This window comes from Aegilops tauschii, chromosome 5 (assembly GCF_002575655.3).
Source record: "Aegilops tauschii subsp. strangulata cultivar AL8/78 chromosome 5, Aet v6.0, whole genome shotgun sequence".
Lineage (NCBI taxonomy): Eukaryota > Viridiplantae > Streptophyta > Magnoliopsida > Poales > Poaceae > Aegilops > Aegilops tauschii.
In genome coordinates this window covers 113,187,939-113,260,027 of record NC_053039.3, presented here as the reverse complement: position 1 = coordinate 113,260,027, position 72,089 = coordinate 113,187,939, and positions in this window count along the sequence as shown.

The following is a 72,089-nucleotide window of genomic DNA, read 5'->3' as shown; positions in this document are numbered from 1 at the left end:
AAATTATTTGAACTAGCTTATCGAGCTAGTTCAACACTAGTGTAAAATTATTTAGTAGGCTATAGTGCTGGTTCAACTCTAGTGTAAAATTATTTGCACTAGATTATAGAGCTAGTTCAACTCTAGTGTAAATTTTTGGTACTAGGCTATAGAGCTAGTTCATCTCTTGTGTAAAATTATTTTAACAAGCTTATAGAGCTAGTTCAACTCTAGTGCAAAAATATTTGTACTAGGCTATAGAGCTAGTTCAACTCTAGAGTAAAATTATTTGAACTCGCTTATAGAGCTAGTTCAACTATAGTGTAAAATTATTTGTAATAGACTATAGAGCTAGTTCAACTATAGTGTAAAATGATATGTACAAGCTTATAGAGATAGTTCAACTCTAGTGTAAAATTATTTGAACTAGCTTATAGAGCTAGTTAAACTCTACTTCAAAAAAAATTGTACTAGGCTATAGAGCTAGTTCAACTCTAGTGTAAAATTATTTGAACTAGCTTATAGAGCTTGGTCAACTCTAGTGTAAAACTATTTGTAGTAGGCTATAGAGCTAGTTCAACTCTAGTGTAAAATTATTTGCACTAGCTTATAGCGCTAGTTCAACCCTAGTGTAAATTTTTTGTACTAGGCTATAGAGCTAGTTCATCTCTTGTGTAAAATTATTTTAACAAGCTTATAGAGCTAGTTCAACTCTAGTGCAAAAATATTTGTACTAGGCTATAGAGCTAGTTCAAATCGAGTGTAAAATTATTTGAACTCGCTTATAGAGCTAGTTCAACTATAGTGTAAAATTATTTGTAATAGACTATAGAGCTAGTTCAACTCTAGTGTAAAATGATATGTACAAGTTTATAGAGATAGTTCAACTCTAGTGTAAAATTATTTGAACTAGCTTATAGAGCTAGTTCAACTCTATTTAAAAAAATTGTACTAGGCTATAGAGCTAGTTCAACTGTTGTGTAAAATTGGTTTAACAAGCTTATAGAGCTAGTTCAACTCTAGTGTAAAAATATTTGAACTAGCTTATAGAGCTTGTTCAACTATAGTGTAAAATTATTTGTACTAGACGATAGAGCTAGCTCAACTCTAGTGTAAAATGATATGTACAAGTTTATAGAGATAGTTCAACTCTAGTGTAAAATTATTTGAACTATCTTATAGAGCGAGTTCAACTCTAGTGTAAAATGATTTGTACAAGCTTATAGAGCAAGTTCAACTCTACTGTAAAATTATTTATACTAGGCTATAAAGCTAGTTCAACTCTAGTGTAAAATTATTTGAACTAACTTAGAGAGCTAGTTCAACTCTAGTGCAAAATTATTTGTACTAGGTTATAGAGCTAGTTCAACCCTAGTGTAAAATTATTTGAACTAGCTTAGAGAGCTAGTTCAACTCTAGTGTGAAATTATTTGTACTAGGCTATAGAGCTAGTTCAACTCTAGTGTAAAATTATTTGAACTAGCTTATAGAGCTTGTTCAACTATAGTGTAAAATTTATTTGTACTAGACTATAGAGCTAGTTCAACTCTAGTGTAAAATGATATGTACAGGTTTATAGAGATAGTTCAACTCTAGTGTAAAATTATTTGAACTATCTTATAGAGCGAGTTCAACTCTAGTGTAAAATGATTTGTACAAGCTTATAGAGCAAGTTCAACTCTACGGTAAAATTATTTGTACTAGGCTATAAAGCTAGTTCAACTCTAGTGTAAAATTATTTGAACTAACTTAGAGAGCTAGTTCAACTCTAGTGTAAAATTATTTGTACTAGGCTATAGAGCTAGTTCAACCCCAGTGTAAAATTATTTGAACTAGCTCAGAGAGCTAGTTCAACTCTAGTGTAAAATTATTTGTACTAGGCTATAGAGCTAGTTCAACTCTAGTGTAAAATTATTTGAACTAGCTTAGAGAGCTAGTTCAACTCTAGTGTAAAATTACTTGTACTAGGCTATAGAGCTAGATCAACCCTAGTGTGAAATGTTTTGAACTAGTTTACAGAGCTAGTTCAACTCTAGGGTAAAATTATTTGTACTAGGCTATAGAGCTAGTTCAACTTTTGTGTAAAATTATTTAAACTAGCTTATAGAGCTAGTTCAACTCTAGTGTAAAAAAATTGTACTAGGCTACAGAGCTAGTTCAACTCTACTGTAAAATTACTTGTATAGGCTTATAAAGCTAGTTCAACTCTAGTGTAAAATAATATGAACTAGATTATAGAGCGAGTTCAACTCTAGTGTAAAATTATTTGTACTAGGCTATCGAGCTAGTTCAACTCTAGTGTAAAATTATGTGAACTAGCTTATAGAGCTAGTTCAACTCTAGTGTAAAATTATCTGTACTGGGCTATAGAGCTAGTTCAACTCTACTGTAAAATTATTTGAACTAGCTCAGAGAGCTAGTTCAACTCTAGTGTAAAATTATTTGTACTATGCTATAAAGCTAGTTCAACTCTAGTGTAAAATTATTTGAACTAGCTTATAGAGCTAATTAACCTCTAGTGTAAATTATTTTAACTAGCTTATGCAGCTAGTTCAGCTCTTGTGTAAAAACATTTGTACTAGGCTATAGAGCTAGTTCAACTTTAGTATAAAATTATTTGAACTAGCTTATCGAGCTAGTTCAACACTAGTGTAAAATTATTTAGTAGGCTATAGTGCTGGTTCAACTCTAGTGTAAAATTATTTGCACTAGATTATAGAGCTAGTTCAACTCTAGTGTAAATTTTTGGTACTAGGCTATAGAGCTAGTTCATCTCTTGTGTAAAATTATTTTAACAAGCTTATAGAGCTAGTTCAACTCTAGTGCAAAAATATTTGTACTAGGCTATAGAGCTAGTTCAACTCTAGAGTAAAATTATTTGAACTCGCTTATAGAGCTAGTTCAACTATAGTGTAAAATTATTTGTAATAGACTATAGAGCTAGTTCAACTATAGTGTAAAATGATATGTACAAGCTTATAGAGATAGTTCAACTCTAGTGTAAAATTATTTGAACTAGCTTATAGAGCTAGTTAAACTCTACTTCAAAAAAAATTGTACTAGGCTATAGAGCTAGTTCAACTCTAGTGTAAAATTATTTGAACTAGCTTATAGAGCTTGGTCAACTCTAGTGTAAAATTATTTGTACTAGGCTATAGAGCTAGTTCAACTCTAGTGTAAAATTATTTGTACTAGACTATAGAGCTAGTTCAACTCTAGTGTAAAATGATATGTACAAGTTTATAGAGATAGTTCAACTCTAGTGTAAAATTATTTGAACTATCTTATAGAGCGAGTTCAACTCTAGTCTAAAATGATTTGTACAAGCTTATAGAGCAAGTTCAACTCTACTGTAAAATTATTTGTACTAGGCTATAAAGCTAGTTCAACTGTAGTGCAAAATTATTTGAACTAACTTAGAGAGCTAGTTCAACTCTAGTGTAAAATTATTTGTACTAGGCTATAGAGCTAGTTCAACCCCAGTGTAAAATTATTTGAACTAGCTCAGAGATCTAGTTCAGCTCTAGTGTAAAATTATTTGTACTAGGCTATAGAGCAAGTTCAACTCTAGTGTAAAATTATTTGAACTAGCTTAGAGAGCTAGTTCAACTCTAGTGTAAAATTACTTGCACTAGACTAAAGAGCTGGATCAACCCTAGTGTGAAATGTTTTGAACTAGTTTAGAGAGCTAGTTCAACTCTAGGGTAAAATTATTTGTACTAGGCTATAGAGCTAGTTCAACTTTTGTGTAACATTATTTGAACTAGCTTATAGAGCTAGTTCAACTCTACTTCAAAAAAATTGTACTAGGCTACAAAGCTAGTTCAACTCTAGTGTAAAATTATTTGTATAGGCTTATAGAGCTAGTTTAACTCTAGTGTAAAATTATTTGAACTAGCTTATAGAGCGAGTTCAACTCTAGTGTAAAATTATTTGTACTAGGCTATAGAGCTAGTTCAACTGTAGTGTAAATTTATTTGAACTAGCTTATAGAGCTAGTTCAACTCTAGTGTAAAATTATTTGTACTGGGCTATAGAGCTAGTTCAACTCTAGTGTAAAATTATTTGAACCAGCTTATGGAGCTAGTTCAACAAAAGTGTAAAATTATTTGAACTAGCTTATGCAGCTAGTTCAACTCTAATGTAAAAATGTTTGTACTAGGCTATAGAGCTAGTTCAACTGTAGTATAAAATTATTTGAACTAGGTTATAGAGATAGTTCAACACTAGTGTAAAATTATTTCTACTAGGCTATAGAGCTAGTTTAACTCTAGTGTAAATTGTTTTCTACTAGGCTATAGAGCTAGTTCAACTCTTGTGCAAAATTATTTTAACAAGCTTATAGAGCTAGTTTAACTCTAGTGCAAAATTATTTGTACTAGGCTATAGAGCTAGATCAACCCTAGTGTGAAATGTTTTGAACTAGTTTACAGAGCTAGTTCAACTCTAGGGTAAAATTATTTGTACTAGGCTATAGAGCTAGTTCTACTTTTGTGTAAAATTATTGGAACTAGCTTATAGAGCTAGTTCAACTCTAGTGTAAAAAAATTGTACTAGGCTACAGAGCTAGTTCAACTCTACTGTAAAATTATTTGTATATGCTTATAAAGCTAGTTCAACTCTAGTGTAAAATTATTTGACCTAGATTATAGAGCGAGTTCAACTCTAGTGTAAAATTATTTATACTAGGCTATCGAGCTAGTTCAACTCTAGTGTAAAATTATTTGAACTAGCTTATAGAGCTAGTTCAACTCTAGTGTAAAGTTATTTGTACTGGGCTATAGAGCTAGTTCAACTCTACTGTAAAATTATTTGAACTAGCTTATAGAGCTAGTTCAACTCTAGTGTAAAATTGTTTGTACTATGCTATAGAGCTAGTTCAACTCTAGTGTAAAATTATTTAAACTAGCTTATAGAGCTAATTAACCTCTAGTGTAAAATTATTTTAACAAGCTTATGCAGCTAGTTCAACTCTTGTGTACAAATATTGGTACTAGGCTATAGAGCTAGTTCAACTTTAGTATAAAATTATTTAAACTAGCTTATCGAGCTAGTTCAACACTAGTGTAAAATTATTTGTAGTAGGCTATAGAGCTAGTTCAACTCTAGTGTAAAATTATTTGCACTAGCTTATAGAGCTAGTTCAACTCTATTGTAATTTTTTTGTACTAGGCTATAGAGCTAGTTCATCTCTTGTGTAAAATTATTTTAACAAGCTTATAGAGCTAGTTCAACTCTAGTGCAAAAATATTTGGACTAGGCTATAGAGCTAGTTCAACTCTAGTGTAAAATTATTTGAACTCGCTTATAGAGCTAGTTCAGTTATAGTGTAAAATTATTTGTAATAGACTATAGAGCTAGTTCAACTCTAGTGTAAAATGATATGTAAAACCTTATAGAGATAGTTCAACTCTAGTGTAAAATTATTTGAACTAGCTTATAGAGCTAGTTCAACTCTACTTCAAAAATATTGGTACTAGGCTATCGAGCTAGTTCAACTCTAGTGTAAAATTATTTGAACTAGCTTATAGAGCTTGTTCAACTATAGTGTAAAATTATTTGTACTAGACTATAGAGCTAGTTCAACTCTAGTGTAAAATGATATGTACAAGTTTATAGAGATAGTTCAACTCTAGTGTAAAATTATTTGAACTATCTTATAGAGCGAGTTCAACTCTAGTCTAAAATGATTTGTACAAGCTTATAGAGCAAGTTCAACTCTACAGTAAAATTATTTGTACTAGGCTATAAAGCTAGTTCAACTCTAGTGCAAAATTATTTGAACTAACTTAGAGAGCTAGTTCAACTCTATTGTAAAATTATTTGTACTAGGCTATAGAGCTAGTTAAACCCCAGTGTAAAATGATTTGAACTAACTCAGAGAGCTAGTTCAGCTCTAGTGTAAAATTATTTGTACTAGGCTATAGAGCTAGTTCAACTTTAGTGTAAAATTATTTGAACTAGCTTAGACAGCTAGTTCAACTCTAGTGTAAAATTATTTGTACTAGGCTAAAGAGGTAGATCAACCCTAGTGTGAAATGTTTTGAACTAGTTTACAGAGCTAGTTCAACTCTAGGGTAAAATTATTTGTACTAGGCTATAGAGCTAGTTCAACTTTTGTGTAAAATTATTTGAACTAGTTTATAGAGCTAGTTCAACTCTACTTAAAAAAAATTGTAGTAGGCTACAAAGATAGTTCAACTCTAGTGTAAAATTATTTGTATAGGCTTATAGAGCTTGTTTAACTCTAGTGTAAAATTATTTGAACTAGCTTATAGAGCGATTCAACTCTAGTGTAAAATTATTTGAACTAGGCTATAGAGCTAGTTCAACTGTAGTGTAAATTTATTTGAACTAGCTTATAGAGCTAGTTCAACTCTAGTGTAAAAATATTTGTACTGGGCTATAGAGCTAGTTCAACTCTAGTGTAAAATTATTTGAACTAGCTTATAGAGCTAGTTCAACGCTAGTGTAAAATTACTTGTACTAGGTTATAGAGCTAGTTCAACTCTAGTGTAAAATTATTTGAACTAGCTTATGGAGCTAGTTCAACTCTAGTGTAAAATTATCGGAACTAGCTTATGCAGCTAGTTCAACTCTAATGTAAAATGTTTGTACTAGGCTATAGAGCTAGTTCAACTGTAGTGTAAAATTATTTGTACTAGGCCATAGAGCTAGTTTAACTCTAGTGTAATTTTTTTTGTACTAGGCTATAGAGCTAGTTCAACTCTTGTGTAAAATTATTTTAACAAGCTTATAGAGCTAGTTCAACTCTAGTGCAAAATTATTTGTACTAGGCTATAGAGCTAGTTTAACCCTAGTGTAAAATTATTTGAACTAGCTTACAGAGCTAGTGCAACTCTAGTGTAAAATTATTTGTACTAGGCTATAGAGCTAGTTCAACTTTTGTGTAAAATTATTTGAACTAGGTTATAGAGCTAGTTCAACTCTACTGTAAAAAAAATTTGTACTAGGCTACAGAGCTAGTTCAACTCTAGTGTAAAATTATTTGTAGAGGCTTATAGAGCTAGTTCAACTATGGTGTAAAATTATTTGAACTTGCTTATGGAGCGAGTTCAACTCTAGTGTAAAATTATTTGTACTAGGCTATAGAGCTAGTTCAACTCTAGTGTAAAATTATTTGAACTAGCTTATAGAGCTAGTTCAACTCTAGTGTAAAATTATTTGTACTGGGCTATAGAGCTAGTTCAACTCTACTGTAAAATTATTTGAACTAGCTTATAGAGCTAGTTCAACTCTAGAGTAAAATTATTTGTACTAGGCTATAGAGCTAGTTCAACTCTAGTGTAAAATTATTTGAACTAGCTTATAGAGCTAGTTCATCTCTAGTGTAAAATTATTTAAACTATCTTATGCAGCTAGTTCAACTCTAGTGTAAAAATATTTGTACTAGGCTATAGAGCTAGTTCAACTCTACTATAAAGTTATTTTAACAAGCTTATAGAGCTAGTTCAACTCTAGTGGAAAAATATTTGTACTAGGCTATAGAGCTATTTCAACTCTGGTGTAAAATTATTTGAACTCGCTTATAGAGCTGGTTCAACTATAGTGTAAAATTATTTGTACTAGACTATAGAGCTAGTTCAACTCTAGTGTAAAATTATATGTACAAGTTTCTAGAGATAGTTCAACTCTAGTGTAAAATTATTTGAACTAGCTTATAGAGGCAGTTCAACTCTATTGTAAAAAAAATTGTACTAGGCTATAGAGCTAGTTCAACTCTAGTGTAAATTTAGTTTAACAAGCATATAGAGCTAGTTCAACTCTAGTGTAAAATTATTTGAACTAGCTTATAGAGCTAGTTCCACTATAGTGTAAAATTATTTGTACTAGACTATAGAGCTAGTTCAACTCTAGTGCAAAATTTTATGTTAAGCTTATATAGCTAGTTCAACTTTAGTGTAAAATTATTTGAACTAGCTTATAAAGCGAGTTCATCCATAGAATAAAATGATTTGTACAAGCTTATAGAGCTAGTTCAACTCTAGTGTATGATTATTTGAACTAGCTTATGCAGCTAGTTCAACTCTAGTGTAAAATTATTTGTACTAGGCTATAGAGCTAGTTCAACTGTAGTATAAAATTATTTGAACTAGCTTATAGAGCTAGTTCAACTCTAGCGTAAAATTATTTGTACTAGGTTATAGAGCTAGTTCAACTCTAATGTACAATTAATTGAACTAGCTTATAGAGCTAGTTCAACTCTAGTGTAAATTTTTCTTGTACTAGGCTATAGAGCTAGTTCAACTCTAGTGTAAAATTAGTTTAACAAGCGTATAGAGCTAGTTCAACTCTAGTGCAAGCTTATTTTAACAAGCTTATAGAGCTAGTTCAACTCTAGTGTAAGCTTATTTTAACAAGCTTTTAGAGCTAGTTCAACTCTAGGGCAAAAATATTTGTACTAGGCTATAGAGCTACTTCAACTCTAGTGTGAAATTACTTGAACTAGCTTACAGAGCTAGTTCAACTTTAGTGTAAAATTATTTGTACTAGACTATAGCGCTAGTTCAACTCTAGTGTAAAATTATATGTACAAGTTTATAGAGATAGTTCAACTCAAGTGTAAAATTATTTGAACTAGCTTATAGAGCTAGTTCAACTATAGTGTAAAATTATTTGTACTAGACTATAGAGCTAGTTCAACTCTAGTGCAAAATTTTATGTTAACCTTATAGAGCTAGTTCAAGTCTAGTGTAAAATTATTTGAACTAGCTTATAGAGCGAGTTCAACCGTAGAATAAAATGATTTGTACAAGCTTATAGAGCTAGTTCAACTCTACTGTAAAATTATTTTAACTAGCTTATAGAGCTTACTCAACTATAGTGTAAAATTATTTGTACTAGACTATAGAGCTAGTTCAACTCTAGTGTAAAATGATATGTACAAGTTTATAGAGATAGTTCAACTCTAGTGTAAAATTACTTGAACTAGATTATAGAGCTAGTTCAACTCTAGTGTAAAATTAGTTGAACTAGCTTACAGACCTAGTTCAACTCTAGTGTAATTTTTTTGTACTAGGCTATAGAGATAGTTCAACTCTAGTGTAATTTTTTTTAACAAGCTTATAGAGCTAGTTCAACTCTAGTGCAAAAATATTTGTACTAGGCTATAGAGCTAGTTCAACTCTACTGTAAAATTATTTGAACTAGCTTATAAAGCTTACTCAACTATAGTGTAAAATTATTTGTACTAGACTATAGAGTTAGTTCAACTCTAGTGTAAAATGATATGTACAAGTTTATAGAGATAGTTCAACCCTACTGTAAAATTATTTGAACTAGCTTATAGAGCTAGTTCAACTCTAGTGTAATATTATTTGAACTAGCTTATGCACCTAGTTGAACTCTACTGTAAAATTATTTGTACTAGGCTATAGAGCTAGTTCAATATACTATAAAATTATTTGAACTAGCTTAGACACCTAGTTCAACTCTAGTGTAAAATTATTTGTACTAGGCTATAGAGCTAGTTCAACTCTAGTGTAAAATTATTTGAACTAGCTTAGAGAGCTAGTTCAACTCTAGTGTAATTTTTTTGTACTAGGCTATAGAGCTAGTTCAACTCTAGTGTAAATTTATTTTAACAAGCTTATAGAGCTAGTTAAACTCTAGTGCAAAAATATTTGTACTAGGCTATAGAGCTACTGCAACTCTAGTGTAAAATTATTTGAACTAGCTTACAGAGCTAGTTCAACTCTAGTGTAAAATTATTTGTACTAGACTATAGAGCTAGTTCAACTCTAGTGTAAAATTATATGTACAAGTTTCTAGAGATAGTTCAACTCTAGTGTAAAGTTATTTGAACTAGCTTATAGAGCTAGTTCAACTCTATTGTAAAAAAAATGTACTAGGCTATAGAGCTAGTTCAACTATAGTGTAAATTTAGTTTAACAAGCTTATAGAGCTAGTTCAACTCTAGTGTATGATTATTTGAACTAGCTTATAGAGCTAGTTCAACTATAGTGTAAAATTATTTGTACTAGACTATAGAGCTAGTTCAACTCTAGTGCAAAATTTTATGTTAAGCTTATAGAGCTAGTTCAACTCTAGTGTAAAATTATTTGAACTAGCTTATAGACCAAGTTCAACTATATTGTAAAATTATTTGTACTAGACTATAGAGCTAGTTCAACTCTAGTGCAAAATTTTATGTTAAGCTTATAGAGCTAGTTCAACTCTAGGGTAAAATTATTTGAACTAGCTTATAGAGCGAGTTCAACCGTAGAATAAAATGATTTGTACAAGCTTATAGAGCTAGTTCAACTCTAGTGTATGATTATTTGAACTAGCTTATGCAGCTAGTTCAACTCTAGTGTAAAAATATTTGTACTAGGCTATAGAGCTAGTTCAATTGTAGTATAAAATTATTTGAACTAGCTTATAGAGCTAGTTCAACTCTAGTGTAAAATTATTTGTACTAGGCTATAGAGCTAGTTCAACTCTAATGTACAATTATTTGAACTAGCTTATAGAGCTAGTACAACTCTAGTGTAAATTTTTTTGTACTAGGCTATAGAGCTAGTTCAACTCTACTGTAAAATTATTTGAACTAGCTTATAAAGCTTACTCAACTATAGTGTAAAATTATTTGTACTAGACTATAGAGCTAGTTCAACTCTAGTGTAAAATGATATGTACAAGTTTATAGAGATAGTTCAACTCTAGTGTAATTATTTGAACTAGCTTATAGAGCTAGTTCAACTCTAATGTAAAATGATTTGAACTAGCTTATGCAGCTAGTTGAACTCTACTGTAAAATTATTTGTACTAGGCTATAGAGCTAGTTCAACTATACTATAAGATTATTTGAACTAGCTTAGACACCTAGTTCAACTCTAGTGTAAAATTATTTGTACTAGGCTATAGAGCTAGTTAACCTCTAGTGTAAAATTATTTGAACTAGCTTAGAGAGCTAGTTCAACTCTAGTGTAATTTTTTTTGTATTAGGCTATAGAGCTAGTTCAACTCTAGTGTAAATTTATTTTAACAAGCTTATAGAGCTATTTCAACTCTAGTGCAAAAATATTTGTACTAGGCAATAGAGCTACTTCAACTCTAGTGTAAAATTATTTGAACTAGCTTACAGAGCTAGTTCAACTCTAGTGTAAAATTATTTGTACTAGACTATAGAGCTAGTTCAACTCTAGTGTAAAATTATCTGTACAAGTTTCTAGAGATAGTTCAACTCTAGTGTAAAGTTATTTGAACTAGCTTATAGAGCTAGTTCAACTCTATTGTAAAAAAAATTGTACTAGGCTATAGAGCTAGTTCAACTATAGTGTAAATTTAGTTTAACCAGCTTATAGAGCTAGTTCAACTCTAGTGTATGATTATTTGAACTAGCTTATAGAGCTAGTTCAACTATAGTGTAAAATTATTTGTACTAGACTATAGAGCTAGTTCAACTCTAGTGCAAAATTTTATGTTAAGCTTATAGAGCTAGTTCTATTCTAGTGTAAAATTATTTGAACTAGCTTATAGAGCGAGTTCAACCGTAGAATAAAATGATTTGTACAAGCTTATAGAGCTAGTTCAACTCTAGTGTAAAATTATTCGAACTAGCTTATAGAGCTAGTTCAACTATAGTGTAAAATTATTTGTACTAGACTATAGAGCTAGTTCAACTCTAGTGCAAAATTTCATGTTAAGCTTATAGAGCTAGTTCAACTCTAGGGTAAAATTAATTGAACTAGCTTATAGAGCGAGTTCAACCGTAGAATAAAATGATTTGTACAAGCTTATAGAGCTAGTTCAACTCTAGTGTATGATTATTTGAACTAGGTTATGCAGCTAGTTCAACTCTAGTGTAAAAATATTTGTACTAGGCGATAGAGCTAGTTCAACTGTAGTATAAGATTATTTGAACTAGCTATAGAGCTAGTTCAACGCTAGTGTAAAATTATTTGTACTAGGCTATAGAGCTAGTTCAACTGTAATATACAATTATTTGAACTAGCTTATAGAGCTAGTTCAACTCTAGTGTAAATTTTTTTGTACTAGGCTATAGAGCTACTTCAACTATAGTGTAAAATTAGTTTAACAAGCGTATAGAGCTAGTTCAACTCTAGTGCAAAAATATTTGTACTAGGCTATAGAGCTAGTTCAACTCTACTGTAAAATTATTTGAACTAGTTTATAAAGCTTACTCAACTATAGTGTAAAATTATTTGTACTAGACTATAGAGCTAGTTCAACTCTAGTGTAAAATGATATGTACAAGTTTATAGAGATAGTTCAACTCTAGTGTAAAATTATTTGAACTAGCTTATAGAGCTAGTTCAACTCTAGTGTAAAATTATTTGAACTAACTTATGCAGCTAGTTGAACTCTACTGTAAAATTATTTGTACTAGGCTATAGAGCTAGTTCAACTGTACTATAAAATTATTTGAACTAGCTTAGACACCTAGTCCAACTCTAGTGTAAAATTATTTGTACTAGGCTATGGAGCTAGTTCAACTCTAGTGTAAAATTATTTGAACTAGCTCAGAGAGTTAGTTCAACTCTAGTGTAATTTTTTTGTACTAGGCTATAGAGCTAGTTCAACTCTAGTGTAAATTTATTTTAACAAGCTTATAGAGCTAATTCAACTCTAGTGCAAAAATATTTGTACTAGGCTATAGAGCTACTTCAACTCTAGTGTAAAATTATTTGAACTAGCTTACAAAGCTAGTTCAACTCTAGTGTAAAATTATTTGTACTAGACTATAGAGCTAGTTCAGCTCTAGTGTAAAATTATATGTACAAGTTTCTAGAGATAGTTCAAATCTAGTGTAAAGTTATTTGAACTAGCTTATAGAGATAGTTCAACTCTATTGTAAAAAAAATTGTACTACGCTATAGCGCTAGTTCAACTCTAGTGTAAATTTAGTTTAACAATCTTATAGAGCTAGTTGAACTCTAGTGTAAAATTATTTGAACTAGCTTATAGAGCTAGTTCAACTATAGTGTAAAATTATTTGTACTAGACTATAGAGCTAGTTCAACTCTAGTGCAAAATTTTATGTTAAGCTTATAGAGCTAGTTCAACTCTAGGGTAAAATTATTTGAACTAGCTTATAGAGCGAGTTCAACCGTAGAATAAAATGATTTGTACAAGCTTATAGAGCTAGTTCAACTCTAGTGTATGATTATTTGAACTAGCTTATGCAGCTAGTTCAACTCTAGTGTAAAAATATTTGTACTAGGCTATAGAGCTAGTTCAACTGTAGTATAAAATTATTTGAACTAGCTATAGAGCTAGTTCAACCCTAGTGTAAAATTATTTGTACTAGGCTATAGAGCTAGTTCAACTCTAATGTACAATTATTTGAACTAGCTTATAGAGCTAGTTCAACTCTAGTGTAAATTTTTTTGTACTAGGTTATAGAGCTAGTTCAACTCTAGTGTAAAATTAGTTTAACAAGCGTATAGAGCTAGTTCAACTCTAGTGCAAAAATATTTGTACTAGGCTATAGAGCTAGTTCAACTCTAGTGTAAAATTATTTGAACTAGCTTATAAAGCTTACTCAACTATAGTGTAAAATTATTTGTACTAGACTATAGAGCTAGTTCAACTCTAGTGTAAAATGATATGTACAAGTTTATAGAGATAGTTCAACTCTAGTGTAAAATTATTTGAACTAGCTTATAGAGCTAGTTCAACTCTAGTGTAAAATTATTTGAACTAACTTATGCAGCTAGTTGAACTCTACTGTAAAATTATTTGTACTAGGCTATAGAGCTAGTTCAACTGTACTATAAAATTATTTGCACTAGCTTAGACACCTAGTTCAACTCTAGTGTAAAATTATTTGTACTAGGCTATAGAGCTAGTTCAACTCTAGTGTAAAATTATTTGAACTAGCTTAGAGAGCTAGTTCAGCTCTAGTGTAATTTTTTTGTACTAGGCTATAGAGCTAGTTCAACTCTAGTGTAAATTTATTTTAACAAGCTTATAGAGCTAGTTCAACTCTAGTGCAAAAATATTTGTACTAGGCTATAGAGCTACTTCAACTCTAGTGTAAAATTATTTGAACTAGCTTACAGAGCTAGTTCAACTCTAGTGGAAAATTATTTGTACTAGACTATAGAGCTAGTTCAACTCTAGTGTAAAATTATATGTACAACTTTCTAGAGATAGTTCAACTCTAGTGTAAAGTTATTTGAACTAGCTTATAGAGATAGTTCAACTCTATTGTAAAAAAAATTGTACTACGCTATAGCGCTAGTTCAACTCTAGTGTAAATTTAGTTTAACAATCTTATAGAGCTAGTTCAACTCTAGTGTATAATTATTTGAACTAGCTTATAGAGCTAGTTCAACTATAGTGTAAAATTATTTGTACTAGACTATAGAGCTAGTTCAACTCTAGTGCAAAATTTTATGTTAAGCTTATAGAGCTAGTTCAACTCTAGTGTAAAATTATTTGAACTAGCTTATAGAGCGAGTTCAACCGTAGAATAAAATGATTTGTACAAGCTTATAGAGCTAGTTCAACTCTAGTGTAAAATTAATTGAACTAGCTTACAGAGCTAGTTCAACTATAGTGTAAAATTATTTGTACTAGACTATAGAGCTAGTTCAACTCTAGTGCAAAATTTTATGTTAAGCTTATAGAGCTAGTTCAACTCTAGGGTAAAATTATTTGAACTAGCTTATAGAGCGAGTTCAACCGTAGAATAAAATGATTTGTACAAGCTTATAGAGCTAGTTCAACTCTAGTGTATGATTATTTGAACTAGCTTACGCAGCTAGTTCAACTCTAGTGTAAAAATATTTGTACTAGGCTATAGAGCTAGTTCAACTGTAGAATAAAATTATTTGAACTAGCTATAGAGCTAGTTCAACTCTAGTGTAAAATTATTTGGACTAGGCTATAGAGCTAGTTCAACTCTAATGTACAATTATTTGAACTAGCTTATAGAGCTAGTTCAACTCTAGTGTAAATTTTTTTGTAGTAGGCTATAGAGCTAGTTCAATTCTAGTGTAAAATTAGTTTAACAAGCGTATAGAGCTAGTTCAACTCTAGTGCAAAAATATTTATACTAGGCTATAGAGCTAGTTCAACTCTACTGTAAAATTATTTGAACTAGCTTATAAAGCTTACTCAACTATAGTGTAAAAATATTTGTACTAGACTATAGAGCTAGTTCAACTATAGTGTAAAATGATATGTACAAGTTTATAGAGATAGTTCAACTCTAGTGTAAAATTATTTGAACTAGCTTATAGAGCTAGTTCAACTCTAGTGTAAAATTATTTGAACTAGCTTATGCAGCTAGTTGAACTCTACTCTAAAATTATTTGTACTAGGCTATAGAGCTAGTTCAACTGTACTATAAAATTATTTGAACTAGCTTAGACACCTAGTTCAACTCTAGTGTAAAATTATTTGTACTAGGCTATAGAGATAGTTCAACTCTAGTGTAAAATTATTTGAACTAGCTTATAGAGCGAGTTCAACCGTAGAATAAAATGATTTGCACAAGCTTATAGAGCTAGTTCAACTCTAGTGTAAAATTATTTGAACTAGCTTATAGAGCTAGTTCAACTATAGTGTAAAATTATTTGTACTAGACTATAGAGCTAGTTCAACTCTAGTGCAAAATTTTATGTTAAGCTTATAGAGCTAGTTCAACTCTAGGGTAAAATTATTTGAACTAGCTTATAGAGCGAGTTAAACCGTAGAATAAAATGATTTGTACAAGCTTATAGAGCTAGTTCAACTCTAGTGTATGATTATTTGAACTAGCTTATACAGCTAGTTCAACTCTAGTGTAAAAATATTTGTACTAGGCTATAGAGCTAGTTCAACTGTAGAATAAAATTATTTGAACTAGCTATAGAGCTAGTTCAACTCTAGTGTAAAATTATTTGTACTAGGCTATAGAGCTAGTTCAACTCTAATGTACAATTATTTGAACTAGCTTATAGAGCTAGTTCAACTCTAGTGTAAATTTTTTTGTACTAGGCTATAGAGCTAGTTCAATTCTAGTGTAAAATTAGTTTAACAAGCGTATAGAGCTAGTTCAACTCTAGTGCAAAAATATTTGTACTAGGCTATAGAGCTAGTTCAACTCTACTGTAAATTTATTTGAACTAGCTTATAAAGCTTACTCAACTATAGTGTAAAATTATTTGTACTAGACTATAGAGCTAGTTCAACTCTAGTGTAAAATGATATGTACAAGTTTATAGAGATAGTTCAACTCTAGTGTAAAATTATTTGAACTAGCTTATAGAGCTAGTTCAACTCTAGTGTAAAATTATTTGAACTAGCTTATGCAGCTAGTTGAACTCTACACTAAAATTATTTGTACTAGGCTATAGAGCTAGTTCAACTGTACTATAAAATTATTTGAACTAGCTTAGACACCTAGTTCAACTCTAGTGTAAAATTATTTGTACTAGGCTATAGAGATAGTTCAACTCTAGTGTAAAATTATTTGAACTAGCTTAGAGAGCTAGTTCAACTCTAGTGTAATTTTTTTGTACTAGGCTATAGAGCTAGTTCAACTCTAGTGTAATTTTTTTTAACAAGCTTATAGAGCTAGTTCAACTCTAGTGCAAAAATATTTGTACTAGGCTATAGAGCTACTTCAACTCTAGTGTAAAATTATTTGAACTAGCTTCCAGAGCTAATTCAACTCTAGTGTAAAATTATTTGTACTAGACTATAGAGGTAGTTCAACTCTAGTGTAAAATTATATGTACAATTTCTAGAGATAGTTCAACTCTAGTGTAAAGTTATTTGAACTAGCTTATAGAGCTAGTTCAACTCTATTGTAAAAAATTGTACTATGCTATAGCGCTAGTTCAACTCTAGTGTATATTTAGTTTAACAATCTTATAGAGCTAGTTCAACTCTAGTGTAAAATTATTTAAACTAGCTTATAGAGCTAGTTCAACTATAGTGTAAAATTATTTGTACTAGACTATACAGCTAGTTCAACTCTAGTGCAAAATTTTATGTTAAGCTTATAGAGCTAGTTCAACTCTAGTGTAAAATTATTTGAACTAGCTGATAGAGCGAGTTCAACTGTAGAATAAAATGATTTGTACAAGCTTATAGAGCTAGTTCAACTCTAGTGTAAAATTATTTGAACTAGCTTATAGAGCTAGTTCAACTATAGTGTAAAATTATTTGTACAAGACTATAGAGCGAGTTCAACTCTAGTGCAAAATTTTATATTAACCTTATAGAGCTAGTTCAACTCTAGTGTAAAATTATTTGAACTAGCTGATAGAGCGAGTTCAACCGTAGAATAAAATGATTTGTACAAGCTTATAGAGCTAGTTCAACTCTAGTGTATGATTATTTGAACTAGCTTATGCAGCTAGTTCAACTCTAGTGTAAAAATATTTGTACTAGGCTATAGAGCTAGTTCAACTGTAGTATAAAATTATTTGAACTAGCTTATAGAGCTATTTCAACTCTAGTGTAAAATTATTTGTACTAGGCTATAGAGCTAGTTCAACTCTAATGTAAAATTATTTGAGCTAGCTTATAGAGCTAGTTCAACTCTAGTGTAAATTTTTTTGTACTAGGCTATAGAGCTAGTTCAACTCTAGTGTAAAATTAGTTTAACAAGCGTATAGAGCTAGTTCAACTCTAGTGCAAAAATATTTGTACTAGGCTATAGAGCTAGTTCAACTCTACTATAAAATTATTTGAACTAGCTTATATAGATTACTAAACTATAGTGTAAAATTATTTGTACTAGACTATAGAGCTAGTTCAACTCTAGTGTAAAATGATATGTACAAGTTTATAGAGATAGTTCAACTCTAGTGTAAAATTATTTGAACTAGCTTATAGAGCTAGTTCAACTCTAGTATAAAATTATTTGAACTAGCTTATGCAGCTAGTTCAACTCTACTGTAAAATTATTTGTACTAGGCTATAGAGCTACTTCAACTGTACTATAAAATTATTTGAACTAGCTTAGAGACCTAGTTAAACTCTAGTGTAAAATTATTTGTACTAGGCTATGGAGCTAGTTCAACTCTAGTGTACAATTATTTGAACTAGCTTAGAGAGCTAGTTCAACTCTAGTGTAAAATGATATGTACAAGTTTATAGATATAGTTCAACTCTAGTGTAAAATTATTTGAACTAGCTTATAGAGCTAGTTCAACTCTAGTGTAAACTTATTTTAACAAGCTTATAGAGCTAGTTCAACTCTAGTGCAAAAATATTTGTACTAGGCTATAGAGCTACTTCAACTCTAGTGTAAAATTATTTGAACTAGCTTACAGAGCTAGTTCAACTCTAGTGTAAAATTATTTGTACTAGACTATAGAGCTTGTTCAACTCTAGTGTAAAATTATATGTACAAGTTTATAGAGATAGTTCAACTCTAGTGTAAAATTATTCGAACTAGCTTATAGAGCTAGTTCAACTCTAGTGTTAAATTATTTGAACTAGCTTATGCAGCTAGTTGAACTCTACTTTAAAATTATTTGTACTAGGCTATAGAGCTAGTTCAACTGTACTATAAAATTATTTGAACTAGCTTAGACACCTAGTTCAACTCTAGTGTAAAATTATTTGTACTAGGCTATAGAGCTAGTTCAACTGTAGTATAAAATTATTTCAACTAGCTTATAGAGCTAGTTCAAATCTAGTGTAAAATTATTTGTACTAGGCTATAGAGCTAGTTCAACTCTAATGTACAATTATTTGAACTAGCTTAGAGAGCTAGTTCAACTCTAGTGTAAATTTTTTTGTACTAGGCTATAGAGCTTGTTCAACTCTAGTGTAAAATTAGTTTAACAAGCGTATAGAGCTAGTTCAACTCTAGTGCAAAAATATTTGTACTAGGCTATAGAGCTAGTTCAACTCTACTGTAAAATTATTTGAACTACCTTATAAAGCTTACTCAACTATAGTGTAAAATTATTTGTACTAGACTATAGAGCTAGTTCAACTCTAGTGTAAAAATATTTGTACTAGGCTATAGAGCTAGTTCAACTCTACTATAAAATTATTTGAACTAGCTTATATAGATTACTCAACTATAGTGTAAAATTATTTGTACTAGACTATAGAGCTAGTTCAACTCTAGTGTAAAATGATATGTACAAGTTTATAGAGATAGTTCAACTCTAGTGTAAAATTATTTGAACTAGCTTATAGAGCTAGTTCAACTCTAGTATAAAATTATTTGAACTAGCTTATGCAGCTAGTTCAACTCTACTGTAAAATTATTTGTACTAGGCTATAGAGCTACTTCAACTGTACTATAAAATTATTTGAACTAGCTTAGAGACCTAGTTAAACTGTAGTGTAAAATTATTTGTACTAGGCTATGGAGCTAGTTCAACTCTAGTGTAAACTTATTTTAACAAGCTTATAGAGCTAGTTCAACTCTAGTGCAAAAATATTTGTACTAGGCTATAGAGCTACTTCAACTCTAGTGTAAAATTATTTGAACTAGCTTACAGAGCTAGTTCAACTCTAGTGTAAAATTATTTGTACTAGACTATAGAGCTTGTTCAACTCTAGTGTAAAATTATATGTACAAGTTTATAGAGATAGTTCAACTCTAGTGTAAAATTATTTGGACTAGCTTATAGAGCTAGTTCAACTCTAGTGTCAAATTATTTGAACTAGCTTATGCAGCTAGTTGAACTCTACTTTAAAATTATTTGTACTAGGCTATAGAGCTAGTTCAACTGTACTATAAAATTATTTGAACTAGCTTAGACACCTAGTTCAGCTCTAGTGTAAAATTATTTGTACTAGGCTATAGAGCTAGTTCAACTGTAGTATAAAATTATTTCAACTAGCTTATAGAGCTAGTTCAACTCTAGTGTAAAATTATTTGTACTAGGCTATAGAGCTAGTTCAACTCTAATGTACAATTATTTGAACTAGCTTAGAGAGCTAGTTCAACTCTAGTGTAAATTTTTTTGTACTAGGCTATAGAGCTTGTTCAACTCTAGTGTAAAATTAGTTTAACAAGCGTATAGAGCTAGTTCAACTCTAGTGCAAAAATATTTGTACTAGGCTATAGAGCTAGTTCAACTCTACTGTAAAATTATTTGAACTAGCTTATAAAGCTTACTCAACTATAGTGTAAAATTATTTGTACTAGACTATAGAGCTAGTTCAACTCTAGTGTAAAATTATATGTACAAGTTTATAGAGATAGTTCAACTCTAGTGTAAAATTATTTGAACTAGCTTATAGAGCTAGTTCAACTCTAGTGTAAAATTATTTGAACTAGCTTATGCAGCTAGTTGAACTCTACTGTAAAATTATTTGTACTAGGCTATAGAGCTAGTTCAACTATACTATAAAATTATTTGAACTAGCATAGACACCTAGTTCAACTCTAGTGTAAAATTATTTGTACTAGACTATAGAGCTAGTTCAACTCTAGTGTAAAATTATTTGAACTAGCTTAGAGAGCTAGTTCAACGCTAGTGTAATTTTTTTTGTACTAGGCTATAGAGCTAGTTCAACTCTAGTGTAAATTTATTTTAAAAAGCTTATAGAGCTAGTTCAACTCTAGTGCAAAAATATTTGTACTAGGCTATAGAGCTACTTCAACTCTAGTGTAAAATTATTTGAACTAGCTTACAGAGCTAGTTCAACTATAGTGTAAAATTATTTGTACTAGACTATAGAGCTAGTTCAACTCTAGTGTAAAATTATATGTACAAGTTTCTAGAGATAGTTCAACTCTAGTGTAAAATTATTTGAACTAGCTTATAGAGCTAGTTCAACTCTATTGTAAAAAAAATTGTACTAGGCTATAGAGCTAGTTCAATTATAGTGTAAATTTAGTTTAACAAGCTTATAGAGCTAGTTCAACTCTAGTGTAAAATTATTTGAACTAGCTTATAAAGCGAGTTCAACCGTAGAATAAAATGATTTGTACAAGCTTATAGAGCTAGTTCAACTCTAGTGTAAAATTATTTGAACTAGCTTATAGAGCTAGTTCAACTATAGTGTAAAATTATTTGTACTAGACTATAGAGCTAGTTCAACTCTAGTGCAAAATTTTATATTAACCTTATAGAGCTAGTTCAACTCTAGTGTAAAATTATTTGAACTAGCTGATAGAGCGAGTTCAACCGTAGAATAAAATGATTTGTACAAGCTTATAGAGCTAGTTCAACTCTAGTGTATGATTATTTGAACTAGCTTATGCAGCTAGTTCAACTCTAGTGTAAAAATATTTGTACTAGGCTATAGAGCTAGTTCAACTGTAGTATAAAATTATTTGAACTAGCTTATAGAGCTATTTCAACTCTAGTGTAAAATTATTTGTACTAGGCTATAGAGCTAGTTCAACTCTAATGTAAAATTATTTGAGCTAGCTTATAGAGCTAGTTCAACTCTAGTGTAAATTTTTTTGTACTAGGCTATAGAGCTAGTTCAACTCTAGTGTAAAATTAGTTTAACAAGCGTATAGAGCTAGTTCAACTCTAGTGCAAAAATATTTGTACTAGGCTATAGAGCTAGTTCAACTCTACTGTAAAATTATTTGAACTAGCTTATAAAGCTTACTAAACTATAGTGTAAAATTATTTGTACTAGACTATAGAGCTTGTTCAACTCTAGTGTAAAATTATATGTACAAGTTTATAGAGATAGTTCAACTCTAGTGTAAAATTATTTGAACTAGCTTATAAAGCTTACTCAACTATAGTGTAAAATTATTTGTACTAGACTATAGAGCTAGTTCAACTCTAGTGTAAAACTATATGTACAAGTTTATAGAGATAGTTCAACTCTAGTGTAAAATTATTTGAACTAGCTTATAGAGCTAGTTCAACTCTAGTGTAAAATTATTTGAACTAGCTTATGCAGCTAGTTGAACTCTACTGTAAAATTATTTGTACTAGGCTATAGAGCTAGTTCAACTATACTATAAAATTATTTGAACTAGCTTAGACACCTAGTTCAACTCTAGTGTAAAATTATTTGTACTAGACTATAGAGCTAGTTCAACTCTAGTGTAAAATTATTTGAACTAGCTTAGAGAGCTAGTTCAACGCTAGTGTAATTTTTTTTGTACTAGGCTATAGAGCTAGTTCAACTCTAGTGTAAATTTATTTTAAAAAGCTTATAGAGCTAGTTCAACTCTAGTGCAAAAATATTTGTACTAGGCTATAGAGCTACTTCAACTCTAGTGTAAAATTATTTGAACTAGCTTACAGAGCTAGTTCAACTATAGTGTAAAATTATTTGTACTAGACTATAGAGCTAGTTCAACTCTAGTGTAAAATTATATGTACAAGTTTCTAGAGATAGTTCAACTCTAGTGTAAAATTATTTGAACTAGCTTATAGAGCTAGTTCAACTCTATTGTAAAAAAAATTGTACTAGGCTATAGAGCTAGTTCAATTATAGTGTAAATTTAGTTTAACAAGCTTATAGAGCTAGTTCAACTCTAGTGTAAAATTATTTGAACTAGCTTATAAAGCGAGTTCAACCGTAGAATAAAATGATTTGTACAAGCTTATAGAGCTAGTTCAACTCTAGTGTAAAATTATTTGAACTAGCTTATAGAGCTAGTTCAACTATAGTGTAAAATTATTTGTACTAGACTATAGAGCTAGTTCAACTCTAGTGCAAAATTTTATATTAACCTTATAGAGCTAGTTCAACTCTAGTGTAAAATTATTTGAACTAGCTGATAGAGCGAGTTCAACCGTAGAATAAAATGATTTGTACAAGCTTATAGAGCTAGTTCAACTCTAGTGTATGATTATTTGAACTAGCTTATGCAGCTAGTTCAACTCTAGTGTAAAAATATTTGTACTAGGCTATAGAGCTAGTTCAACTGTAGTATAAAATTATTTGAACTAGCTTATAGAGCTATTTCAACTCTAGTGTAAAATTATTTGTACTAGGCTATAGAGCTAGTTCAACTCTAATGTAAAATTATTTGAGCTAGCTTATAGAGCTAGTTCAACTCTAGTGTAAATTTTTTTGTACTAGGCTATAGAGCTAGTTCAACTCTAGTGTAAAATTAGTTTAACAAGCGTATAGAGCTAGTTCAACTCTAGTGCAAAAATATTTGTACTAGGCTATAGAGCTAGTTCAACTCTACTGTAAAATTATTTGAACTAGCTTATAAAGCTTACTAAACTATAGTGTAAAATTATTTGTACTAGACTATAGAGCTTGTTCAACTCTAGTGTAAAATTATATGTACAAGTTTATAGAGATAGTTCAACTCTAGTGTAAAATTATTTGAACTAGCTTATAAAGCTTACTCAACTATAGTGTAAAATTATTTGTACTAGACTATAGAGCTAGTTCAACTCTAGTGTAAAACTATATGTACAAGTTTATAGAGATAGTTCAACTCTAGTGTAAAATTATTTGAACTAGCTTATAGAGCTAGTTCAACTCTAGTGTAAAATTATTTGAACTAGCTTATGCAGCTAGTTGAACTCTACTGTAAAATTATTTGTACTAGGCTATAGAGCTAGTTCAACTATACTATAAAATTATTTGAACTAGCTTAGACACCTAGTTCAACTCTAGTGTAAAATTATTTGTACTAGACTATAGAGCTAGTTCAACTCTAGTGTAAAATTATTTGAACTAGCTTAGAGAGCTAGTTCAACGCTAGTGTAATTTTTTTTGTACTAGGCTATAGAGCTAGTTCAACTCTAGTGTAAATTTATTTTAAAAAGCTTATAGAGCTAGTTCAACTCTAGTGCAAAAATATTTGTACTAGGCTATAGAGCTACTTCAACTCTAGTGTAAAATTATTTGAACTAGCTTACAGAGCTAGTTCAACTATAGTGTAAAATTATTTGTACTAGACTATAGAGCTAGTTCAACTCTAGTGTAAAATTATATGTACAAGTTTCTAGAGATAGTTCAACTCTAGTGTAAAATTATTTGAACTAGCTTATAGAGCTAGTTCAACTCTATTGTAAAAAAAATTGTACTAGGCTATAGAGCTAGTTCAATTATAGTGTAAATTTAGTTTAACAAGCTTATAGAGCTAGTTCAACTCTAGTGTAAAATTATTTGAACTAGCTTATAAAGCGAGTTCAACCGTAGAATAAAATGATTTGTACAAGCTTATAGAGCTAGTTCAACTCTAGTGTAAAATTATTTGAACTAGCTTATAGAGCTAGTTCAACTATAGTGTAAAATTATTTGTACTAGACTATAGAGCTAGTTCAACTCTAGTGCAAAATTTTATATTAACCTTATAGAGCTAGTTCAACTCTAGTGTAAAATTATTTGAACTAGCTGATAGAGCGAGTTCAACCGTAGAATAAAATGATTTGTACAAGCTTATAGAGCTAGTTCAACTCTAGTGTATGATTATTTGAACTAGCTTATGCAGCTAGTTCAACTCTAGTGTAAAAATATTTGTACTAGGCTATAGAGCTAGTTCAACTGTAGTATAAAATTATTTGAACTAGCTTATAGAGCTATTTCAACTCTAGTGTAAAATTATTTGTACTAGGCTATAGAGCTAGTTCAACTCTAATGTAAAATTATTTGAGCTAGCTTATAGAGCTAGTTCAACTCTAGTGTAAATTTTTTTGTACTAGGCTATAGAGCTAGTTCAACTCTAGTGTAAAATTAGTTTAACAAGCGTATAGAGCTAGTTCAACTCTAGTGCAAAAATATTTGTACTAGGCTATAGAGCTAGTTCAACTCTACTGTAAAATTATTTGAACTAGCTTATAAAGCTTACTAAACTATAGTGTAAAATTATTTGTACTAGACTATAGAGCTTGTTCAACTCTAGTGTAAAATTATATGTACAAGTTTATAGAGATAGTTCAACTCTAGTGTAAAATTATTTGAACTAGCTTATAAAGCTTACTCAACTATAGTGTAAAATTATTTGTACTAGACTATAGAGCTAGTTCAACTCTAGTGTAAAACTATATGTACAAGTTTATAGAGATAGTTCAACTCTAGTGTAAAATTATTTGAACTAGCTTATAGAGCTAGTTCAACTCTAGTGTAAAATTATTTGAACTAGCTTATGCAGCTAGTTGAACTCTACTGTAAAATTATTTGTACTAGGCTATAGAGCTAGTTCAACTATACTATAAAATTATTTGAACTAGCTTAGACACCTAGTTCAACTCTAGTGTAAAATTATTTGTACTAGACTATAGAGCTAGTTCAACTCTAGTGTAAAATTATTTGAACTAGCTTAGAGAGCTAGTTCAACGCTAGTGTAATTTTTTTTGTACTAGGCTATAGAGCTAGTTCAACTCTAGTGTAAATTTATTTTAAAAAGCTTATAGAGCTAGTTCAACTCTAGTGCAAAAATATTTGTACTAGGCTATAGAGCTACTTCAACTCTAGTGTAAAATTATTTGAACTAGCTTACAGAGCTAGTTCAACTATAGTGTAAAATTATTTGTACTAGACTATAGAGCTAGTTCAACTCTAGTGTAAAATTATATGTACAAGTTTCTAGAGATAGTTCAACTCTAGTGTAAAATTATTTGAACTAGCTTATAGAGCTAGTTCAACTCTATTGTAAAAAAAATTGTACTAGGCTATAGAGCTAGTTCAATTATAGTGTAAATTTAGTTTAACAAGCTTATAGAGCTAGTTCAACTCTAGTGTAAAATTATTTGAACTAGCTTATAAAGCGAGTTCAACCGTAGAATAAAATGATTTGTACAAGCTTATAGAGCTAGTTCAACTCTAGTGTAAAATTATTTGAACTAGCTTATAGAGCTAGTTCAACTATAGTGTAAAATTATTTGTACTAGACTATAGAGCTAGTTCAACTCTAGTGCAAAATTTTATATTAACCTTATAGAGCTAGTTCAACTCTAGTGTAAAATTATTTGAACTAGCTGATAGAGCGAGTTCAACCGTAGAATAAAATGATTTGTACAAGCTTATAGAGCTAGTTCAACTCTAGTGTATGATTATTTGAACTAGCTTATGCAGCTAGTTCAACTCTAGTGTAAAAATATTTGTACTAGGCTATAGAGCTAGTTCAACTGTAGTATAAAATTATTTGAACTAGCTTATAGAGCTATTTCAACTCTAGTGTAAAATTATTTGTACTAAGCTATAGAGCTAGTTCAACTCTAATGTAAAATTATTTGAGCTAGCTTATAGAGCTAGTTCAACTCTAGTGTAAATTTTTTTGTACTAGGCTATAGAGCTGGTTCAACTCTAGTGTAAAATTAGTTTAACAAGCGTATAGAGCTAGTTCAACTCTAGTGCAAAAATATTTGTACTAGGCTATAGAGCTAGTTCAACTCTACTGTAAAATTATTTGAACTAGCTTATAAAGCTTACTAAACTATAGTGTAAAATTATTTGTACTAGACTATAGAGCTTGTTCAACTCTAGTGTAAAATTATATGTACAAGTTTATAGAGATAGTTCAACTCTAGTGTAAAATTATTTGAACTAGCTTATAAAGCTTACTCAACTATAGTGTAAAATTATTTGTACTAGACTATAGAGCTAGTTCAACTCTAGTGTAAAATTATATGTACAAGTTTATAGAGATAGTTCAACTCTAGTGTAAAATTATTTGAACTAGCTTATGCAGCTAGTTGAACTCTACTGTAAAATTATTTGTACTAGGCTATAGAGCTAGTTCAACTATACTATAAAATTATTTGAACTAGCTTAGACACCTAGTTCAACTCTAGTGTAAAATTATTTGTACTAGACTATAGAGCTAGTTCAACTCTAGTGTAAAATTATTTGAACTAGCTTAGAGAGCTAGTTCAACGCTAGTGTAATTTTTTTTGTACTAGGCTATAGAGCTAGTTCAACTCTAGTGTAAATTTATTTTAAAAAGCTTATAGAGCTAGTTCAACTCTAGTGCAAAAATATTTGTACTAGGCTATAGAGCTACTTCAACTCTAGTGTAAAATTATTTGAACTAGCTTACAGAGCTAGTTCAACTATAGTGTAAAATTATTTGTACTAGACTATAGAGCTAGTTCAACTCTAGTGTAAAATTATATGTACAAGTTTCTAGAGATAGTTCAACTCTAGTGTAAAATTATTTGAACTAGCTTATAGAGCTAGTTCAACTCTATTGTAAAAAAAATTGTACTAGGCTATAGAGCTAGTTCAATTATAGTGTAAATTTAGTTTAACAAGCTTATAGAGCTAGTTCAACTCTAGTGTAAAATTATTTGAACTAGCTTATAAAGCGAGTTCAACCGTAGAATAAAATGATTTGTACAAGCTTATAGAGCTAGTTCAACTGTAGTGTAAAATTATTTGAACTAGCTTATAGAGCTAGTTCAACTATAGTGTAAAATTATTTGTACTAGACTATAGAGCTAGTTCAACTCTAGTGCAAAATTTTATATTAACCTTATAGAGCTAGTTCATCTCTAGTGTAAAATTATTTGAACTAGCTGATAGAGCGAGTTCAACCGTAGAATAAAATGATTTGTACAAGCTTATAGAGCTAGTTCAACTCTAGTGTATGATTATTTGAACTAGCTTATGCAGCTAGTTCAACTCTAGTGTAAAAATATTTGTACTAGGCTATAGAGCTAGTTCAACTGTAGTATAAAATTATTTGAACTAGCTTATAGAGCTATTTCAACTCTAGTGTAAAATTATTTGTACTAGGCTATAGAGCTAGTTCAACTCTAATGTAAAATTATTTGAGCTAGCTTATAGAGCTAGTTCAACTCTAGTGTAAATTTTTTTGTACTAGGCTATAGAGCTAGTTCAACTCTAGTGTAAAATTAGTTTAACAAGCGTATAGAGCTAGTTCAACTCTAGTGCAAAAATATTTGTACTAGGCTATAGAGCTAGTTCAACTCTACTGTAAAATTATTTGAACTAGCTTATAAAGCTTACTAAACTATAGTGTAAAATTATTTGTACTAGACTATAGAGCTTGTTCAACTCTAGTGTAAAATTATATGTACAAGTTTATAGAGATAGTTCATCTCTAGTGTAAAATTATTTGAACTAGCTTATAAAGCTTACTCAACTATAGTGTAAAATTATTTGTACTAGACTATAGAGCTAGTTCATCTCTAGTGTAAAATTATATGTACAAGTTTATAGAGATAGTTCAACTCTAGTGTAAAATTATTTGAACTAGCTTATAAAGCTAGTTCAACTCTAGTGTAAAATTATTTGAACTAGCTTATGCAGCTAGTTGAACTCTACTGTAAAATTATTTGTACTAGGCTATAGAGCTAGTTCAACTATACTATAAAATTATTTGAACTAGCTTAGACACCTAGTTCAACTCTAGTGTAAAATTATTTGTACTAGACTATAGAGCTAGTTCAACTCTAGTGTAAAATTATTTGAACTAGCTTAGAGAGCTAGTTCAACGCTAGTGTAATTTTTTTTGTACTAGGCTATAGAGCTAGTTCAACTCTAGTGTAAATTTATTTTAAAAAGCTTATAGAGCTAGTTCAACTCTAGTGCAAAAATATTTGTACTAGGCTATAGAGCTACTTCAACTCTAGTGTAAAATTATTTGAACTAGCTTACAGAGCTAGTTCAACTATAGTGTAAAATTATTTGTACTAGACTATAGAGCTAGTTCAACTCTAGTGTAAAATTATATGTACAAGTTTCTAGAGATAGTTCAACTCTAGTGTAAAATTATTTGAACTAGCTTATAGAGCTAGTTCAACTCTATTGTAAAAAAAATTGTACTAGGCTATAGAGCTAGTTCAATTATAGTGTAAATTTAGTTTAACAAGCTTATAGAGCTAGTTCAACTCTAGTGTAAAATTATTTGAACTAGCTTATAAAGCGAGTTCAACCGTAGAATAAAATGATTTGTACAAGCTTATAGAGCTAGTTCAACTCTAGTGTAAAATTATTCGAACTAGCTTATAGAGCTAGTTCAACTATAGTGTAAAATTATTTGTACTAGACTATAGAGCTAGTTCAACTCCAGTGCAAAATTTTATATTACCCTTATAGAGCTAGTTCAACTCTAGTGTAAAATTATTTGAACTAGCTGATAGAGCGAGTTCAACCGTAGAATAAAATGATTTGTACAAGCTTATAGAGCTAGTTCAACTCTAGTGTATGATTATTTGAACTAGCTTATGCAGCTAGTTCAACTCTAGTGTAAAAATATTTGTACTAGGCTATAGAGCTAGTTCAACTGTAGTATAAAATTATTTGAACTAGCTTATAGAGCTATTTCAACTCTAGTGTAAAATTATTTGTACTAGGCTATAGAGCTAGTTCAACTCTAATGTAAAATTATTTGAGCTAGCTTATAGAGCTAGTTCAACTCTAGTGTAAATTTTTTTGTACTAGGCTATAGAGCTAGTTCAACTCTAGTGTAAAATTAGTTTAACAAGCGTATAGAGCTAGTTCAACTCTAGTGCAAAAATATTTGTACTAGGCTATAGAGCTAGTTCAACTCTACTGTAAAATTATTTGAACTAGCTTATAAAGCTTACTAAACTATAGTGTAAAATTATTTGTACTAGACTATAGAGCTTGTTCAACTCTAGTGTAAAATTATATGTACAAGTTTATAGAGATAGTTCAACTCTATTGTAAAATTATTTGAACTAGCTTATAGAGCTAGTTCAACTCTAGTATAAAATTATTTGAACTAGCTTATGCAGCTAGTTCAACTCTACTGTAAAATTATTTGTACTAGGCTATAGAGCTACTTCAACTGTACTATAAAATTATTTGAACTAGCTTAGAGACCTAGTTAAACTCTAGTGTAAAATTATTTGTACTAGGCTATGGAGCTAGTTCAACTCTAGTGTACAATTATTTGAACTAGCTTAGAGAGCTAGTTCAACTCTAGTGTAAATTTTTTTGTACTAGGCTATAGAGCTAGTTCAACTCTAGTGTAAACTTATTTTAACAAGCTTATAGAGCTAGTTCAACTCTAGTGCAAAAATATTTGTACTAGGCTATAGAGCTACTTCAACTCTAGTGTAAAATTATTTGAACTAGCTTACAGAGCTAGTTCAACTCTAGTGTAAAATTATTTGTACTAGACTATAGAGCTTGTTCAACACTAGTGTAAAATTATATGTACAAGTTTATAGAGATAGTTCAACTCTAGTGTAAAATTATTTGAACTAGCTTATAGAGCTAGTTCAACTCTAGTGTCAAATTATTTGAACTAGCTTATGCAGCTAGTTGAACTCTACTTTAAAATTATTTGTACTAGGCTATAGAGCTAGTTCAACTGTACTATAAAATTATTTGAACTAGCTTAGACACCTAGTTCAACTCTAGTGTAAAATTATTTGTACTAGGCTATAGAGCTAGTTCAACTGTAGTATAAAATTATTTCAACTAGCTTATAGAGCTAGTTCAAATCTAGTGTAAAATTATATGTACAAGTTTCTAGAGATAGTTCAACTCTAGTGTAAAATTATTTGAACTAGCTTATAGAGCTAGTTCAACTCTATTGTAAAAAAAATTGTACTAGGCTATAGAGCTAGTTCAATTATAGTGTAAATTTAGTTTAACAAGCTTATAGAGCTAGTTCAACTCTAGTGTAAAATTATTTGAACTAGCTTATAAAGCGAGTTCAACCGTAGAATAAAATGATTTGTACAAGCTTATAGAGCTAGTTCAACTCTAGTGTAAAATTATTTGAACTAGCTTATAGAGCTAGTTCAACTATAGTGTAAAATTATTTGTACTAGACTATAGAGCTAGTTCAACTCTAGTGCAAAATTTTATATTAACCTTATAGAGCTAGTTCAACTCTAGTGTAAAATTATTTGAACTAGCTGATAGAGCGAGTTCAATCGTAGAATAAAATGATTTGTACAAGCTTATAGAGCTAGTTCAACTCTAGTGTATGATTATTTGAACTAGCTTATGCAGCTAGTTCAACTCTAGTGTAAAAATATTTGTACTAGGCTATAGAGCTAGTTCAACTGTAGTATAAAATTATTTGAACTAGCTTATAGAGCTATTTCAACTCTAGTGTAAAATTATTTGTACTAGGCTATAGAGCTAGTTCAACTCTAATGTAAAATTATTTGAGCTAGCTTATAGAGCTAGTTCAACTCTAGTGTAAATTTTTTTGTACTAGGCTATAGAGCTAGTTCAACTCTAGTGCAAAAATATTTGTACTAGGCTATAGAGCTAGTTCAACTCTACTGTAAAATTATTTGAACTAGCTTATAAAGCTTACTAAACTATAGTGTAAAATTATTTGTACTAGACTATAGAGCTTGTTCAACTCTAGTGTAAAATTATATGTACAAGTTTATAGAGATAGTTCAACTCTAGTGTAAAATTATTTGAACTAGCTTATAAAGCTTACTCAACTATAGTGTAAAATTATTTGTACTAGACTATAGAGCTAGTTCAACTCTAGTGTAAAACTATATGTACAAGTTTATAGAGATAGTTCAACTCTAGTGTAAAATTATTTGAACTAGCTTATAGAGCTAGTTCAACTCTAGTGTAAAATTATTTGAACTAGCTTATGCAGCTAGTTGAACTCTACTGTAAAATTATTTGTACTAGGCTATAGAGCTAGTTCAACTATACTATAAAATTATTTGAACTAGCTTAGACACCTAGTTCAACTCTAGTGTAAAATTATTTGTACTAGACTATAGAGCTAGTTCAACTCTAGTGTAAAATTATTTGAACTAGCTTAGAGAGCTAGTTCAACGCTAGTGTAATTTTTTTTGTACTAGGCTATAGAGCTAGTTCAACTCTAGTGTAAATTTATTTTAAAAAGCTTATAGAGCTAGTTCAACTCTAGTGCAAAAATATTTGTACTAGGCTATAGAGCTACTTCAACTCTAGTGTAAAATTATTTGAACTAGCTTACAGAGCTAGTTCAACTATAGTGTAAAATTATTTGTACTAGACTATAGAGCTAGTTCAACTCTAGTGTAAACTTATATGTACAAGTTTCTAGAGATAGTTCAACTCTAGTGTAAAATTATTTGAACTAGCTTATAGAGCTAGTTCAACTCTATTGTAAAAAAAAATTGTACTAGGCTATAGAGCTAGTTCAATTATAGTGTAAATTTAGTTTAACAAGCTTATAGAGCTAGTTCAACTCTAGTGTAAAATTATTTGAACTAGCTTATAAAGCGAGTTCAACCGTAGAATAAAATGATTTGTACAAGCTTATAGAGCTAGTTCAACTCTAGTGTAAAATTATTTGAACTAGCTTATAGAGCTAGTTCAACTATAGTGTAAAATTATTTGTACTAGACTATAGAGCTAGTTCAACTCTAGTGCAAAATTTTATATTAACCTTATAGAGCTAGTTCAACTCTAGTGTAAAATTATTTGAACTAGCTGATAGAGCGAGTTCAACCGTAGAATAAAATGATTTGTACAAGCTTATAGAGCTAGTTCAACTCTAGTGTATGATTATTTGAACTAGCTTATGCAGCTAGTTCAACTCTAGTGTAAAAATATTTGTACTAGGCTATAGAGCTAGTTCAACTGTAGTATAAAATTATTTGAACTAGCTTATAGAGCTATTTCAACTCTAGTGTAAAATTATTTGTACTAGGCTATAGAGCTAGTTCAACTCTAATGTAAAATTATTTGAGCTAGCTTATAGAGCTAGTTCAACTCTAGTGTAAATTTTTTTGTACTAGGCTATAGAGCTAGTTCAACTCTAGTGTAAAATTAGTTTAACAAGCGTATAGAGCTAGTTCAACTCTAGTGCAAAAATATTTGTACTAGGCTATAGAGCTAGTTCAACTCTACTGTAAAATTATTTGAACTAGCTTATAAAGCTTACTAAACTATAGTGTAAAATTATTTGTACTAGACTATAGAGCTTGTTCAACTCTAGTGTAAAATTATATGTACAAGTTTATAGAGATAGTTCAACTCTAGTGTAAAATTATTTGAACTAGCTTATAAAGCTTACTCAACTATAGTGTAAAATTATTTGTACTAGACTATAGAGCTAGTTCAACTCTAGTGTAAAACTATATGTACAAGTTTATAGAGATAGTTCAACTCTAGTGTAAAATTATTTGAACTAGCTTATAGAGCTAGTTCAACTCTAGTGTAAAATTATTTGAACTAGCTTATGCAGCTAGTTGAACTCTACTGTAAAATTATTTGTACTAGGCTATAGAGCTAGTTCAACTATACTATAAAATTATTTGAACTAGCTTAGACACCTAGTTCAACTCTAGTGTAAAATTATTTGTACTAGACTATAGAGCTAGTTCAACTCTAGTGTAAAATTATTTGAACTAGCTTAGAGAGCTAGTTCAACGCTAGTGTAATTTTTTTTGTACTAGGCTATAGAGCTAGTTCAACTCTAGTGTAAATTTATTTTAAAAAGCTTATAGAGCTAGTTCAACTCTAGTGCAAAAATATTTGTACTAGGCTATAGAGCTACTTCAACTCTAGTGTAAAATTATTTGAACTAGCTTACAGAGCTAGTTCAACTATAGTGTAAAATTATTTGTACTAGACTATAGAGCTAGTTCAACTCTAGTGTAAAATTATATGTACAAGTTTCTAGAGATAGTTCAACTCTAGTGTAAAATTATTTGAACTAGCTTATAGAGCTAGTTCAACTCTATTGTAAAAAAAATTGTACTAGGCTATAGAGCTAGTTCAATTATAGTGTAAATTTAGTTTAACAAGCTTATAGAGCTAGTTCAACTCTAGTGTAAAATTATTTGAACTAGCTTATAAAGCGAGTTCAACCGTAGAATAAAATGATTTGTACAAGCTTATAGAGCTAGTTCAACTCTAGTGTAAAATTATTTGAACTAGCTTATAGAGCTAGTTCAACTATAGTGTAAAATTATTTGTACTAGACTATAGAGCTAGTTCAACTCTAGTGCAAAATTTTATATTAACCTTATAGAGCTAGTTCAACTCTAGTGTAAAATTATTTGAACTAGCTGATAGAGCGAGTTCAACCGTAGAATAAAATGATTTGTACAAGCTTATAGAGCTAGTTCAACTCTAGTGTATGATTATTTGAACTAGCTTATGCAGCTAGTTCAACTCTAGTGTAAAAATATTTGTACTAGGCTATAGAGCTAGTTCAACTGTAGTATAAAATTATTTGAACTAGCTTATAGAGCTATTTCAACTCTAGTGTAAAATTATTTGTACTAGGCTATAGAGCTAGTTCAACTCTAATGTAAAATTATTTGAGCTAGCTTATAGAGCTAGTTCAACTCTAGTGTAAATTTTTTTGTACTAGGCTATAGAGCTAGTTCAACTCTAGTGTAAAATTAGTTTAACAAGCGTATAGAGCTAGTTCAACTCTAGTGCAAAAATATTTGTACTAGGCTATAGAGCTAGTTCAACTCTACTGTAAAATTATTTGAACTAGCTTATAAAGCTTACTAAACTATAGTGTAAAATTATTTGTACTAGACTATAGAGCTTGTTCAACTCTAGTGTAAAATTATATGTACAAGTTTATAGAGATAGTTCAACTCTAGTGTAAAATTATTTGAACTAGCTTATAAAGCTTACTCAACTATAGTGTAAAATTATTTGTACTAGACTATAGAGCTAGTTCAACTCTAGTGTAAAACTATATGTACAAGTTTATAGAGATAGTTCAACTCTAGTGTAAAATTATTTGAACTAGCTTATAGAGCTAGTTCAACTCTAGTGTAAAATTATTTGAACTAGCTTATGCAGCTAGTTGAACTCTACTGTAAAATTATTTGTACTAGGCTATAGAGCTAGTTCAACTATACTATAAAATTATTTGAACTAGCTTAGACACCTAGTTCAACTCTAGTGTAAAATTATTTGTACTAGACTATAGAGCTAGTTCAACTCTAGTGTAAAATTATTTGAACTAGCTTAGAGAGCTAGTTCAACGCTAGTGTAATTTTTTTTGTACTAGGCTATAGAGCTAGTTCAACTCTAGTGTAAATTTATTTTAAAAAGCTTATAGAGCTAGTTCAACTCTAGTGCAAAAATATTTGTACTAGGCTATAGAGCTACTTCAACTCTAGTGTAAAATTATTTGAACTAGCTTACAGAGCTAGTTCAACTATAGTGTAAAATTATTTGTACTAGACTATAGAGCTAGTTCAACTCTAGTGTAAAATTATATGTACAAGTTTCTAGAGATAGTTCAACTCTAGTGTAAAATTATTTGAACTAGCTTATAGAGCTAGTTCAACTCTATTGTAAAAAAAATTGTACTAGGCTATAGAGCTAGTTCAATTATAGTGTAAATTTAGTTTAACAAGCTTATAGAGCTAGTTCAACTCTAGTGTAAAATTATTTGAACTAGCTTATAAAGCGAGTTCAACCGTAGAATAAAATGATTTGTACAAGCTTATAGAGCTAGTTCAACTCTAGTGTAAAATTATTTGAACTAGCTTATAGAGCTAGTTCAACTATAGTGTAAAATTATTTGTACTAGACTATAGAGCTAGTTCAACTCTAGTGCAAAATTTTATATTAACCTTATAGAGCTAGTTCAACTCTAGTGTAAAATTATTTGAACTAGCTGATAGAGCGAGTTCAACCGTAGAATAAAATGATTTGTACAAGCTTATAGAGCTAGTTCAACTCTAGTGTATGATTATTTGAACTAGCTTATGCAGCTAGTTCAACTCTAGTGTAAAAATATTTGTACTAGGCTATAGAGCTAGTTCAACTGTAGTATAAAATTATTTGAACTAGCTTATAGAGCTATTTCAACTCTAGTGTAAAATTATTTGTACTAAGCTATAGAGCTAGTTCAACTCTAATGTAAAATTATTTGAGCTAGCTTATAGAGCTAGTTCAACTCTAGTGTAAATTTTTTTGTACTAGGCTATAGAGCTGGTTCAACTCTAGTGTAAAATTAGTTTAACAAGCGTATAGAGCTAGTTCAACTCTAGTGCAAAAATATTTGTACTAGGCTATAGAGCTAGTTCAACTCTACTGTAAAATTATTTGAACTAGCTTATAAAGCTTACTAAACTATAGTGTAAAATTATTTGTACTAGACTATAGAGCTTGTTCAACTCTAGTGTAAAATTATATGTACAAGTTTATAGAGATAGTTCAACTCTAGTGTAAAATTATTTGAACTAGCTTATAAAGCTTACTCAACTATAGTGTAAAATTATTTGTACTAGACTATAGAGCTAGTTCAACTCTAGTGTAAAATTATATGTACAAGTTTATAGAGATAGTTCAACTCTAGTGTAAAATTATTTGAACTAGCTTATGCAGCTAGTTGAACTCTACTGTAAAATTATTTGTACTAGGCTATAGAGCTAGTTCAACTATACTATAAAATTATTTGAACTAGCTTAGACACCTAGTTCAACTCTAGTGTAAAATTATTTGTACTAGACTATAGAGCTAGTTCAACTCTAGTGTAAAATTATTTGAACTAGCTTAGAGAGCTAGTTCAACGCTAGTGTAATTTTTTTTGTACTAGGCTATAGAGCTAGTTCAACTCTAGTGTAAATTTATTTTAAAAAGCTTATAGAGCTAGTTCAACTCTAGTGCAAAAATATTTGTACTAGGCTATAGAGCTACTTCAACTCTAGTGTAAAATTATTTGAACTAGCTTACAGAGCTAGTTCAACTATAGTGTAAAATTATTTGTACTAGACTATAGAGCTAGTTCAACTCTAGTGTAAAATTATATGTACAAGTTTCTAGAGATAGTTCAACTCTAGTGTAAAATTATTTGAACTAGCTTATAGAGCTAGTTCAACTCTATTGTAAAAAAAATTGTACTAGGCTATAGAGCTAGTTCAATTATAGTGTAAATTTAGTTTAACAAGCTTATAGAGCTAGTTCAACTCTAGTGTAAAATTATTTGAACTAGCTTATAAAGCGAGTTCAACCGTAGAATAAAATGATTTGTACAAGCTTATAGAGCTAGTTCAACTCTAGTGTAAAATTATTTGAACTAGCTTATAGAGCTAGTTCAACTATAGTGTAAAATTATTTGTACTAGACTATAGAGCTAGTTCAACTCTAGTGCAAAATTTTATATTAACCTTATAGAGCTAGTTCAACTCTAGTGTAAAATTATTTGAACTAGCTGATAGAGCGAGTTCAACCGTAGAATAAAATGATTTGTACAAGCTTATAGAGCTAGTTCAACTCTAGTGTATGATTATTTGAACTAGCTTATGCAGCTAGTTCAACTCTAGTGTAAAAATATTTGTACTAGGCTATAGAGCTAGTTCAACTGTAGTATAAAATTATTTGAACTAGCTTATAGAGCTATTTCAACTCTAGTGTAAAATTATTTGTACTAGGCTATAGAGCTAGTTCAACTCTAATGTAAAATTATTTGAGCTAGCTTATAGAGCTAGTTCAACTCTAGTGTAAATTTTTTTGTACTAGGCTATAGAGCTAGTTCAACTCTAGTGTAAAATTAGTTTAACAAGCGTATAGAGCTAGTTCAACTCTAGTGCAAAAATATTTGTACTAGGCTATAGAGCTAGTTCAACTCTACTGTAAAATTATTTGAACTAGCTTATAAAGCTTACTAAACTATAGTGTAAAATTATTTGTACTAGACTATAGAGCTTGTTCAACTCTAGTGTAAAATTATATGTACAAGTTTATAGAGATAGTTCATCTCTAGTGTAAAATTATTTGAACTAGCTTATAAAGCTTACTCAACTATAGTGTAAAATTATTTGTACTAGACTATAGAGCTAGTTCATCTCTAGTGTAAAATTATATGTACAAGTTTATAGAGATAGTTCAACTCTAGTGTAAAATTATTTGAACTAGCTTATAAAGCTAGTTCAACTCTAGTGTAAAATTATTTGAACTAGCTTATGCAGCTAGTTGAACTCTACTGTAAAATTATTTGTACTAGGCTATAGAGCTAGTTCAACTATACTATAAAATTATTTGAACTAGCTTAGACACCTAGTTCAACTCTAGTGTAAAATTATTTGTACTAGACTATAGAGCTAGTTCAACTCTAGTGTAAAATTATTTGAACTAGCTTAGAGAGCTAGTTCAACGCTAGTGTAATTTTTTTTGTACTAGGCTATAGAGCTAGTTCAACTCTAGTGTAAATTTATTTTAAAAAGCTTATAGAGCTAGTTCAACTCTAGTGCAAAAATATTTGTACTAGGCTATAGAGCTACTTCAACTCTAGTGTAAAATTATTTGAACTAGCTTACAGAGCTAGTTCAACTATAGTGTAAAATTATTTGTACTAGACTATAGAGCTAGTTCAACTCTAGTGCAAAATTTTATATTACCCTTATAGAGCTAGTTCAACTCTAGTGTAAAATTATTTGAACTAGCTGATAGAGCGAGTTCAACCGTAGAATAAAATGATTTGTACAAGCTTATAGAGCTAGTTCAACTCTAGTGTATGATTATTTGAACTAGCTTATGCAGCTAGTTCAACTCTAGTGTAAAAATATTTGTACTAGGCTATAGAGCTAGTTCAACTGTAGTATAAAATTATTTGAACTAGCTTATAGAGCTATTTCAACTCTAGTGTAAAATTATTTGTACTAGGCTATAGAGCTAGTTCAACTCTAATGTAAAATTATTTGAGCTAGCTTATAGAGCTAGTTCAACTCTAGTGTAAATTTTTTTGTACTAGGCTATAGAGCTAGTTCAACTCTAGTGTAAAATTAGTTTAACAAGCGTATAGAGCTAGTTCAACTCTAGTGCAAAAATATTTGTACTAGGCTATAGAGCTAGTTCAACTCTACTGTAAAATTATTTGAACTAGCTTATAAAGCTTACTAAACTATAGTGTAAAATTATTTGTACTAGACTATAGAGCTTGTTCAACTCTAGTGTAAAATTATATGTACAAGTTTATAGAGATAGTTCAACTCTAGTGTAAAATTATTTGAACTAGCTTATTGAGCTAGTTCAACTCTAGTATAAAATTATTTGAACTAGCTTATGCAGCTAGTTCAACTCTACTGTAAAATTATTTGTACTAGGCTATAGAGCTACTTCAACTGTACTATAAAATTATTTGAACTAGCTTAGAGACCTAGTTAAACTCTAGTGTAAAATTATTTGTACTAGGCTATGGAGCTAGTTCAACTCTAGTGTACAATTATTTGAACTAGCTTAGAGAGCTAGTTCAACTCTAGTGTAAATTTTTTTGTACTAGGCTATAGAGCTAGTTCAACTCTAGTGTAAACTTATTTTAACAAGCTTATAGAGCTAGTTCAACTCTAGTGCAAAAATATTTGTACTAGGCTATAGAGCTACTTCAACTCTAGTGTAAAATTATTTGAACTAGCTTACAGAGCTAGTTCAACTCTAGTGTAAAATTATTTGTACTAGACTATAGAGCTTGTTCAACTCTAGTGTAAAATTATATGTACAAGTTTATAGAGATAGTTCAACTCTAGTGTAAAATTATTTGAACTAGCTTATAGAGCTAGTTCAACTCTAGTGTCAAATTATTTGAACTAGCTTATGCAGCTAGTTGAACTCTACTTTAAAATTATTTGTACTAGGCTATAGAGCTAGTTCAACTGTACTATAAAATTATTTGAACTAGCTTAGACACCTAGTTCAACTCTAGTGTAAAATTATTTGTACTAGGCTATAGAGCTAGTTCAACTGTAGTATAAAATTATTTCAACTAGCTTATAGAGCTAGTTCAAATCTAGTGTAAAATTATATGTACAAGTTTCTAGAGATAGTTCAACTCTAGTGTAAAATTATTTGAACTAGCTTATAGAGCTAGTTCAACTCTATTGTAAAAAAAATTGTACTAGGCTATAGAGCTAGTTCAATTATAGTGTAAATTTAGTTTAACAAGCTTATAGAGCTAGTTCAACTCTAGTGTAAAATTATTTGAACTAGCTTATAAAGCGAGTTCAACCGTAGAATAAAATGATTTGTACAAGCTTATAGAGCTAGTTCAACTCTAGTGTAAAATTATTTGAACTAGCTTATAGAGCTAGTTCAACTATAGTGTAAAATTATTTGTACTAGACTATAGAGCTAGTTCAACTCTAGTGCAAAATTTTATATTAACCTTATAGAGCTAGTTCAACTCTAGTGTAAAATTATTTGAACTAGCTGATAGAGCGAGTTCAACCGTAGAATAAAATGATTTGTACAAGCTTATAGAGCTAGTTCAACTCTAGTGTATGATTATTTGAACTAGCTTATGCAGCTAGTTCAACTCTAGTGTAAAAATATTTGTACTAGGCTATAGAGCTAGTTCAACTGTAGTATAAAATTATTTGAACTAGCTTATAGAGCTATTTCAACTCTAGTGTAAAATTATTTGTACTAGGCTATAGAGCTAGTTCAACTCTAATGTAAAATTATTTGAGCTAGCTTATAGAGCTAGTTCAACTCTAGTGTAAATTTTTTTGTACTAGGCTATAGAGCTAGTTCAACTCTAGTGTAAAATTAGTTTAACAAGCGTATAGAGCTAGTTCAACTCTAGTGCAAAAATATTTGTACTAGGCTATAGAGCTAGTTCAACTCTACTGTAAAATTATTTGAACTAGCTTATAAAGCTTACTAAACTATAGTGTAAAATTATTTGTACTAGACTATAGAGCTTGTTCAACTCTAGTGTAAAATTATATGTACAAGTTTATAGAGATAGTTCAACTCTAGTGTAAAATTATTTGAACTAGCTTATAAAGCTTACTCAACTATAGTGTAAAATTATTTGTACTAGACTATAGAGCTAGTTCAACTCTAGTGTAAAATTATATGTACAAGTTTATAGAGATAGTTCAACTCTAGTGTAAAATTATTTAAACTAGCTTATAGAGCTAGTTCAACTCTAGTGTAAAATTATTTGAACTAGCTTATGCAGCTAGTTGAACTCTACTGTAAAATTATTTGTACTAGGCTATAGAGCTAGTTCAACTATACTATAAAATTATTTGAACTAGCTTAGACACCTAGTTCAACTCTAGTGTAAAATTATTTGTACTAGACTATAGAGCTAGTTCAACTCTAGTGTAAAATTATTTGAACTAGCTTAGAGAGCTAGTTCAACGCTAGTGTAATTTTTTTTGTACTAGGCTATAGAGCTAGTTCAACTCTAGTGTAAATTTATTTTAAAAAGCTTATAGAGCTAGTTCAACTCTAGTGCAAAAATATTTGTACTAGGCTATAGAGCTACTTCAACTCTAGTGTAAAATTATTTGAACTAGCTTACAGAGCTAGTTCAACTATAGTGTAAAATTATTTGTACTAGACTATAGAGCTAGTTCAACTCTAGTGTAAAATTATATGTACAAGTTTCTAGAGATAGTTCAACTCTAGTGTAAAATTATTTGAACTAGCTTATAGAGCTAGTTCAACTCTATTGTAAAAAAAATTGTACTAGGCTATAGAGCTAGTTCAATTATAGTGTAAATTTAGTTTAACAAGCTTATAGAGCTAGTTCAACTCTAGTGTAAAATTATTTGAACTAGCTTATAAAGCGAGTTCAACCGTAGAATAAAATGATTTGTACAAGCTTATAGAGCTAGTTCAACTCTAGTGTAAAATTATTTGAACTAGCTTATAGAGCTAGTTCAACTATAGTGTAAAATTATTTGTACTAGACTATAGAGCTAGTTCAACTCTAGTGCAAAATTTTATATTAACCTTATAGAGCTAGTTCAACTCTAGTGTAAAATTATTTGAACTAGCTGATAGAGCGAGTTCAACCGTAGAATAAAATGATTTGTACAAGCTTATAGAGCTAGTTCAACTCTAGTGTATGATTATTTGAACTAGCTTATGCAGCTAGTTCAACTCTAGTGTAAAAATATTTGTACTAGGCTATAGAGCTAGTTCAACTGTAGTATAAAATTATTTGAACTAGCTTATAGAGCTATTTCAACTCTAGTGTAAAATTATTTGTACTAGGCTATAGAGCTAGTTCAACTCTAATGTAAAATTATTTGAGCTAGCTTATAGAGCTAGTTCAACTCTAGTGTAAATTTTTTTGTACTAGGCTATAGAGCTAGTTCAACTCTAGTGTAAAATTAGTTTAACAAGCGTATAGAGCTAGTTCAACTCTAGTGCAAAAATATTTGTACTAGGCTATAGAGCTAGTTCAACTCTACTGTAAAATTATTTGAACTAGCTTATAAAGCTTACTAAACTATAGTGTAAAATTATTTGTACTAGACTATAGAGCTTGTTCAACTCTAGTGTAAAATTATATGTACAAGTTTATAGAGATAGTTCAACTCTAGTGTAAAATTATTTGAACTAGCTTATAAAGCTTACTCAACTATAGTGTAAAATTATTTGTACTAGACTATAGAGCTAGTTCATCTCTAGTGTAAAATTATATGTACAAGTTTATAGAGATAGTTCAACTCTAGTGTAAAATTATTTGAACTAGCTTATAGAGCTAGTTCAACTCTAGTGTAAAATTATTTGAACTAGCTTATGCAGCTAGTTGAACTCTACTGTAAAATTATTTGTACTAGGCTATAGAGCTAGTTCAACTATACTATAAAATTATTTGAACTAGCTTAGACACCTAGTTCAACTCTAGTGTAAAATTATTTGTACTAGACTATAGAGCTAGTTCAACTCTAGTGTAAAATTATTTGAACTAGCTTAGAGAGCTAGTTCAACGCTAGTGTAATTTTTTTTGTACTAGGCTATAGAGCTAGTTCAACTCTAGTGTAAATTTATTTTAAAAAGCTTATAGAGCTAGTTCAACTCTAGTGCAAAAATATTTGTACTAGGCTATAGAGCTACTTCAACTCTAGTGTAAAATTATTTGAACTAGCTTACAGAGCTAGTTCAACTATAGTGTAAAATTATTTGTACTAGACTATAGAGCTAGTTCAACTCTAGTGTAAAATTATATGTACAAGTTTCTAGAGATAGTTCAACTCTAGTGTAAAATTATTTGAACTAGCTTATAGAGCTAGTTCAACTCTATTGTAAAAAAAATTGTACTAGGCTATAGAGCTAGTTCAATTATAGTGTAAATTTAGTTTAACAAGCTTATAGAGCTAGTTCAACTCTAGTGTAAAATTATTTGAACTAGCTTATAAAGCGAGTTCAACCGTAGAATAAAATGATTTGTACAAGCTTATAGAGCTAGTTCAACTCTAGTGTAAAATTATTCGAACTAGCTTATAGAGCTAGTGCAACTATAGTGTAAAATTATTTGTACTAGACTATAGAGCTAGTTCAACTCTAGTGCAAAATTTTATATTACCCTTATAGAGCTAGTTCAACTCTAGTGTAAAATTATTTGAACTAGCTGATAGAGCGAGTTCAACCGTAGAATAAAATGATTTGTACAAGCTTATAGAGCTAGTTCAACTCTAGTGTATGATTATTTGAACTAGCTTATGCAGCTAGTTCAACTCTAGTGTAAAAATATTTGTACTAGGCTATAGAGCTAGTTCAACTGTAGTATAAAATTATTTGAACTAGCTTATAGAGCTATTTCAACTCTAGTGTAAAATTATTTGTACTAGGCTATAGAGCTAGTTCAACTCTAATGTAAAATTATTTGAGCTAGCTTATAGAGCTAGTTCAACTCTAGTGTAAATTTTTTTGTACTAGGCTATAGAGCTAGTTCAACTCTAGTGTAAAATTAGTTTAACAAGCGTATAGAGCTAGTTCAACTCTAGTGCAAAAATATTTGTACTAGGCTATAGAGCTAGTTCAACTCTACTGTAAAATTATTTGAACTAGCTTATAAAGCTTACTAAACTATAGTGTAAAATTATTTGTACTAGACTATAGAGCTTGTTCAACTCTAGTGTAAAATTATATGTACAAGTTTATAGAGATAGTTCAACTCTAGTGTAAAATTATTTGAACTAGCTTATAGAGCTAGTTCAACTCTAGTATAAAATTATTTGAACTAGCTTATGCAGCTAGTTCAACTCTACTGTAAAATTATTTGTACTAGGCTATAGAGCTACTTCAACTGTACTATAAAATTATTTGAACTAGCTTAGAGACCTAGTTAAACTCTAGTGTAAAATTATTTGTACTAGGCTATGGAGCTAGTTCAACTCTAGTGTACAATTATTTGAACTAGCTTAGAGAGCTAGTTCAACTCTAGTGTAAATTTTTTTGTACTAGGCTATAGAGCTAGTTCAACTCTAGTGTAAACTTATTTTAACAAGCTTATAGAGCTAGTTCAACTCTAGTGCAAAAATATTTGTACTAGGCTATAGAGCTACTTCAACTCTAGTGTAAAATTATTTGAACTAGCTTACAGAGCTAGTTCAACTCTAGTGTAAAATTATTTGTACTAGACTATAGAGCTTGTTCAACTCTAGTGTAAAATTATATGTACAAGTTTATAGAGATAGTTCAACTCTAGTGTAAAATTATTTGAACTAGCTTATAGAGCTAGTTCAACTCTAGTGTCAAATTATTTGAACTAGCTTATGCAGCTAGTTGAACTCTACTTTAAAATTATTTGTACTAGGCTATAGAGCTAGTTCAACTGTACTATAAAATTATTTGAACTAGCTTAGACACCTAGTTCAACTCTAGTGTAAAATTATTTGTACTAGGCTATAGAGCTAGTTCAACTGTAGTATAAAATTATTTCAACTAGCTTATAGAGCTAGTTCAAATCTAGTGTAAAATTATTTGTACTAGGCTATAGAGCTAGTTCAACTCTAATGTACAATTATTTGAACTAGCTTAGAGAGCTAGTTCAACTCTAGTGTAAATTTTTTTGTACTAGGCTATAGAGCTTGTTCAACTCTAGTGTAAAATTAGTTTAACAAGCGTATAGAGCTAGTTCAACTCTAGTGCAAAAATATTTGTACTAGGCTATAGAGCTAGTTCAACTCTACTGTAAAATTATTTGAACTACCTTATAAAGCTAACTCAACTATAGTGTAAAATTATTTGTACTAGACTATAGAGCTAGTTCAATTCTAGTGTAAAAATATTTGTACTAGGCTATAGAGCTAGTTCAACTCTACTATAAAATTATTTGAACTAGCTTATATAGATTACTCAACTATAGTGTAAAATTATTTGTACTAGACTATAGAGCTAGTTCAACTCTAGTGTAAAATGATATGTACAAGTTTATAGAGATAGTTCAACTCTAGTGTAAAATTATTTGAACTAGCTTATAGAGCTAGTTCAACTCTAGTATAAAATTATTTGAACTAGCTTATGCAGCTAGTTCAACTCTACTGTAAAATTATTTGTACTAGGCTATAGAGCTACTTCAACTGTACTATAAAATTATTTGAACTAGCTTAGAGACCTAGTTAAACTGTAGTGTAAAATTATTTGTACTAGGCTATGGAGCTAGTTCAACTCTAGTGTATACTTTTTTGTACTAGGCTATAGAGCTAGTTCAACTCTAGTGTAAACTTATTTTAACAAGCTTATAGAGCTAGTTCAACTCTAGTGCAAAAATATTTGTACTAGGCTATAGAGCTACTTCAACTCTAGTGTAAAATTATTTGAACTAGCTTACAGAGCTAGTTCAACTCTAGTGTAAAATTATTTGTACTAGACTATAGAGCTTGTTCAACTCTAGTGTAAAATTATATGTACAAGTTTATAGAGATAGTTCAACTCTAGTGTAAAATTATTTGAACTAGCTTATAGAGCTAGTTCAACTCTAGTGTGAAATTATTTGAACTAGCTTATGCACCTAGTTGAACTCTACTTTAAAATTATTTGTACTAGGCTATAGAGCTAGTTCAACTGTACTATAAAATTATTTGAACTAGCTTAGACACCTAGTTCAACTCTAGTGTAAAATTATTTGTACTAGGCTATAGAGCTAGTTCAACTGTAGTATAAAATTATTTCAACTAGCTTATAGAGCTAGTTCAACTCTAGTGTAAAATTATTTGTACTAGGCTATAGAGCTAGTTCAACTCTAATGTACAATTATTTGAACTAGCTTAGAGAGCTAGTTCAACTCTAGTGTAAATTTTTTTGTACTAGGCTATAGAGCTAGTTCAACTCTAGTGTAAAATTAGTTTAACAAGCGTATAGAGCTAGTTCAACTCTAGTGCAAAAATATTTGTACTAGGCTATAGAGCTAGTTCAACTCTACTGTAAAATTATTTGAACTAGCTTATAAAGCTTACTCAACTATAGTGTAAAATTATTTGTACTAGACTATAGAGCTAGTTCAACTCTAGTGTAAAATTATATGTACAAGTTTATAGAGATAGTTCAACTCTAGTGTAAAATTATTTGAACTAGCTTATAGAGCTAGTTCAACTCTAGTGTAAAATTATTTGAACTAGCTTATGCAGCTAGTTGAACTCTACTGTAAAATTATTTGTACTAGGCTATAGAGCTAGTTCAACTATACTATAAAATTATTTGAACTAGCTTAGACACCTAGTTCAACTCTAGTGTAAAATTATTTGTACTAGACTATAGAGCTAGTTCAACTCTAGTGTAAAATTATTTGAACTAGCTTAGAGAGCTAGTTCAACGCTAGTGTAATTTTTTTTGTACTAGGCTATAGAGCTAGTTCAACTCTAGTGTAAATTTATTTTAAAAAGCTTATAGAGCTAGTTCAACTCTAGTGCAAAAATATTTGTACTAGGCTATAGAGCTACTTCAACTCTAGTGTAAAATTATTTGAACTAGCTTACAGAGCTAGTTCAACTATAGTGTAAAATTTTTTGTACTAGACTATAGAGCTAGTTCAACTCTAGTGTAAAATTATATGTACAAGTTTCTAGAGATAGTTCAACTCTAGTGTAAAGTTATTTGAACTAGCTTATAGAGCTAGTTCAACTCTATTGTAAAAAAAATTGTACTAGGCTATAGAGCTAGTTCAATTATAGTGTAAATTTAGTTTAACAAGCTTATAGAGCTAGTTCAACTCTAGTGTATAATTATTTGAACTAGCTTATAGAGCTAGTTCAACTATAGTGTAAAATTATTTGTACTAGACTATAGAGCTAGTTCAACTATAGTGCAAAATTTTATGTTAAGCTTATAGAGCTAGTTCAACTCTAGGGTAAAATTATTTGAACTAGCTTATAGAGCGAATTCAACCGTAGAATAAAATGATTTGTACAAGCTTATAGAGCTAGTTCAACTCTAGTGTATGATTATTTGAACTAGCTTATGGAGCTAGTTCAACTCTAGTGTAAAAATATTTGTACTAGGCTATTGAGCTAGTTCTACTGTAGTATAAAATTATTTGAACTAGCTATAGAGCTAGTTCAACTCTAGTGTAAAATTATTTGTACTAGGCTATAGAGCTAGTTCAACTCTAATGTACAATTATTTGAACTAGCTTATAGAGCTAGTTCAACTCTAGTGTAAATTTTTTTGTACTAGGCTATAGAGCTAGTTCAACTCTACTGGAAAGTTAGTTTAACAAGCGTATAGAGCTAGTTCATCTCTAGTGCAAAAATATTTGTACTAGGCTATAGAGCTAGTTCAACTCTACTGTAAAATTATTTGAACTAGCTTATAAAGCTTACTCAACTATAGTGTAAAATTGTAGCGACCCGACCTCAGACGGTCAAGTCTCTGTGTTTCTGTGCCATCCCTGGATCAGTATGCTGGCACACACAGTACATCAATGTATATATCAAAGTGCAATCACATGTATAAATAACGTAAAACTGATATATACCTCATAAGTCACAGCGGAAACAAATAGTCGGGTGTGGAGTCCCATCAACGCCATCGGCAGGTTGAGTGTAGACCGTAACCCTGTACCGTACTCTTACTCGTTGGAAGAAAGTATCTGCAACATGATACGTTGCAGCCGTGTAGGTCAGTACATTGAATGTACCGGCAAGATCACAACATGAGGAAACAGATGATAAAACTATACTATATGCAATATGGCTTTGTGGCTCTGTATTCTAGGTTTTGTTTTGCATAAAAGCTGGTTTTATTTTCCCTACATCAAAGAAATTCAGGAGTCTATACTACGGAGTTTCCTATCATGACATGGTTCCGCCAACCGATGTCTCATGGCCCAAATCATCATAAGTTGCCCACAATTATGTTATCAGTCCGGTGTTGAGAGTTCCGAGATAAATCCAAGTCCAGAGGCTCAAATTATCCGTAACCGGGGACACGGCTAATCGATTAGGTTTAAACCCTCTGCAGAGGTTTGTACACTTTACCCGCAAGATTCGATCCCTCTTTTTACGTTCTCGCACTTCAGGGTGTTTGAGAACAAGATGACCGAAACATGGTCTTCCAAAGAGTTCCACTGACCACTGTCCGGTGCTCATCCAATCCTACCGTAGTTCTACATCTGCTAGCACCGTCCCAGCCAGAGTCACAACTAAGGTCAACCAAGCCAGAGCCCATAGTGACTTGCGGTTGCACAGGGAAGCTTCCGGGCATGAAGTATTCTTCTGTCTCTTTGAGTCTGGGTGAAGCTTTCCGCAAGATGTCATGGCGCTTCTCCATGCATCCCGGCCATCCACTCGTTTCTCCAGGGTGCCCGTCAACCGTCCTTCACCCAGTAGTGTGTATTGAATTCTTATCTCTCTTGAGGCCTTGAAGATGCAGTCCTCGCATATGCCATCATGGAGTTGTCGTCTTTGACGTAGAGTCCTTCTTCACGCCACTCTCGTGCACTCATACAAAACCCCGTCTACTATAGCGTAGCATTAAAATAAATAACGTCCCGGGCTTGGTAACATGGTGATGGGTTCCTACCTCATGCATACTACTCAACTACAAGAATTCAATATCACTACTGGAGGGACTGTTGCAAAGATGACACTAAATGCAATAAAAACATAGGTATGAAAAACATGGTCAAAGTGAACTTGCCTGGTATTACTTGATGAAGATAATATCGCTCTCGCAAAACTTGATAGCACTATACGCAACTCTCCGATGAAAATCTATATAGTAAAACATAGCATTCATATAAGCAAACATACTAGCAAACAATTCTAACACTCATAATGAAACCAACAAATAAATTGCAAAACAACAAGGGACACCGAATAAGAACAAAGGACAACTACACAACAAAACTAATAAAGAAAACTCTAAGACATAACACAAAATAGTTTTGTCCTAAGTAAAAACTTAACAACAATTAAAACACTAAACTTATAAATTAACAGAAAATACAAAGTAAAACAACTAAGTTAACAGAAGGTATTTTTCATAAAATTTTATTTGCAAAAAGAAACAAATAAAAAGCTTTTATGAAACAGTAACTATGACCTAAACAAGTTTTCATACAAAACTAAATAAAATAATTTTTTTGAAATAAAAATAAAATTTTCTTTGGTTGACAAACAGAAACAAAACTAAATTTGTCAAAATTGACAAAAAGAAATAATTTAAAACTAATAAAAACAATAAAGAAAAGACTAAAACAACACTATAACTAAAACAGTACTGTTTTGCTAAAACATTAATTTAAAATAAACTAAAAATAAATCACTATATGCTACTGGATAGACAAAACTATAACAAAACATTAGCAAAAAGAATCAATCAAAAATATTTTATAAAACCCAAGATACGACCAAATTGGTGATTTGAACAAATTTCATCAAATTCAATTTTAAACAACTCAAATATGAAATCCAATTGCACTAGCAGAAACTTCAAGAAATTATAAAACTAATGCAAAAAGAAACACTAAATTTGGATCTAAAACATAAAAGTTATAAGCAATATAGAATCAGAACTATTCTGTTTTTAAAACAGAAACGAAAATCAAAACAAAAAAAATCGGCCACTGGCTACGTGGCCTACTGCTATCGGGCCAGGGAGGTGGGTGATCTGAACTATCTAGCGCTCGGTCGTAAAATAACACAAACGTGTACGGGCTAAAACAGAAAGACCGGTCGGCTAAACCGACTAGACTTGAACCGATCTAAACCGAATAAAAACCGTAAGAAACCGGAACTAAACCGATCTAATTAAAAAAAACATAACCGTTCGTTAGATCTAATCTATGCCGTCAATAACAGATCGGACGGTGGAGGTTGCTTACAGCGGTGGTGGCGTCTCCGGCGAGGTCGTCGTCGGCGGTGGCGGCTCGGACGTCGGTGGCGGTGGCGCTCCGGTCGTCCGCGATGAAGGTGGAGGGGTCGGCGCGATGTAGCGGGCGACGACGAGTCCAACGGTGGTCGTGGAGTCGGAGGAGATGGTCGGAGGTGGTTGACGGCGAGCTCGAGGCGGCGGATGGCGTCGGTGATCAACGACGATGGCAATCCGGTGGTTTTGCGGCTCAGGCGAGTTGTTGGGAAGGTGTAGTCGAGGGAGGGGATCACGATGGTGGTGGCTGCGGGTCTCGGGGAGGTCGGAGGCGGGCTCTAGGGCATCAATGGTGCGGTGGCGGTGCTCGGCTCCGGCGAGAGATTACGGGCGAGGCAAGGGGTTTCGGTGAGGGGAAAGGAGGGGAACGGGTCGAGGGAGAGGGGTATTTATAGGGGGAGGAGTTCTCGGAGGAAGGGGGCGAGGGGATTCGTGATCCCGAGAAGATCGGGATTCCGGCGGCGGCGGCGCGACTTGGCGTGGGGAGGAAGAAGACGGCGGGCGAGGGCGATCGGGCAGTGGGGCCCAGCGGTCAGTGGCACAAGGGCGAGAGAGAGAGGAGCGGGCGACCGAGGCGGAGGCGTTTCGGGCGTGCGCGCAGCTGTGGGCTGAAAGGCCAGTGAGCCGTGCGGTGCGGGAAGAGAGAGAGAGAGGAACAGTGCTGGGCTTCGGCCTGGTACTGTTCGAGGATTTTCTTTTTATTCTTTTCACAGACAACAAAGTAAAAAGGAACAACAAATAATAATAAAAAGTATATAGGCATATAATATATCAAAATTTTCAGAAAAACATTTCCTAAAACATGAACTATTTTCCAGGTTCAAATAAAATACTAAAAAAAGCAAACAGTGCTACTATTGCAATAAAACTCAACAGAAATTATTTTTAAAATACCAAAATTACTTCAAAATTATTTTCTCCTAATTTTCCATTAAAGGGAATCATTTTACCCTTATTTCCATTTATTTATTTTTAGGAGAAAAATAATTTTGAATAAAATCCAAATAATTCCAAATTTGAAAGGGAGTTTCAAAATACTTTCAAATGACTTTCAATTTGATTCTTTTTAACTTCCAACTCATATTTCATATAATTGAAGAAGTCATTTTATCTTCTCTCCTGAAAATCATTGAGTTGCATAAAGTTTTCGAATTTGAAATATTTCCAAATGGAATTCAAATCTTTTCAAAACTTTTTTTTCATTTATTTAAATGGAAGAAGTCATATCATCTTCACTCTAGGGTTTTGTGATGAAATAATTTGAATTCATGGAGATCATAAATGCAAGGGTGAAAGTTTGGGAAAGTCATTTCATTCCCTCTCATTCAACTTTCAAAAATTTCAAATTTCACTCAATTTCACACAATCAGTCACACAACAATCAAACAAACAAGCATAAATATTTATTTAATATAACATTCCAAGATTTAGAATTTTGGGATGTTACAAAAATTATTTGTACTAGACTATAGAGCTAGTTCAACTCTAGTGTAAAATGATATGTACAAGTTTATAGAGATAGTTCAACTCTAGTGTAAAATTATTTGAACTAGCTTATAGAGCTAGTTCAAGTCTAGTGTAAAATTATTTGAACTAGCTTATGCAGCTAGTTGAACTCTACTGTAAAATTATTTGTACTAGGCTATAGAGCTAGTTCAACTGTACTATAAAATTATTTGAACTAGGTTAGACACCTAGTTCAACTATAGTGTAAAATTATTTGTACTAGGCTATAAAGCTAGTTCAACTCTAGTGTAAAATTATTTGAACTAGCTTAGAGAGCTAGTTCAACTCTAGTGTAATTTTTTTGTACTAGGCTATAGAGCTAGTTCAACTCTAGTGTAAATTTATTTTAAAAAGCTTACAGAGCTAGTTCAACTCTAGTGCAAAAATATTTGTACTAGGATATAGAGCTACTTCAACTCTAGTGTAAAATTATTTGAACTAGCTTACAGAGCTAGTTCAACTCTAGTGTGAAATTATTTGTACTAGACTATAGAGCTAGTTCAACTCTAGTGTAAAATTATATGTACAAGTTTATAGAGATAGTTCAACTCTAGTGTAAAATTATCTGAACTAGCTTATAGAGCTAGTTCAACTCTAGTGTCAAATTATTTGAACTAGCTTATGCAGCTAGTTGAACTCTACTGTAAAATTATTTATACTAGGCTATAGAGCTAGTTCAACTGTACTATAAAATTATTTGAACTAGCTTAGACACCGAGTTCAACTCTAGTGTAAAATTATTTGTACTAGGCTATAGAGCTAGTTCAACTGTAGTTTAAAATTATTTGACCTAGCTTATAGAGCTAGTTCAACCCTAGTGTAAAATTATTTGTACTAGGCTATAGAGCTAGTTCAACTCTAATGTACAATTATTTGAACTAGCTTATAGAGCTAGTTCAACTCTAGTGTAAATTTTTTTGTACTAGGCTATAGAGCTAGTTCAACTCTAGTGTAAAATTAGTTTAACAAGCGTATAGAGCTAGTTCAACTCTAGTGCAAAATTATTTGTACTAGTTTATAAAGCTTACTCAACTATAGTGTAAAATTATTTGTACTAGACTATAGAGCTAGTTCAACTCTAGTGTAAAATGATATGTACAAGTTTATAGAGATAGTTCAACTCTAGTGTAAAATTATTTGAACTAGCTTATAGATATAGTTCAACTCTAGTGTAAAATTATTTGAACTAGCTTATGCAGCTAGTTGAACTCTACTGTAAAATTATTTGTACTAGGCTATAGAGCTAGTTCAACTATACTATAAAATTATTTGAACTAGCTTAGACACCTAGTTCAACTCTAGTGTAAAATTATTTGTACTAGGCTATAGAGCTAGTTCAACTCTAGTGTAAATTTATTTGAACTAGCTTAGAGAGCTAGTTCAACTCTAGTGTAATTTTTTTGTACTAGGCAATAGAGCTAGTGCAACTCTAGTGTAAATTTATTTTAACAAGCTTATAAAGCTAGTTCAACTCTAGTGCAAAAATATTTGTACTAGGCTATAGAGCTACTTCAACTCTCGTGTAAAATTATTTGAACTAGCTTATAGAGCTAGTTCAACTCTAGTGTAAAATTATTTGTACTAGACTATAGAGCTAGTTCAACTCTAGTGTAAAATTATATGTACAAGTTTATAGAGATAGTTCAACTCTAGTGTAAAATTATTTGAACTAGCTTATAGAGCTAGTTCAACTCTAGTGTCAAATTATTTGAACTAGCTTATGCAGCTAGTTGAACTCTACTGTAAAATTATTTATACTAGGCTATAGAGCTAGTTCAACTGTACTATAAAATTATTTGAACTAGCTTAGACACCTAGTTCAACTCTAGTGTAAAATTATTTGTACTAGGCTATAGAGCTAGTTCAACTGTAGTATAAAATTATTTGAACTAGCTTATAGAGCTAGTTCAACTCTAGTGTAAAATTATTTGTACTAGGCTATAGAGCTAGTTCAACTCTAATGTACAATTATTTGAACTAGCTTATAGAGCTAGTTCAACTCTAGTGTAAATTTTTTTGTACTAGGCTATAGAGCTAGTTCAACTCTAGTGTAAAATTAGTTTAACAAGCGTATAGAGCTAGTTCAACTCTAGTGCAAAATTATTTGTAATAGCTTATAAAGCTTACTCAAATATAGTGTAAAATTATTTGTACTAGACTATAGAGCTAGTTCAACTCTAGTGTAAAATGATATGTACAAGTTTATAGAGATAGTTCAACTCTAGTGTAAAATTATTTGAACTAGCTTATAGAGCTAGTTCAACTCTAGTGTAAAATGATTTGAACTAGCTTATGCAGCTAGTTGAACTCTACTGTAAAATTATTTGTACTAGGCTATAGAGCTAGTTCAACTATACTATAAAATTATTTGAACTAGCTTGGACACCTAGTTCAACTCTAGTGTAAAATTATTTGTACTAGGCTATAGAGCTAGTTCAACTCTAGTGTAAAATTATTTGAACTAGCTTAGAGAGCTAGTTCAACTCTAGTGTAATTTTTTGTACTAGGCTATAGAGCTAGTTCAACTCTAGTGTAAATTTATTTTAACAAGCTTACAGAGCTAGTTCAACTCTAGTGCAAAAATATTTGTACTAGGCTATAGAGCTACTTCAACTCTAGTGTAAAATTATTTGAACTAGCTTACAGAGCTAGTTCAACTCTAGTGTAAAATTATTTGTACTAGACTATAGTGCTAGTTCAACTCTAGTGTAAAATTATATGTACAAGTTTATAGAGATAGTTCAACTCTAGTGTAAAATTATCTGAACTAGCTTATAGAGCTAGTTCAACTCTAGTGTCAAATTATTTGAACTAGCTTATGCAGCAAGTTGAACTCTACTGTAAAATTATTTATACTAGGCTATAGAGCTAGTTCAACTGTACTATAAAATTATTTGAACTAGCTTAGACACCTAGTTCAACTCTAGTGTAAAATTATTTGTACTAGGCTATAGAGCTAGTTCAACTGTAGTATAAAATTATTTGAACTAGCTTATAGAGCTAGTACAACTCTAGTGTAAAATTATTTGTACTAGGCTATAGAGCTAGTTCAAGTCTAATGTACAATTATTTGAACTAGCTTATAGAGCTAGTTCAACTCTAGTGTAAATTTTTTTGTACTAGGCTATAGAGCTAGTTCAACTCTAGTGTAAAATTAGTTTAACAAGCGTATAGAGCTAGTTCAACTCTAGTGCAAAATTATTTGTAATAGCTTATAAAGCTTACTCAACTATAGTGTAAAATTATTTGTACTAGACTATAGAGCTAGTTCAACTCTAGTGTAAAATGATATGTACAAGTTTATAGAGATAGTTCAACTCTAGTGTAAAATTGTTTGAACTAGCTTATAGAGCTAGTTCAACTCTAGTGTAAAATTATTTGAACTAGCTTATGCAGCTAGTTGAACTCTACTGTAAAATTATTTGTACTAGGCTATAGAGCTAGTTCAACTATACTATAAAATTATTTGAACTAGCTTAGACACATAGTTCAACTCTAGTGTAAAATTATTTGTACTAGGCTATAGAGCTAGTTCAACTCTAGTGTAAAATTATTTGAACTAGCTTAGAGAGCTAGTTCAACTCTAGTGTAATTTTTTTGTACTAGGCTATAGAGCTAGTTCAACTCTAGTGTAAATTTATTTTAACAAGCTTATAGAGCTAGTTCAACTCTAGTGCAAAAATATTTGTACTAGGCTATAGAGCTACTCAACTCTAGTGTAAAATTATTTGAACTAGCTTACAGAGCTAGTTCAACTCTAGTGTAAAATTATTTGTACTAGACTATAGAGCTAGTTCAACTCTAGTGTAAAATTATATGTACAAGTTTATAGAGATAGTTCAACTCTAGTGTAAAATTATTTGAACTAGCTTATAGAGCTAGTTCAACTCTAGTGTCAAATTATTTGAACTAGCTTATGCAGCTAGTTGAACTCGACTGTAAAATTATTTATACTAGGCTATAGAGCTAGTTCAACTGTACTATAAAATTATTTGAACTAGCTTAGACACCTAGTTCAACTCTAGTGTAAAATTATTTGAACTAGCTTAGAGAGCTAGTTCAACTCTAGTGTAATTTTTTTGTACTAGGCTATAGAGCTAGTTCAACTCTAGTGTAAATTTATTTTAACAAGCTTATAGAGCTAGTTCAACTCTAGTGCAAAAATATTTGTACTAGGCTATAGAGCTACTCAACTCTAGTGTAAAATTATTTGAACTAGCTTACAGAGCTAGTTCAACTCTAGTGTAAAATTATTTGTACTAGACTATAGAGCTAGTTCAACTCTAGTGTAAAATTATATGTACAAGTTTATAGAGATAGTTCAACTCTAGTGTAAAATTATTTGAACTAGCTTATAGAGCTAGTTCAACTCTAGTGTCAAATTATTTGAACTAGCTTATGCAGCTAGTTGAACTCGACTGTAAAATTATTTATACTAGGCTATAGAGCTAGTTCAACTGTACTATAAAATTATTTGAACTAGCTTAGACACCTAGTTCAACTCTAGTGTAAAATTATTTGTACTAGGCTATAGAGCTAGTTCAACTGTAGTATAAAATTATTTGAACTAGCTTATAGAGCTAGTTCAACTCTAGTGTAAAATTATTTGTACTAGGCTATAGAGCTAGTTCAACTCTAATGTACAATTATTTGAACTAGCTTATAGAGCTAGTTCAACTCTAGTGTAAATTTTTTTTGTACTAGGCTATAGAGCTAGTTCAACTCTAGTGTAAAATTAGTTTAACAAGCGTATAGAGCTAGTTCAACTCTAGTGCAAAATTGTTTGTACTAGCTTATAAAGCTTACTCAACTATAGTGTAAAATTATTTGTACTAGACTATAGAGCTAGTTCAACTCTAGTGTAAAATGATATGTACAAGTTTATAGAGATAGTTCAACTCTAGTGTAAAATTATTTGAACTACTTATAGAGCTAGTTCAACTCTAGTGTAAAATGATTTGAACTAGCTTATGCAGCTAGTTGAACTCTACTGTAAAATTATTTGTACTAGGCTATAGAGCTAGTTCAACTATACTATAAAATTATTTGAACTAGCTTAGACACCTAGTTCAACTCTAGTGTAAAATTATTTGTACTAGGCTATAGAGCTAGTTCAACTCTAGTGTAAAATTATTTGAACTAGCTTAGAGAGCTAGTTCAACTCTAGTGTAATTTTTTTGTACTAGGCAATAGCGCTAGTTCAACTCTAGTGTAAATTTATTTTAACAAGCTTATAGAGCTAGTTCAACTCTAGTGCAAAAATATTTGTACTAGGCTATAGAGCTACTTCAACTCTAGTGTAAAATTATTTGAACTAGCTTACAGAGCTAGTTCAACTCTAGTGTAAAATTATTTGTACTAGACTATAGAGCTAGTTCAACTCTAGTGTAAAATTATATTTATAAGTTTCTAGAGATAGTTCAACTCTAGTATAAAGTTATTTGAACAAACTTATAGAGCTAGTTCAACTCTATTGTAAAAAAAATAGTACTAGGCAATAGAGCTAGTTCAACTATAGTGTAAATTTAGTTTAACAAGCTTATAGAGCTAGTTCAACTCTAGTGTATAATTATTTGAACTAGCTTATAGAGCTAGTTCAACTCTAGTGTAATTTTTTTGTACTAGGCTATAGAGCTAGTTCAACTCTAGTGTAAATTTATTTTAACAAGGTTATAGAGCTAGTTCAACTCTAGTGCAAAAATATTTGTACTAGGCTATAGAGCTACTTCAACTCTAGTGTAAAATTATTTGAACTAGCTTACAGAGCTAGTTCAACTCTAGTGTAAAATTATTTGTACTAGACTATAGAGCTAGTTCAACTCTAGTGTAAAATTATATTTAGAAGTTTCTAGAGATAGTTCAACTCTAGTATAAAGTTATTTGAACTAACTTATAGAGCTAGTTCAACTCTATTGTAAAACAAATTGTACTAGGCAATAGAGCTAGTTCAACTATAGTGTAAATTTAGTTTAACAAGCTTATAGAGCTAGTTCAACTCTAGTGTATAATTCTTTGAACTAGCTTATAGAGCTAGTTCAACTATAGTGTAAAATTATTTGTACTAGACTATAGAGCTAGTTCAACTCTAGTGCAAAATTTTATGTTAAGCTTATAGAGCTAGTTCAACTCTAGTGTAAAATTATTTGAACTAGCTTATAGAGCGAGTTCAACCGTAGAATAAAATGATTTGTACAAGCTTATAGAGCTAGTTCAACTCTAGTGTGAAATTATTTGAACTAGCTTATAGAGCTAGTTCAACTCTAGTGTAAAATTATTTGAACTAGCTTATAGAGCGAGTTCAACCGTAGAATAAAATGATTTGTACAAGCTTATAGAGCTAGTTCAACTCTAGTGTGAAATTATCTGAACTAGCTTATAGAGCTAGTTCAACTATAGTGTAAAATTATTTGTACTAGACTATAGAGCTAGTTCAACTCTAGTGCAAAATTTTATGTTAAGCTTATATAGCTAGTTCAAATCTAGGGTAAAATTATTTGAACTAGCTTATAGAGCGAGTTCAACCGTAGAATAAAATGATTTGTACAAGCTTATAGAGCTAGTTCAACTCTAGTGTAAAATTATTTGAACTAGCTTATGCAGCTAGTTCAACTCTAGTGTAAAAATATTTGTACTAGGCTATAGAGCTAGTTCAACTGTAGTATAAAATTATTTGAACTAGCTATAGAACTAGTTCAACTCTAGTGTAAAATTATTTGTACTAGGCTATAGAGCTAGTTCAACTCTAATGTACAATTATTTGGACTAGCTTATAGAGCTAGTTCAACTCTAGTGTAAATTTTTTTGTACTAGGCTATAGAGCTAGTTCATCTCTAGTGTAAAATTAGTTTAACAAGCGTATAGAGCTAGTTCAACTCTAGTGCAAAAATATTTGTACTAGGCTATAGAGCTACTTCAACTCTAGTGTAAAATTATTTGAACTAGCTTCCAGAGCTAGTTCAACTCTAGTGTAAAATTATTTGTACTAGACTATAGAGCTAGTTCAACTCTAGTGTAAAATTATATGTACAATTTCTAGAGATAGTTCAACTCTAGTGTAAAGTTATTTGAACTAGCTTATAGAGCTAGTTCAACTCTATTGTAAAAAAATTGTACTACGCTATAGCGCTAGTTCAAGTCTAGTGTAAATTTAGTTTAACAATCTTATAGAGCTAGTTCAACTCTAGTGTAAAATTATTTAAACTAGCTTATAGAGCTAGTTCAACTATAGTGTAAAATTATTTGTACTAGACTATACAGCTAATTCAACTCTAGTGCAAAATTTTATGTTAAGCTTATAGAGCTAGTTCAACTCTAGTGTAAAATTATTTGAACTAGCTTAAAGAGCGAGTTCAACCGTAGAATAAAATGATTTGTACAAGCTTATAGAGCTATTTCAACTCTAGTGTAAAATTATTTGAACTAGCTTATAGAGCTAGTTCAACTATAGTGTAAAATTATTTGTTCTAGACTATAGAGCTAGTTCAACTCTAGTGCAAAATTTTATATTAACCTTATAGAGCTAGTTCAACTCTAGTGTAAAATTATTTGAACTAGCTGATAGAGCGAGTTCAACCGTAGAATAAAATGATTTGTACAAGTTTATAGAGCTAGTTCAACTCTAGTGTATGATTATTTGAACTAGCTTATGCAGCTAGTTCAACTCTAGTGTAAAAATATTTGTACTAGGCTATAGAGCTAGTTCAACTGTAGTATAAAATTATTTGAACTAGCTTATAGAGCTATTTCAACTCTAGTGTAAAATTATTTGTACTAGGCTATAGAGCTAGTTCAACTCTAATGTAAAATTATTTGAACTAGCTTATAGAGCTAGTTCAACTCTAGTGTAATTTTTTTTTGTACTAGGCTGTAGAGCTAGTTCAACTCTAGTGTAAAATTAGTTTAACAAGCGTATGGAGCTAGTTCAACTCTAGTGCAAAAATATTTGTACTAGGCTATAGAGCTAGTTCAACTCTACTATAAAATTATTTGAACTAGCTTATATAGATTACTCAACTATAGTGTAAAATTATTTGTACTAGACTATAGAGCTAGTTCAACTCTAGTGTAAAATGATATGTACAAGTTTATAGAGATAGTTCAACTCTAGTGTAAAATTATTTGAACTAGCTTATAGAGCTAGTTCAACTCTAGTATAAAATTATTTGAACTAGCTTATGCAGCTAGTTCAACTCTACTGTAAAATTATTTGTACCAGGCTATAGAGCTACTTCAACTGTACTATAAAATTATTTGAACTAGCTTAGAGACCTAGTTAAACTCTAGTGTAAAATTATTTGTACTAGGCTATAGAGCTAGTTCAACTCTAGTGTACAATTATTTGAACTAGCTTAGAGAGCTAGTTCAACTCTAGTGTAAATTTTTTTGTACTAGGCTATAGAGCTAGTTCAACTCTAGTGTAAACTTATTTTAACAAGCTTATAGAGCTAGTTCAACTCTAGTGTAAAATTATTTGTACTAGGCTATAGAGCTACTTCAACTCTAGTGTAAAATTATTTGAACTAGCTTACAGAGCTAGTTCAACTCTAGTGTAAAATTATTTGTACTAGACTATAGAGCTTGTTCAACTCTAGTGTAAAATTATATGTACATGTTTATAGAGATAGTTCAACTCTAGTGTAAAATTATTTGAACTAGCTTATAGAGCTAGTTCAACTCTAGTGTCAAATTATTTGAACTAGCTTATGCAGCTAGTTGAACTCTACTTTAAAATTATTTGTACTAGGCTATAGAGCTAGTTCAACTATACTATAAAATTATTTGAACAAGCTTAGACACCTAGTTCAACTCTAGTGTAAAATTATTTGTATTAGGCTATAGAGCTAGTTCAACTGTAGTATAAAATTATTTGAACTAGCTTATAGAGCTAGTTCAACTCTAGTGTAAAATTATTTGTACTAGGCTATAGAGCTAGTTCAACTCTAATGTACAATTATTTGAACTAGCTTAGAGATCTAGTTCAACTCTAGTGTAACTTTTTTGGTAGTAGGCTATAGAGCTTGTTCAACTCTAGTGTAAAATTAGTTTAACAAGCGTATAGAGCTAGTTCAACTCTAGTGCAAAAATATTTGTACTAGGCTATAGACCTAGTTCAACTCTACTGTAAAATTATTTGAACTAGCTTATAAAGCTTACTCAACTATAGTGTAAAATTATTTGTACTAGACTATAGAGCTAGTTCAACTCTAGTGTAAAATGATATGTACAAGTTTATAGAGATAGTTCAACTCTAGTGTAAAATTATTTGAACTAGTTTATAGAGCTAGTTCAACTCTAGTGTAAAATTATTTGAACTAGCTTATGCAGCTAGTTGAACTCTACTGTAAAATTATTTGTACTAGGCTATAGAGCTAGTTCAACTATACTATAAAATTATTTGAACTAGCTTAGACACCTAGTTCAACTCTAGTGTAAAATTATTTGTACTAGGCTATAGAGCTAGTTCAACTCTAGTGTAAAATTATTTGAACTAGCTTAGAGAGCTAGTTCAACTCTAGTGTAATTTTTTTGTACTAGGCTATAGAGCTAGTTCAACTCTAGTGTAAATTTATTTTAAAAAGCTTATAGAGCTAGTTCAACTCTAGTGCAAAAATATTTGTACTAGGCTATAGAGCTACTTCAACTCTAGTGTAAAATTATTTGAACTAGCTTACAGAGCTAGTTCAACTATAGTGTAAAATTATTTGTACTAGACTATAGAGCTAGTTCAACTCTAGTGTAAAATTATATGTACAAGTTTCTAGAGATAGTTCAACTCTAGTGTAAAGTTATTTGAACTAGCTTATAGAGCTAGTTCAACTCTATTGTAAAAAAAATTGTACTAGGCTATAGAGCTAGTTCAATTATAGTGTAAATTTAGTTTAACAAGCTTATAGAGCTAGTTCAACTCTAGTGTATAATTATTTGAACTAGCTTATAGAGCTAGTTCAACTATAGTGTAAAATTATTTGTACTAGACTATAGAGCTAGTTCAACTCTAGTGCAAAATGTTATGTTAAGCTTATAGAGCTAGTTCAACTCTAGGGTAAAATTATTTGAACTAGCTTATAGAGCGAATTCAACCGTATAATAAAATGATTTGTACAAGCTTATAGAGCTAGTTCAACTCTAGTGTATGATTATTTGAACTAGCTTATGCAGCTAGTTCAACTCTAGTGTAAAAATATTTGTACTAGGCTATAGAGCTAGTTCAACTGTAGTATAAAATTATTTGAACTAGCTATAGAGCTAGTTCAACTCTAGTGTAAAATTATTTGTACTAGGCTATAGAGCTAGTTCAACTCTAATGTACAATTATTTGAACTAGCTTATAGAGCTAGTTCAACTCTAGTGTAAATTTTTTTGTACTAGGCTATAGAGCTAGTTCAACTCTAGTGTAAAATTAGTTTAACAAGCGTATAGAGCTAGTTCAACTCTAGTGCAAAAATATTTGTACTAGGCTATAGAGCTAGTTCAACTCTACTATAAAATTATTTGAACTAGCTTATAAAGCTTACTCAACTATAGTGTAAATATATTTGTACTAGACTATAGAGCTAGTTCAACTCTAGTGTAAAATGATATGTATAAGTTTATAGAGATAGTTCAACTCTAGTGTAAAATTATTTGAACTAGCTTATAGAGCTAGTTCAACTCTAGTGTGAAATTATTTGAACTAGCTTATGCAGCTAGTTTAACTCTACTGTAAAATTATTTGTACTAGGCTATAGAGCTAGTTCAACTGTACTATAAAATTATTTGAACTAGGTTAGACACCTAGTTCAACTATAGTGTAAAATTATTTGTACTAGGCTATAGAGCTAGTTCAACTCTAGTGTAAAATTATTTGAACAAGGCTATAGAGCTAGTTCAACTCTAGTGTAAATTTATTTTAACAAGCTTATAGAGCTAGTTCAACTCTAGTGCAAAAATATTTGTACTAGGCTATAGAGCTACTTCAACTCTAGTGTAAAATTATTTGAACTAGCTTACAGAGCTAGTTCAACTCTAGTGTAAAATTATTTGTACTAGACTATAGAGCTAGTTCAACTCTAGTGTAAAATTATATGTACAAGTTTATAGAGATAGTTCAACTCTAGTGTAAAATTATTTGAACTAGCTTATAGAGCTAGTTAGACTCTAGTGTCAAATTATTTGAACTAGCTTATGCAGCTAGTTGAACTCTACTGTGAAATTATTTATACTAGGCTATAGAGCTAGTTCAATTGTACTATAAAATTATTTATACTAGGCTATAGAGCTAGTTCAACTGTACTATAAAATTATTTGAACTAGGCTATAGAGCTAGTACAACTCTAGTGCAAAAATATTTGTACTAGCCTATAGAGCTAGTTCAACTCTACTATAAATTATTTGAACTAGCTTATGAAGCTTACTCAACTATAGTGTAAAATTATTAGTACTAGACTATAGATCTAGTTCAACTCTAGTGTAAAATGACATGTACAAGTTTATATAGATAGTTCAACTCTAGTGTAAAATTATTTGAACTAGCTTATAGAGCTAGTTCAACTCTAGTGTAAAATTATTTGAACTAGCTTATGCAGCTAGTTGAACTCTACTGTAAAATTATTTGTACTAGGCTATAGAGCTGGTTCAACTTTAGTGTAAAATTATTTGAACTAGATTAGAGAGCTAGTTCAACTCTAGTGTAATTTTTTTGTACTAGGCTATAGAGCTAGTTCAACTCTAGTCTAAATTTATTTTAACAAGCTTATAGAGCTAGTTCAACTCTAGTGCAAAAATATTTGTACTAGGCTATAGAGCTACTTCAACTCTAGTGTAAAATTATTTGAACTAGCTTACAGAGCTAGTTCAACTCTAGTGTAAAATTATTTGTACTAGACTATAGAGCTAGTTCAACTCTAGTGTAAAATTATATGTACAAGTTTCTAGAGATAGTTCAACTCTAGTATAAAGTTATTTGAACTAGCTTATAGAGGTAGTTCAGCTCTATTGTAAAAAAAATTGTACTAGGCTATAGAGCTAGTTCAACTATAGTGTAAATTTAGTTTAACAAGCTTATAGAGCTAGTTCAACTCTAGTGTATAATTATTTGAACTAGCTTATAGAGCTAGTTCAACTATAGTGTAAAATTATTTGTACTAGACTATAGAGCTAGTTCAACTCTAGTGCAAAATTTTATGTTAAGCTTATAGAGCTAGTTCAACTCTAGTGTAAAATTATTTGAACTAGCTTATAGAGCGAGTTCAACCGTAGAATAAAATGATTTGTACAAGCTTATAGAGCTAGTTCAACTCTATTGTAAAATTATTTGAACTAGCTTATAGAGATAGTTCAACTATAGTGTAAAATTATTTGTACTAGACTATAGAGCTAGTTCAACTCTAGGGTAAAATTATTTGAACTAGCTTATAGAGCGAGTTCAACCATAGAATAAAATGATTTGTACAAGCTTATAGAGCTAGTTCAACTCTAGTGTATGATTATTTGAACTAGCTTATGCAGCTAGTTCAACTCTAGTGTAAAAATATTTGTACTAGGCTATTGAGCTAGTTCAACTGTAGTATAAAATTATTTGAACTAGCTATAGAGCTAGTTCAACTCTAGTGTATAATTATTTGAACTAGCTTATAGAGATAGTTCAACTCTAGTGTATAATTATTTGTACTAGGCTATAGAGCTAGTTCAAGTCTAATGTACAATTATTTGAACTAGTTTATAAAGCTAGTTCAACTCTAGTGTAAATTTTTTTGTACTAGGCTATAGAGCTAGTTCAACTCTAGTGTAAAATTATTTGAACTAGCTTATAGAGCGAGTTCAACCGTAGAATAAAATGATTTGTACAAGCTTATAGAGCTAGTTCAACTCTATTGTAAAATTATTTGAACTAGCTTATAGAGATAGTTCAACTATAGTGTAAAATTATTTGTACTAGACTATAGAGCTAGTTCAACTCTAGGGTAAAATTATTTGAACTAGCTTATAGAGCGAGTTCAACCATAGAATAAAATGATTTGTACAAGCTTATAGAGCTAGTTCAACTCTAGTGTATGATTATTTGAACTAGCTTATGCAGCTAGTTCAACTCTAGTGTAAAAATATTTGTACTAGGCTATTGAGCTAGTTCAACTGTAGTATAAAATTATTTGAACTAGCTATAGAGCTAGTTCAACTCTAGTGTAAAATTATTTGAACTAGCTTATAGAGATAGTTCAACTCTAGTGTATAATTATTTGTACTAGGCTATAGAGCTAGTTCAAGTCTAATGTACAATTATTTGAACTAGTTTATAAAGCTAGTTCAACTCTAGTGTAAATTTTTTTGTACTAGGCTATAGAGCTAGTTCAACTCTAGTGTAAAATTAGTTTAACAAGCGTATAGAGCTAGTTCAACTCTAGTGCAAAAATATTTGTACTAGGCTATAGAGCTAGTTCAACTCTACTATAAATTATTTGAACTAGCTTATAAAGCTTACTCAACTATAGTGTAAAATTATTAGTACTAGACTATAGAGCTAGTTCAACTCTAGTGTAAAATGACATGTACAAGTTTATAGAGATAGTTCAACTCTAGTGTAAAATTATTTCAACTAGCTTATGCAGCTAGTTGAACTCTACTGTAAAATTATTTGTCCTAGGCTATACAGCAAGTTCAACTATACTATAAAATTATTAGAACTAGCTTAGACACCTAGTTCAACTCTAGTGTAAAATTATTTGTACTAGGCTATAGAGCTAGTTCAACTCTAGTGTAAAATTATTTGAGCTAGCTTAGAGAGCTAGTTCAACTCTAGTGTAATTTTTTTGTACTAGGCTATAGAGCTAGTTCAACTCTAGTGTAAATTTATTTTAACAAGCGTATAGAGCTAGTTCAACTCTAGTGCAAAAATATTTGAACTAGCTTATAGAGCTAGTACAACTCTAGTGTCAAATTATTTGAACTAGCTTATGCAGCTAGTTGAACTCGACTGTAAAATTATTTATACTAGGCTATAGAGCTAGTTCAACTCTAGTGTATAATTATTTGAACTAGCTTATAGAGCTAGTTCAACTATAGTGTAAAATTATTTGTACTAGACTATAGAGCTAGTTCAACTCTAGTGCAAAATTTGATGTTAAGCTTATAGAGCTAGTTCAACTCTAGTGTAAAATTATTTGAACTAGCTTATAGTGCGAGTTCAACCGTAGAATAAAATGATTTGTACAATCTTATAGAGCTAGTTCAACTCTAGTGTAAAATTATTTGAACTAGCTTATAGAGCTAGTTCAACTATAGTGTAAAATTATTTGTACTAGACTATAGAGCTACTTAAACTCTAGTGCAAAATTTTATGTTAAGCTTATAGAGCTAGTTCAACTCTAGGGTAAAATTATTTGAACTAGCTTATAGAGCGAGTTCAACCGTAGAATAAAATGATTTGTACAAGCTTATAGAGCTAGTTCAACTCTAGTGTATGATTATTTGCACTAGCTTATGCAGCTAGTTCAACTCTAGTGTAAAAATATTTGTACTAGCCTATAGAGCTAGTTCAACTGTAGTATAAAATTATTTGAACTAGCTATAGAGCTAGTTCAACTCTAGTGTAAAATTATTTGTACTAGGCTATAGAGCTAGTTCAACTCTAATGTACAATTATTTGAACTAGCTTATAGAGCTAGTTCAACTCTAGTGTAAATTTCTTTGTACTAGGCTATAGAGCTAGTTCAACTCTAGTGTAAAATTAGTTTAACAAGCGTATAGAGCTAGTTCAACTCTAGTGCAAAAATATTTGTACTAGGCTATAGAGCTAGTTCAACTCTACTGTAAAATTATTTGAACTAGCTTATAAAGCTTACTCAACTATAGTGTAAAATTATTAGTACTAGACTATAGAGCTAGTTCAACTCTAGTGTAAAATGATATGTACAAGTTTATAGAGATAGTTCAACTCTAGTGTAAAATTATTTGAACTAGCTTATAGAGCTAGTTCAACTCTAGGGTAAAATTATTTGAACTAGCTTATGCAGCTAGTTGAACTCGACTGTAAAATTATTTATACTAGGCTATAGAGCTAGTTCAACTCTAGTGTATAATTATTTGAACAAGCTTATAGAGCTAGTTCAACTATAGTGAAAATTATTTGTACTAGACTATAGAGCTAGTTCAACTCTAGTGCAAAATTTGATGTTAAGCTTATAGAGCTAGTTCAACTCTAGTGTAAAATTATTTGAACTAGCTTATAGAGCGAGTTCAACCGTAGAATAAAATGATTTGTACAAGCTTATAAAGCTAGTTCAACTCTAGTGTAAAATTATTTGAACTAGCTTATAGAGCTAGTTCAACTCTAGTGTAAATTTCTTTGTACTAGGCTATAGAGCTAGTTCAACTCTAGTGTAAAATTAGTTTAACAAGCGTATAGAGCTAGTTCAACTCTAGTGCAAAAATATTTGTACTAGGCTATAGAGCTAGTTCAACTCTACTGTAAAATTATTTGAACTAGCTTATAAAGCTTACTCAACTATAGTGTAAAATTATTAGTACTAGACTATAGAGCTAGTTCAACTCTAGTGTAAAATGATATGTACAAGTTTATAGAGATAGTTCAACTCTAGTGTAAAATTATTTGAACTAGCTTATAGAGCTAGTTCAACTCTAGGGTAAAATTATTTGAACTAGCTTATGCAGCTAGTTGAACTCGACTGTAAAATTATTTATACTAGGCTATAGAGCTAGTTCAACTCTAGTGTATAATTATTTGAACAAGCTTATAGAGCTAGTTCAACTATAGTGAAAATTATTTGTACTAGACTATAGAGCTAGTTCAACTCTAGTGCAAAATTTGATGTTAAGCTTATAGAGCTAGTTCAACTCTAGTGTAAAATTATTTGAACTAGCTTATAGAGCGAGTTCAACCGTAGAATAAAATGATTTGTACAAGCTTATAGAGCTAGTTCAACTCTAGTGTAAAATTATTTGAACTAGCTTATAGAGCTAGTTCAACTCTAGTGTAAATTTCTTTGTACTAGGCTATAGAGCTAGTTCAACTCTAGTGTAAAATTAGTTTAACAAGCGTATAGAGCTAGTTCAACTCTAGTGCAAAAATATTTGTACTAGGCTATAGAGCTAGTTCAACTCTACTGTAAAATTATTTGAACTAGCTTATAAAGCTTACTCAACTATAGTGTAAAATTATTAGTACTAGACTATTGAGCTAGTTCAACTCTAGTGTAAAATGATATGTACAAGTTTATAGAGATAGTTCAACTCTAGTGTAAAATTATTTGAACTAGCTTATAGAGCTAGTTCAACTCTAGGGTAAAATTATTTGAACTAGCTTATGCAGCTAGTTGAACTCGACTGTAAAATTATTTATACTAGGCTATAGAGCTAGTTCAACTCTAGTGTATAATTATTTGAACTAGCTTATAGAGCTAGTTCAACTATAGTGAAAATTATTTGTACTAGACTATAGAGCTAGTTCAACTCTAGTGCAAAATTTGATGTTAAGCTTATAGAGCTAGTTCAACTCTAGTGTAAAATTATTTGAACTAGCTTATAGAGCGAGTTCAACCGTAGAATAAAATGATTTGTACAAGCTTATAGAGCTAGTTCAACTCTAGTGTAAAATTTTTTGAACTAGCTTATAGAGCTAGTTCAACTATAGTGTAAAATTATTTGTACTAGACTATAGAGCTAGTTAAACTCTAGTGCAAATTTTATGTTAAGCTTATAGAGCTAGTTCAACTCTAGGGTAAAATTATTTGAACTAGCTTATAAAGCGAGTTCAACCGTAGAATAAAATGATTTGTACAAGCTTATAGAGCTAGTTCAACTCTAGTGTATGATTATTTGGACTAGCTTATGCAGCTAGTTCAACTCTAGTGTAAAAATATTTGTACTAGGCTATAGAGCTAGTTCAACTGTAGTATAAAATTATTTGAACTAGCTATAGAGCTAGTTCAACTCTAGTGTAAAATTATTTGTACTAGGCTATAGAGCTAGTTCAACTCTAATGTACAATTATTTGAACTAGCTTATAGAGCTAGTTCAACTGTAGTGTAAATTTCTTTGTACTAGGCTATTGAGCTAGTTCAACTCTAGTGTAAAATTAGTTTAACAAGCGTATAGAGCTAGTTCAACTCTAGTGCAAAAATATTTGTACTAGGCTATAGAGCTAGTTCAACTCTACTGTAAAATTATTTGAACTAGCTTATAAAGCTTACTCAACTATAGTGTAAAATTATTAGTACTAGACTATAGAGCTAGTTCAACTCTAGTGTAAAATGATATGTACAAGTTAATAGAGATAGTTCAACTCTAGTGTAAAATTATTTGAACTAGCTTATAGAGCTAGTTCAACTCTAGGGTAAAATTATTTGAACTAGCTTATGCAGCTAGTTGAACTCTACTGTAAAATTATTTGTACTAGGCTATAGAGCTAGTTCAACTGTACTATAAAATTATTTGAACTAGCTTAGACACCTAGTTCAACTCTAGTGTAAAATTATTTGTACTAGGCTATAGAGCTAGTTCAACTCTAGTATAAAATTATTTGAACTAGCTTAGAGAGCTAGTTCAACTCTAGTGTAATTTTTTTGTACTAGGCTATAGAGCTAGTTCAACTCTAGTGTAAATTTATTTTAACAAGCTTATAGAGCTAGTTCAACTCTAATGCAAAAATATTTGTACTAGGTTATAGAGCTACTTCAACTCTAGTGTAAAATTATTCGAACTAGCTTACAGAGCTAGTTCAACTCTAGTGTAAAATTATTTGTACTAGACTATCGAGCTAGTTCAACTCTAGTGTAAAATTATATGTACAAGTTTCTAGAGATAGTTCAACACTAGTGTAAAATTATTTGAACTAGCTTATAGAGCTAGTTCAACTCTATTGTAAAAATAACTGTACTATGCTATAGCGCTAGTTCAACTCTAGTGTAAATTTAGTTTAACAAGCTTATAGATCTAGTTGAACTCTAGTGTAAAAGTATTTAAACTAGCTTATAGAGCTAGTTCAACTATAGTGTAAAATTATTTGTACTAGACTATAGAGCTAGTTCAACTCTAGTGCAAAATTTTATGTTAAGCTTATAGAGCTAGTTCAACTCTAGTGTAAAATTATTTGAACTAGCTTATAGAGCGAGTTCAACCGTAGAATAAAATGATTTGTACAAGCTTATAGAGCTAGTTCAACTCTAGTGTATGATTATTTGAACTAGCTTATGCAGCTAGTTCAACTCTAGTGTAAAAATATTTGTACTAGGCTATAGAGCTAGTTCAACTGTAGTATAAAATTATTTGAACTAGCTTATGGAGATAGTTCAACTCTAGTGTAAAATTATTTGTACTAGGGTATAGAGCTAGTTCAACTCTAATGTACAATTATTTGAACTAGCTTATAGAGCTAGTTCAACTCTAGTGTAATTTTTTTTGTACTAGGCTATAGAGCTAGTTCAACTCTAGTGTAAAATTATTTCAACTAGCTTATAGAGCTAGTTCAACTATAGTGTAAAATTATTTGTACTAGACTATAGAGCTAGTTCAACTCTAGTGTAAAATTATTTCAACTAGCTTATAGATCTAGTTCAACTATAGTGTAAAATTATTTGTACTAGACTATAGAGCTAGTTCAACTCTAGTGCAAAATTTTATGTTAACCTTATAGAGCTAGTTCAACTCTAGTGTAAAATTATTTGAACTAGCTTATAGAGCGAGTTCAACCGTAGAATAAAATGATTTGTACAAGCTTATAGAGCTAGTTCAACTCTAGTGTATGATTATTTGAACTAGCTTATGCAGCTAGTTCAACTCTAGTGTAAAAATATTTGTACTAGGCTATAGAGCTAGTTCAACTCTAGTATAAAATTATTTGAACTAGCTTATAGAGCTAGTTCAACTCTAGTGTAAAATTATTTGTACTAGGCTATAGAGCTTGTTCAACTGTAATGTAAAATTATTTGAACTAGCTTATAGAGCTAGTTCAACTCTAGTGTAAATTTCTTTGTACTAGGCTATAGAGCTAGTTCAACTCTAGTGTAAAATTAGTTTAACAAGCGTATAGAGCTAGTTCAACTCTAGTGCAAAAATATTTGTACTAGGCTATAGAGCTAGTTCAACTCTACTGTAAAATTATTTGAACTAGCTTATAAAGCTTACTCAACTATAGTGTAAAATTATTAGTACTAGACTATAGAGCTAGTTCAACTCTAGTGTAAAATGATATGTACAAGTTTATAGAGATAGTTCAACTCTAGTGTAAAATTATTTGAACTAGCTTATAGAGCTAGTTCAACCATACAATAAAATGATTTGTACAAGCTTATAGAGCTAGTTCAACTCTAGTGTATGATTATTTGAACTAGCTTATGCAGCTAGTTCAACCCTAGTGTAAAAATATTTGTACTAGGCTATAGAGCTAGTTCAACTGTAGTATAAAATTATTTGAACTAGCTTATAGAGATAGTTCAACTCTAGTGTAAAATTATTTGTACTAGGCTATAGAGCTAGTTCAACTCTCATGTAAAATTATTTGAACAAGCTTATAGAGCTAGTTCAACTCTAGTGTAAATTTTTTTGTACTAGGCTATAGAGCTAGTTCAACTCTAGTGTAAAATTAGTTTAACAAGCGTATAGAGCTAGTTCAACTCTAGTGCAAAAATATTTGTACTAGGCTATAGAGCTAGTTCAACTCTACTGTAAAATTATTTGAACTAGCTTATAAAGCTTACTCAACTATAGTGTAAAATTATTTGTACTAGACTGTAGAGCTAGTTCAACTCTAGTGCAAAATTTTATGTTAAGCTTATAGAGCTAGTTCAACTCTAAGGTAAAATTATTTGAACTAGCTTATAGAGCGAGTTCAACCGTAGAATAAAATGATTTGTACAAGCTTATAGAGCTAGTTCAACTCTAGTGTATGATTATTTGAACTAGCTTATGTAGCTAGTTCAACTCTAGTGTAAAAATATTTGTACTAGGTATAGAGCTAGTTCAACTGTAGTATAAAATTATTTGAACTAGCTTATAGAGCGAGTTCAACCGTAGAATAAAATGATTTGTACAAGCTTATAGAGCTAGTTCAACTCTAGTGTATGATTATTTGAACTAGCTTATGTAGCTAGTTCAACTCTAGTGTAAAAATATTTGTACTAGGCTATAGAGCTAGTTCAACTGTAGTATAAAATTATTTGAACTAGCTTATAGAGCTAGTTCAACTCTAGTGTAAAATTATTTGTACTAGGCTATAGAGCTAGTTCAACTCTAATGTACAATTATTTGAACTAGCTTATAGAGCTAGTTCAACTCTAGTGTAATTTTTTTTGTACTAGTCTATAGAGCTAGTTCAACTCTAGTGTAAAATTAGTTTAACAAGCGTATAGAGCTAGTTCAACTCTAGTGCAAAAATATTTGTACTAGGCTATAGAGCTAGTTCAACTCTACTGTAAAATTTTTTGAACTAGCTTATAAAGCTTACTCAACTATAGTGTAAAATTATTTGTACTAGACTATAGAGCTAGTTCAACTCTAGTGCAAAATTTTATGTTAAGCTTATAGAGCTAGTTCAACTATAGTGTAAAATTATTTGAACTAGCTTATAGAGCGAGTTCAACCATAGAATAAAATGATTTGTACAAGCTTATAGAGCTAGTTCAACTCTAGTGTAAAATTATTTGAACTAGCTTATAGAGCTTACTGTAAAATTATTTGTATTAGGCTATAGAGCTAGTTCAACTGTACTATAAAATTATTTGAACTAACTTAGACACCTAGTTCAACTCTAGTGTAAAATTATTTGTACTAGGCTA